The sequence below is a fragment of the Spinacia oleracea genome, chromosome 4, assembly GCF_020520425.1.
Source record: "Spinacia oleracea cultivar Varoflay chromosome 4, BTI_SOV_V1, whole genome shotgun sequence".
NCBI classification, from domain to species: Eukaryota; Viridiplantae; Streptophyta; class Magnoliopsida; order Caryophyllales; family Amaranthaceae; genus Spinacia; species Spinacia oleracea.
In genome coordinates, this window is record NC_079490.1 from 93,519,306 (window position 1) to 93,591,394 (window position 72,089).

Genomic DNA, 72,089 nt, shown 5'->3' on the forward strand with positions numbered 1-72,089 from the left:
ATCAAGCCATAATCTCATGCATATTTAAGACATAATTAAAAGCAATAAATAACTTAAAGCATGCATAAGATATAAATGTGATCTAGTATGGCCCGACTTCATCTTGAAGCTTCAACTTCAAACTCCGTTTTGAAAATGGATTGGAAACTCCGTCTTGAATTTCACCATGGGAGGCGCCATTTTCTTCAAATAGGATAAGCTATAATTTAAACTAATTACAACTATTTGATGGTACGCATACCATATTTAAATTAAAAATTTTGGTGCATTAGACCAATTTTACATTCAAATTAATGGTATGTAGACCATATTTTCTATCCTATTTGGGCCATACTAGTCACTTTCCATGACCTGCAAAACAGTACATTTTACAATATACCATTCACCCATTCATTTATCAATGAATGGCCCACATAGCTGGTTAGTAGAACATGTTATGCATCACATAAATATTTGCAGCAATTAATCAAGGCTTCCAATAATCTACCAATTATTCAATCTTTATTAATTCTAATCAAGTTGTTTTAACCTTAAAGTAATGTATACCTAATCAAGAGTTATGACTAAAACGCTACCACTTAAACCAAGAAATTTACATGCTTTACTAATTTTAAACATAAAATTGTATTTCCTAGTCTAACCGGAAACATACAAGTTTAATTAAAATTTAAAGTTCATATAAATTATTATTTGAATCCTTTAATTTATTTTTAGTTTATTAAATTAATTAATTTAAATTTAATCAAGGTTTTAATTTTAGTAAAATAATTAGTATAAATTAAAATTTATAATAATTAAATTATTCAAAATTAAATTCCGAGAAAAAATTAAATTACGAATTTTAAAATTAATTAAAATCGTTTTTCCAACTGAAAATCAAAATTAAAAAGCAAAGCGCATCAATCGGGTCAAGACGAGGCCATGGGCTTGCGCCCATGCCCCGTCGAGTCCACGAGGCAGCATCGCCCCTCACGAGTGATCGCACAGCAAGGCACGAGCAGCAGCCACGCGCAAACGCAGCAAGCCAAGCAAGCCACGCTTGCGCGCAACAGCTTGCTCGCTGCATCGTAGCGCAACAGTTGTTTGGTGAGGCAGCGCTCGGTGTGGGCGAGCCATCCCTCGCTGAGCGCTGCTCGCTGCTGCGAGGCATCCCTCGCTGCACGCGCGCGCGCCCGCCTACTCGCTTGTGCCTTGCCTCTCGCCCCATCCGCCCATGCCTCATCGCAGCACTCGACGCAAGGCAGGGCTGCTGCCTTGTGCTCGCGTGCCACTCGCTTGCTCGCTGCATACGTACCGCATGGGCGACGAGCTCCCTTGCTCGTCGTCGCATGCCCGCACTATACAACACCCCTTAAGGGTTACACGTAGCGTCCAATGCTTTGTGCGTGCAAGATTCATGAGCGGATTACATAAAAAACAAAACTTTTTAATTTAAATTTATAGACGAATTTATAAATCATATTAATTTCATAAATTTAGGGCAAAAAATCGAAAGTTTATTATTCAAATTAATTTCCGATCAAGTTTATTTTCATGGATTCAAATCTAGGTCTTAAAATTTAAAAATTTACCAAATTTAACAAATTTTATGGTGGTTTTTAATCATGGATTCCTAATTATATTGCTAATTAATTATGAAAATCAAATCAAATTCTAAATTATTCGAATTTCAAGAAATTAATTAAAATTACAAATTAGGTTGTATAATTAACAAGCTTAGGAATTAAATTTTTTAAACATATACAGTAGGTCAATCATAGATTCAAGATTTACAAACAAGAATCGCAAATATTTAATTTAATATCTTAAAAATTACAAATTTTGCGTTCGAAAAACTAAAACCTCCGAAAAGTCATAGTTAAGCTTCAAATTTGGGAATTCTGGATTCGGCATCAAATCTTTGATTTTAGCCAAAATTTTAAAACACCGTTTACATGCGAAATTCACTATAAAATTATACGATTCCGACCATTATTGACTAAACTGCCGAATATTCTGCGAACATATAGTTAAATAATCGCACGAATTTGCAATTAATTACAAAAAATCGAAATTAATCACCCCTTTAATTCATTGCAAATTTATAAAATTTAACCATGTTAACTAATTTATTATGGAATTAATTAGAGGGCTCGTGATACCACTGTTAGGTTATGATACATATAAAACATATATATTTCATGCGGAAAAACCATAAAGCCAGGAATCCAAATTAATTGCTACATAACAATTAGCATAATTTAGGATGCATACATTTGTAGCGTGCCCTCCCTAGCTGCTCCCGAACCGAACAAGAACAAGTTTAGGACTCCAAGTGTAGTCCCTCCGTAGATAGTCCACAGCACGTTCGGATCCGCCTTAGCTTTAATTAACTAGAATTGCACCTAAGGTATTATGTTTTATTCGAATATTTGAGGCAATATTAACGTTAGTTTTAATCCTTAAAACTATGTGAATACTTGAAATTATGTGTTCATAAGTTGCGAGTGCCATCACATATTTATAGGGTAGGAATAATGGAATTAGAAGTCTACTAGGTTTCAAGTGATATAATTCTATTAGAATTAGACTTTAATTAAAACTAGTAACTCTAGGAAATTAATCTTTTAATCTAATCCTAATTGCTTAAGGATTTGATGCATGCACGAACTTCAACATACACACGCGCACGGCCCACAAGAGGCGCAGGCCATGCGCGCGGGCGGAGAAGCCCACACGCTGCTCGCAGCCCACACGCTGCTCGCAACCCATGGCATGCTCGCAGCCCATGGGCGCGCTGGGCCTTGCGTGCCTTTGGCTGCTGCTGCGTTTTGCCTTGCGCGCTGGGCTTGCTAGGCGTGGGCCTGGCTTCGTGCTGGGCCTTGGATCTAGCAAGCTCGTCCGATGTTTATTTCGTACGACGCGCTTCCGATTAATTTTCCGATTCCGAAATTCATTTCCGATTCGAACAATATTTAATATTTCCGATTCCGGAATTAATTTCCGTTTCGAACAAATATTTAATATTTCCGATTCCGGAATTATTTTCCGATGTCGATAATATTTCCGATTCCGACAATATTTTCGTTTTCGGCAATATTTTCATTTCCGATAATATTTCCCGATACGTACCATGTATTCGTTTCCGGCAACAGCTACGACTTGGATAATATTTATATTTCCGATACGATCCATATTTCCGTTTCCGGCAATATCATCGTTTCCGGAGTAGATAATTTGCCTTTGACGATTTCAGCTCCCACTGGAACCGAGATCCGTCGATTCCGAATATCCATAAATGGAGTATTTAGTTCCTTTAAATACTTGATCCGTTCACGTACTATTTGTGTGACCCTACGGGTTCAGTCAAGAGTAAGCTGTGGATTAATATTATTAATTCCACTTGAACTGAAGCGGCCTCTAGCTAGGCATACAGTTCACTTGATCTCACTGAATTATTTACTTGTATAATTAATACTGAACCACATTTATTAGACTTAGCATTAAATGCATACTTGGACCAAGGGCATTATTTCCTTCATCCTTTGCACCCTTTTGTAATGGATGTTTTGGAGGGTTATGACATTGGCCTAGCCCAGCTGACCCATAACTCTTGGGCGAACGTCTTTGGGTATATTACCAAGTGTGCATTGAGTGACGTCAGTCCTTCCTTTCCTGCTTTTGTTAGACTTGTAGATATTTCCCCTTCCTCTCGTTCTCCCCAAGGATGGTTCACCCTGTATAGCCGGCGGGGTTATAAGACGGTAGTGGGTAAGACCTCTAGCTGGGTGTGGTGGAGGAAAAAGTGGTCTATTATCCGAATGGAGGTCCTCCCTCTTTCAGAGCGTCTTTCACGCTGGAATTACCGGCACCGCTATTTGTCTAGAGATGACACATATCCTCGTCTTTTGTCAAGGGATTGGAGGCTCATAAAGCCTTTATTTCAGGCTGAAATGTATCGGCTGTCTGCGATGAGTCACGCATGGGTGCCCAATAATTGGCTTCCCCATGTGGGTCAGTTCACCAACATGGTCTTCCTCGCGGTCGTTGGTCTCTGCCCCTACTTGAACTGAGGTAGTTTTTGCATTGACTTTCCACTAAAGCCTTGTTTTATTATCTTTCACTAATCCTCTTGGTTTGTGTAGATTCTTCCATGAGTCGTTTGTCCCCTGAAGACAAGGTTTGGTGGACGTACCTACCTGGTTGTCCCAGGTGTATACGGATGATATCTTCAAGGCCGTGGAGGCTAAGAAGAAAGACTTCTCGAAGAAGTCCGATGAGGGTGCCTCTGGTGACGCTGCCAAGGTAAATTTTGTTCAGTTTTGATGTATTTATGTATTCCTTTATCTATCTATGCTTGGTTGTTCACACTTTTTCATTTTTTAGGAGCCTACTTCGTCGACCACGAAGAAGCGTCCTGCATCTTCAGCGGTGGCCCCTAAGCCCAAGCGTCAGCAGCGTCCCTTCTTCAAGAAGCTGGGCACTGCTGATACTGCAGCGAAGCCGTCGCTGGCGAGGCCGTCAGCCCCTCTGGCTGGGGGAGAACGAGCCCCTATTCCTCAGGCGTCCACCCTTCTACCCGAGCCAAAAGAGACGTCTCCCATGGTGACCGTCAAAAGAGATTCCGCGGCCAAAGCTGCCGTTGCCGGGGTGGTCACTGATCCGGTTGACGCCCCTGGCGCTGCTGCGAATGTTGGGGTAGCTATCACCTCCTCGTCGAGAGAGGGGAAGGGCAAAGAGTCCCAAGGTCCTCCTGTTGGGGATGTCTCTATGCCTCCGCCAGCTCCATCGGCTGGTTAGTTGTTTAATACTTAGGACGTCGTGATAACTTGGTAGTTTTGGTGTATTAATTGACGTATTGATAATGATTCAGGTGACATGTTCAAACGGATGCGGCGTGCTGAAGTGGCGAACATTCGCCCATCAGGCGGGTTTAGTTCAGAGGAAAAGGATAAGATCCTTTCTGCCGTCTACGATGCAATTCCTGAGGTGTATGTAAGCTCGCTTCCTGGAATTGATCTGGGGTACTTTGGGGCCATGCAGTCCCTCAAACTTGATGTAAGTTTTTTTTTTCTTCCAAAAATTAAGTCTATTTTTGGTCACGGCAGCTCTTCATCCGTTGTGCCGAGGGTAGGCATTACCGCTTCAATATGCATAAGGAGATGCTAAAGCATAAGGGCCAAATTGAGAATCATGAGAAGTATGCTGAGAAGAAGGCTAGGCAGATCAATGAGGATGCGGATATCAAGATCAAGTCAGAGACGGACGCTCTAAGGAAGGCTGAGGAGGACGCCCAGGACTACGAGAATAAGCTGCTGGAGCATGAGGAGAGGTTGGCCGCGCTAAGAAAGGGGTATTCCGCCGTCTCAGAGCGGGTCACCAATTTCTCTTCCAAGGTGGACGCCTTGGAGAAGAAACTCAAGGATACCCAGGACGAGATTGAAGTCGTGCGGGGGGAAGCCGCTAGCTCTTTCAAGCTTGGGGAGGAGTCCATTTTGGAGAATGCTCGGCGGGCCTGGGATCAGTCAATGTACGGGAAGGACTTCTCCTGGTTTAAACGTCGGATCTCATACCAGATGGCCGTCTCGACGGCTAGACGCCTTGGTCTGGATCCTCCTGAGTTCTTTAGTGAGGGGGAGGATGAGGACGCAGAGGAAGAGGAGGTGAATTCCCCTGAAAACCAGGACGTCCAGGACGAAAGCTCCACGGCCCCTCATCCATAGTCGGTTTTTCTTGTTAGTTGGTTTTCGTGGCGTCGTGGACGCTTGTAATGACATTGGTGCCTTTTGGCATTATTTTATTTGGTTTTGTTGCGCCCTGTGCGCATGTATGAATATTTTGTGCCTCCTGTGCACTTTGTGTTTTATTCCATTTCAGTTTATTACTGATTTTTAGGAACATACTTTTTGGTCCATTTGTGGACGGTTACCCCAGTGTTTTAGGTGATCAGCCTAATTTGGGGCGTTAATCTAGGCCACTTCTCAGGCCGTCAACCGATTAGTCTTTTTGTGAAGCCTTCAAAGGAGAAGGCGTCCTTTTCAATGACTGCTCTGTTGAGTCTTGTTTTTCGTATTCACGTCTTTGTCAGTTCAGGCCACTTTTAGAGCCGTCGTTCAGTTTATCACTCGTGACGCCGCCTCTTAGGGATCGTTAGTGGAAAGCGGGGTATTCCACACTTTAGTTTTTTGCTATGTAATTTTGAGTGGCTTTATTGAGCCATGAGTTCATCAGATAAGGAAATATTATCATGAAGCTTATCATTTTACTAACGAAGCTAAATTGGCCGTTTTGTAGGCAAGCATTACAGGCCGTTTTGTGGGCTCTTGCACAATTGTTAGGCCGTTTAGTAGGCTCGTATTACATAAAGTATCCTGACTAATCTAATGACATTCTATTTTTTAGCCACTTTTTTCTATCTTGGCTGGGATACTCTCGTTGGCAGTAGGTAGCTCTTCCTCATGCGTTCTTTTGCCTCTTGGTTCGGTCAAATCTTTCTTCCATGCTGACGGATTGAGGGTCGTGAGGTAGCAGTCTCTTGCTTGATGTTGGTCTCCATGTATATTACCTATCGCCCCATCGTCTCATACGAACTTCAGGAGCATGAGATGGGTGACGACTACCGCTTTAATTTTGTTCAGGGTGGGACGTCCCAAAATGACATTGTATGCTGTCAAATCTTTGACGATTAGGAAATCCACTCCCATCTTTCGTCCATCTTTTCAATCTCCAATTCGAACCGGCAAGTTGATGACGCCTACGGGATGTATGATGCTTCCTCAAAAACCAATGATGGGATAGTGTATGCTCTCTATGGTTTTGGGATCGTGGGCTAGGCGGCTGAGGCACTCCATGCTCATTATGTCAGATGAACTTCCAGTGTCTATCAGGATACACTTCACTCTCATGTTGGAGATTTTGATCTCGACTACGAGGGGGTCATCATGTGGAGTGGCTACTCGTCCACCATCCGATTCACATATCTCTATCCGAGGAAATGGGTCCACAGGTGACTTCCCTGACAACATTACTTGACCTAGGCGGCGGGCATAGTCTTTTTGTCCCCTCATGGTGGGTCCTCCAGCGGCTGGCCCCCCGGATATGACGGCTACAAGTCCCCCTTCGATGTGATTTCGCTCTGTAGGTGAGACAGGTGACTTATTCTTTTTGTACTGGTTCTTCCCCGAGCCGTGAGCACTCCTTTGTAGGTAGTCTTTAGGTGTCCTTTGGAGGCCAGGCCGTATAGGGCTCTCTTCAAGCTTCTGCAGTTCTTGGTATCATGCCCTATATCTTCGTGGAACTGGAAATACAACTTAGGGTCTTGACTCTCAGCAGGAGACTTCATGGGGAAAGGTCGTTCAAGATCAAACCTAATCCCGACGTCCACCAGTATCGTGAGGAGGTCCGTGTTGTACTCGAAATATTCTCTTTCTTGTGGACGTTCTCTCTTGTGTCCAGGAGAGTTGGTATCCTGCTCTTTCGAAAGAGCCCAAGTACCATTTACTCTTGGGGCTTTTCGGTCTGTCTTGCCTTTCTTTCCTGAGGAATCTGTTGCCTCACCAGTCTTTCCATCTTTGGACGCGCTGCATATTTCTGTTGCGTGGATAAATGCTCCAGCCTCGTCCAATACTTCAGCCATAGTCCGAACGCTCTTCATAACCAAATCAAACTTTAATGATCCTTTCTTAAGTCTCCTAATAAAATTATCGAAGGAGACGTCGTCGGGAAGATATGGGATCTGTCCAGCCTCTAGATTGAAGCGCTTCACATAGATTCTTAGTGACTCATCTTTTCCTTGTTGAATGCGTCCCAAATGCATGCCTGTTTTCCTTTCTTCCTTGTGTGCCATGAACCTGGTGGAGAACAGGGTTTGTAATTCGTTGAAAGAGGCAATTGATCCCGGGGCAATCGTTCGAACCATTTGGACGCCACTCCTTTAAGGGTAGCAGGAAAGTATTTGTAACAGGTGGCTTCATTAGTTCCTTGAACATACATGTGGTGACGGTATGCAACTAGGTGCATATCTGGGTCGGTGGTACCGTCATAGTCTTTAATGGTAGGAGTTTTGACTTTAGGTTCTTTCGGGGGGTTCATTATGTCCTCAGAAAAGGGGGTGCTCATGTGCCTCAACGTCATGTTATTAAACCCTTGTTGGATGTGATAGGTTGGTTCACGACGGCTGGAGACCATACGGGGGCGCATGCTCACTCTGTTAGGCGTCATCTGGGTCTGCCCTCGAACAGGGGGGTAAAATGGAGGATCGATCTTCCATTACTGGGGTGGATCCGGTGTCTGATAGTTCAGATTCAGCTTCATAGTGTTCCTGACGTCTCGAGGAGGGCCGCAAGATGGCCGGTGGGTTTCCCTTGGAAGGTGGCCGCGTAGCCTGCTCTCGCCGCGACAGAAAGGCTTGATGGCCACGGTCAATCTCCGAGCGTTCTGCCACAGGACTGGCTCCACGGCTGGCTTGTGGACGGGAGCTTTCCCCTGCTCTCTATACGTTGGATCTAAGTGGCATTCTGTTTATCCGATTGACACCCAGACTGAGGGGCCTCTGCGGGGCCGTCCTCTTAGTGTTGTAGATTAACATGTTCCTTCGTATTTCATCCTGCAACGTGGTACTCATCTGCTGTTGAAAGGTTTGATTCATTTGATGTTGGAATCCTGCTAGGATCTCGCGCAGCAATCCCACCGAGATTGGCAAGTCCAAATTCTCATCCAGCACGGAGTCTCGAACACTGGGGCTTAGGTGGCCGCCCGGTGGAGGTGCTTCCAGGACTGGTTCTTTCTCTACCACCACTTCGGCCTCCTGCACTCGGCGTGGTGTGTTTCCGGCATTTGCGACTCTATTGGCTTCTTCTATATGGCGTTGACTCCTTTCGCGGGGCCGTCTCTCCTCTCCACCATTATACTCTCCTTCAGATTGCGGCTCGGCCATGATACTATACCTCCCCACAGACGGCGCCAAACGTTGTGGGATCTTTTACGGTGATGACGTGTCACGCGTTCCTCGTAGGTATCAAGTATGAGCTGGCACAATCCTCTGGCAACCTGCAAAACAAGAATATTCCCGTAGGAATATTCCCGCCGGTGCTTTAGTAAGTATAAGCTAGAGAGAGACGTAATTTGTAGAAAGAAGGCAGAGCAAAGATAGTTTCAGGTTGGTGGGAATGAATTCATTGCCCCCCTTGCCTTGGGATCTAAGCTATTTATAGGGCTAGGGGTTCTTGAGAATTGATCCACAACCCTAACCTGATGATTGAGTGTTTTCCTAGATTAGGACATGTGTCTAATTAGTAATAGATCTGATTAGACCTGCTTGGCTCTTTGCATGTTTGGGCTTCTCTGCAAGCTCTGGGCTTCTCTGCAAGCTCTGGGCTTTTGGACATGTTTGGACCAGGATTTCTCAATGGGGTTAGTATGTGTTGCAGAGATCCATGAAATGATCTTTGTCTTCTTATGTTGACCTTTGTAGCAATGCCAGGTGGCAGTCTACTATTTCTGGCCACATCACATTTAATAGCTTTTCGGGAATTAGTTCGGAAAAACATAATTATACGATTAAACTTTGAATCGTGAAATCGTATATCGTATATCGTATTGCGTATATTCGTAAGCTAGGCGAGACAAATAATCGTATCGTACGACATTGGATCGTCAAGTACGAAACGATAAATAAATTGTCGAAGGATAATTTAATCGTAATACGAAAGCAACCCACTAGCCGGAGCGCACAAGCGCAAGGCCCATGGGCGCAGCGTGCATGGCAATGCAGCGCTGGCCCATAAGCCTCGCTACTGTGTGGCGCGCGCGGACAAGGCACAAAGCAAGCAGCAGCTCGCGGCCCGCGTTGCTGTGCGCGCATAAAGCCCCTCGTGGGCTTGCTGGCCGGCCAATGGCCTTAGGCCTTGGTCGGTTGGCTTGCTTACTATCTAGGTTATTTTAATAACCTAAACTTATGTTTTTCTAGCACAGAATTCAGATTACACACAACCTTAGGAGGAAAGAGAAACCCTAATTCTCTCTTTGCCTCCATGAATGTGTTCTTCCCAAAAAGCAAAAACTCTTGAGTGATTGTCTAAGCTACGATTATCAAGACGGATCTGAACATGTCGGTGAACCAAGTAGAGGAACGACAAGTGGAGTTCTTTGTTCGTGTTCGTTGATACTATACTCGGGAAAACACGCTTTAAATGTAAGTATGCTTAAACTGTGCTTTATACATGTTTCCTGACTTTGGGGATGTTCCGCACATGTTATGTATGTTTAACTGTATTCCCATAAAGTGGTATCAGAGCCTTGTGTATTCAAAGAATTTTTAGCATGATTGTATTGTTTTTGCTGTTGTCGAAAATTTTGGAATTTTGTTGATTTTTTCGGAATTATTATGAATTATTGGATTAATTGCGTAATAGGTTCTGAAATAAAAAATATTCGTATTTTCGACTTTTCTGACCCTAATCTGATCGAAAACGATTTTCTAAGATCAACTCATGAGAACGGAATTGCAAAAACAGGCCTCGAAGTTGTGTTTTTTTGGCGTTTTTGTTAATTTTCAAGTTACAATTAATAAATTCGGAAAGTTTCTCAATTAATTGGTCAACCTAAACTACTCGGAATCGATTGAATTTTTGACACAATGTTGCTGGGTATATTATTGAATGATGGTAAAAATGTCAGCTATTTTCGATAAGTATAAACCCTAATTCTGCTTTCCCCAAATTCGTACATTTTAGATCGCTAATTGATTTTGGATCTAGTAATTTAGTTAATTGGGAAAGGGAATATAATTTCATGGACAATGGCGAATTTTAAAAATTATTGGATTAAAATTTTGAATAGTTTCGTTAATTTTAATCGACACTTAAACCAAATGGATTAAAAATCTGAAATTTAAATGTTTAAAGCGATTTAAAGTTTTAGATTTGATTATTTAAAAGTTCAAATTTTCAGTTGAAATTATTCGTTCTTAAAATTTGAATAATGTTAGCCTTGATTTAAAAATTTAACGAAATTGGATTGTTGTTAAATTAACTAAATCGTAAAAATCGTTATTTTTCAAAAATAAAAATCGTAACTTTTTGTGAAAAATAACTTAAATGCAAACGTCCGTGATTTTTTTTTTTTAATTAAGTTGGTCCGTAGTACAAACCAAAGGCACGAACACAAGGGTGGGGTGGACGTGTGGCTCGTCGAGCCACGCGGGCAGCCACATCTGTGCCGAGCCGCAGCGACGCGGGTAACAGCAAGCGTGTTGGGTGCCGCTCGCGCTGGGCGAGGAAAGGGCGAGCAAGACAGGCGCCTTTGCGAGAGCTGCGAGCAAGCAAGGCACCTTGCCTTGCCCAGCGTCGAGCATACAGCACACAGGGGCAGCGCATGGCTGCAGGTAGCCAGGTACGTGGGGCGCTGGCTGCGGGTAGGAATGGCAATAGATCGGACTCGGGTCGAATGTAGTAAACTCCATATCCGATCCATTTAAAATTCAGACTCCAAAATTACATCCATATCCAAATCCATTTACAATTCGGACTCTAAAATTTCATCCATATCCATATCCATATCCATTTAAAATTCGGACTCCAAAATTGCATCCATATCCAAATCCAAATCTATATCCATATCTAAATCTGAATCATGCGTTAACTTTACTTACATAGAACTTGTATTTTTCTAATTTTAAACTAATTTTAGAAATCCTATTTCTCATTTACCAAAATGTACTGAGTTTCTAATAAATTAATAAATTACAAATGTATGCGCTTTAATCAAATATATTGCATTAAATTGGGAACTTCCTTTAAAAAAAGTTATGTACGAAAAATAATATATTTTGAAATAATTTCAGGTCGTATTTGCACTCGGATTCGGATTCGGGTCGGAGTCTCTGCAGACTCCATATCCGATCCATATCCATTCAGATTCGATGTTTTTAATCGGATTCGGATTCAGACTTTTTTTCTCGGATTCGGATCGGAGTTTTTTATTCGGATCGGGTCGGACTCGGTTCGGATTCGGATGTAATTGCCATCCCTAGCTGCGGGGGCATGGGCTTTGCTCGTGTGTCTCGTAGGCCATAGCGTGCATTATTGGGCTGGGCACAAGCTTAGCCCGCACTTGCACTCGAACAAAATTTTTTTTGTTTCGTTGGGCTTGACTTTTATGTTTGCATTAAAATGGGCTAACGGGATAATTAAAAATTATTTTATTTAACTTGGACCGGGCCGCGAGTTTAATTTAATATTTAAATAATTAATTATCCGGAATAATTATTGGTTTGAGTGGGAGCCACTAAATGAAATTAAAATGAAATAATTATTTTAATTATTTTTCGTAGGTCGCATTATTTTAATTAAATTCAATTTTAATTAGAATAAAGTCTAAGGATTAATAATTTGGAAATTGATTAATCTTTTAGGACGCGTTTATGTGAACGTGAATTTTAATTAATTCACGTAAATACTTGCATAATTATATGGGCCATTCGTTTTAGCATACGAATGGGTGAATGCATAGAATGTATATTTTATGTAATGCAGGTACTCCAAGTGACTAGTATGGCCATTCTAGGATAGTTAATTAGGGTCTGCGAACCGTTTTATCTTTGAATGTAAAGTTCTAAATATGGTCTGCGAACCATGGAAATTTTGATGTAATTTTATTATTTCAAGTATTTCTAGTTTAGAACTTTAAGTTAGCATTGAATGAAGATTCAAGACGATGCCAAGCTAACAAGATGGTGAAGAAGATTGGATGCTTCAAGACAAGAGTTTTGGGCCATACTAGTTCACCAATTTTATTTAATTTTTTATATATTGAATGAATGAATATTATGCATGAATGCGTTGTTTGTATGACTCGATTAGATTTAGTTCACTAAATAATCGAACCAACATAGAACAACTAGGTCCAAAGTAATATTGAGTTCAAAAGTTGCCTTCCAAATCAAGCACTTACAAAAATCTAAGGATCTAACGTAGTAGGTTTACGCCAAAGCGAGGTGCTATATTAGTTGACTTAGATGGTAAGGCGTCCCAAAGGAGCACGTTGATTTTGGTTTCAACTCAAACAACAATGGCATTATGTTGTGGCAATGGGATAAATTATGGTATTAATTTATTAACCAAGAGTAATTTGGAGATTACTAGCAATAGGTTTTGCTTACCTAGAATCTTAAAATACTTAAGACCTGCCAAAGCTGCTTAAGGATTTAGGACTTTTAGGGTCTTGCAATCGTTTCATTCATTTTGGACCATGTTTTATTTTTGCATGAATGAAATATTTAATAGCTTTGATGATTGCATGAATGCTTTTATTTCAAGTTATTAAAGTATGATAAATGTTTTCTTTGCTAGTTAATTTTGTAGAATCGTAAATCTTCAACTTTATTGCGTTCGGACAATAGAACTGCGATATTTCCTCAATCGATTGGTAACTAATTTTGAGAGCAATTCTCAAAGAAAAGGAGAATGAGAGCGTATCTTGAATGTTATTTTCTTATAATGATCTTCATGGTTGCTTTCAAACTGAAATTTGAATGGTAGACCAATTGGACCTCATATATTCAGAATACTGGGTAGTTTTGGAATAATGAAGTATTGAGTTAAAGACTCATGTATAACCAATGGTTAACAACCAATTTTCTTTTGATTCGATAAATGAAATAGACTCATTGGATGTTGTCATTCAAAGTGAATAAAAGAAAGGGACTTTGTAAGCATAGCAAAGTAAGAAGATCAAGCAAAGAGTAAAATCTTTTGGACTATAAGAAAACGTGCTAGAAAGGATAGGAAAGGGGAACAAAAGAAATGAATTTAGATATTCTATTTCTACCTTGAGGTTTATGTTAAAGAGAAACGACTTAGCAAATAAACTCCCATGGTATTATATTACCGCTTGAGGTTCTAACGCTTGTTAAGAACTCAAATTCCGGGAGCTAAGTCTGGTTATTGACCTACAAGTGGGAAATGAAGCAAAGTTGTGCTACATTAATTGTAGGGTCATCATGTTTGTTTTAAAGCCCTTGTAAAGGCTGGAACTTAATGGTATTATGTTCCATTAATCATCATAATCAATTTCTGTTTGGACAACAGAAGGACTCACATTCAAAGTAAACAAAAAAACATTCGTTGAATGTTTATTTGAATGAAATGGTCATTTAAGGGTTGAGTCATATGATTGATTAATAATCAAACGAATCTCTTCACACTCAAACTTCAGAAGGTTCAAATAAAATACTTTGATTTGTGTTCCACATATCTTTGGAAATGTCATACGACCATATCAACAAGACAACATTCCAAGATTCCATGGCATGGATTTCTGAAAGTTGGTTAATTTAAGACACGTGGGTCTTGCTTGTTGAACATGACATATAAATGGACTATTGTTAGAAGTTTCTAGACAATAAAGTTCATGGGCCAAAGATGGATTTTATGACTTACCTATTTCACAAGAATTTGAGAAAATAGGGCTATAGTTACTCAACGTGAAATATGTGAAATGCTTCAATGCGATTCACAAAAGGGTATAAAATCAACTTGGCAAGAATTTTGGAACATCTAGGCTGGGTCAAAGTGATGTTTGCATGAGCCAAGAAAGATTATCTAGATTGTTTATATGGAATTATGACAATCGAAGCTCCATAAGAATATGGTATGTCCAAATGGAGAAATCGGAATCTATTCGATTAACGATAATCACGACTATTTTCCTATACAGTTTCTAAATGATACTCTCAAGTGATTATCACACTAAACAAAGTTGTGAAAGCTAAGGACAAGATGTCATAAGGATTGAACTTCGGTTCAGTACATCTTTTCAGTACATATATATATCTAGGGTTGTCAAACCCAGTGGGAGTTAGTGTTTACATCAAACAAACTCAAGAATAGATATATGTTTCTTTATGAGCGACTCATAGAAATAAAAGGTATTGATTCTACCACAAATCTGAGAACATATGGTTGTTGCTCTAGGTAATGTCTTTTAGGAAACCATCATATTCCAAAAAGGCAAGTGGGAGAAAATGACCTCGAAGTGACCTCAAAAGGACTTCGAGTCAAGCAACAAACAAATGTAGGATACTTAGGAGTCTTTGGAAAAGCTCCGTACTTAGAAGCGTTTGGAAGAGCTTCAGGAAGACTTTAGAAGTGCTTCAAGAGAATCCTAATACTCAAAGGACTTGAGTAATGTCTTTATAGACACTAAAGTTTGAGGTTCAATACCTAGGTAAATCGTATAAGGAATAGAATTCAACCAAGATAGATACATAGATATCTCGAGGAATGAAAACTATGAAGACTTTGGAAGTGCTTCAAAACATACGACTTACAGGTTAGCTACGACGAATTAAAATTCCCAAGTATGGTTTGAGGCCATCAGAAACATTATTATGGTTCGAGGCCATATAAAATTGTTTGAGGCCATTTTATCCAAAGTACATTCATCTTAAAGAATCAAATCTATGATTTGGTTAATTTGCATAAAGGGTTTACTCCCATTAGTTGCAAACATGTTTTCTAATGATAGAACGTTGATTTGCATAAAGGGTTCACTCCCATTAGTTGCAAACATGTTTTCTAAGCATACAACGTTGATTTTCATAAAGGGTTCACTCCCATTGGTTTCAAACATGTTTTCAAAACATACAAAGATGATATTGTATACACATACAAAAGAAAAGCTAGATTGGTGGTTAAAGATTATAAACAACTTCACGGTGTTGATAATGTTGAAATCTTTTTCACCAAGTCGGAATGCTTGAACTATTTTGGATAAATCTAGCAATCATTGCATATGGAAATATGGCAATTGGAAAACGAAACACCTTCCTCTATTGGACTTGTGGAAAGGAATTATGTACATCACACAATGTAAAAGTTTTGGATGCTAGATAAAATAGCAAGCTTAAGAAATCTATTCGTAGATTAAAGCATGCAAGTGGGAATTGGACCATATTTTTCAACAAGGCTATTGAGCAATAATAGATTTATGAAAACATGGATCATCTTGTAGATGATGAGTTTAGTGGGAGCTAAGTCAAGTTTATTGGTTCTACATATGAGATACATATCTCTCTATTGAAAATGACATTCAAATTCTAATTGGTTAGATTTGAAAGTATTTGTCAATATTAGAACCATGGCGAAACTTAGAACATATTGGGTTAAAGATCTATTGGATAGGATCTAAAGCGTTGTTTGGTTTCTGTAAAACCAATTACTAAATCAAACACAATTTAGAGACTCAAAAGAGACTCTCAACCCATATGAGTAAGTGTAAGTAATGAATGCTTTAACTAAGTATAAATCTAGGCTATTATCACTAAAGTTAAACATGAAGGACCTTGAAGAGGTGCCTTCACCTTATATCACATGGCAATGCCAAGATTTTAGCAAGATTCAGTATCTCTTGAAACAGAATAAAGCTAAAAGTTACATGGATAGATTTTAAAATGCGAATGGTTTTTGCATTACAATCAATCATGTATGATGTGATATATAGATCGCCAAGATAACTCGTGAACATTGGATCGTGACGAGTTTATACCAATCTCTATTGATCTAGATCAAAGATCATTAGAACCATATCAAGGACATCTAATACATTTGGATATGTACGATGAGCACTTGATAAGAGGAAGTAAAGATGAACTAAAGTTTTGATGCTACATGCATTTGCCTAAGAAAAAGTTGAATCTTGTTGTTAGACAAACAACAAACATACACGGTCAATTAGGCGTCGTGATTAAAAGGTGGTAACATAGGTTCTAAACCATATGTGATGCATGGGAAACTGAATCAATGATTAGTTTCCAAGTTCTCAGTTGAAAGATGTATCTCCCACATCTCTGTGAACTGGTTGGAGTATTCCAAAAGGATGAAATCATTTGCAATTCTACATAATTGAAATGAATTCATCATTGCCTAAGAAGCAATGAAAGGGAATTGTTTCTAGTGGGACTTCTTCAATGAACTCAGGTTGATCACAAGTCTGCTATCTGAATAATTTTCTATTTTGAATATGAGAATCATTCTAACAGCAATGAAAGACTAGATCATTCTATAAACATAATTAAAGATCTTTTCATCTTACATCGAAAGGCTTTCGATAGAAAGGATTCTAAGAATATCAAAGTATGATAAACTAAACCACTACATTGAATGAGACACAACATTCATATGCAGAAATGGAATCAAGTTTGAGTTCCACGAATGTTTTAAGTATTGGGTGAAAGGCCTATATCTGTAAAACATTAAATGCTTGATTTTGGGTTAGAGGCCCACAAATTGGTAAGGATTTGGTTTAAACATTTATCATTTATGAAATTACATTTCATAGATCATTTAATCTTGGTTTAGTATTAAATGATGAAGCCCAAGTGATTCAAAACATTCAAATGGGATGTCAAGATGGATTCTTCGACAAAGAAACACCCATAAGTGAACTTGAATATTGAAATCACAAAAGGATCCCTAATCCAGGTCATTGAAATGTTGGACAACCAATGACTAATGAAGATTAGATTGCAAGTTGATTTATAGTTTTGTTTCTTGAACTAGATGGACTGGATGGTACTTATTGGATCTTGTATCGGATTGACCATGAGGACACTTTAAGAGATTAAATTCATGTCATAAGTAGTTCTCATTAATGGTGATTAGAACCATTCCTCAGAACATGAGTGATTATGTCTGCTCGTTTGAGAATTAGTTTGCTTTGATACTAGCTAAACATCGCACCGTAAAAGGAGGCTATAAAAGCAGTTATTGGGCGTACTATGAATCAAAGTGAATGTTCATAGATTGCAAGAATGGATTGTCCTCCTATCTTTGATAGGATATGGTGTTGTTGTGTAACAAGGCCTCTCGGAGAGTTAGATACTTTGAAAATGCATGGTCGTGCTGAGAATGGTTAAGGCTTAACCTTTTGTACGTAAAAGTTTAACAGTTGAGCTCTGTAATCCGAGAAACACTTCTGGACCTAATAAGGATGGCTTGGATCTTATCTTATGTTCAGCAAGTAAAAATAAGAGACAAAGGAATGTGAATGCACACTTGTCTGAATGACAAGTGGGAGACTGAAGGAAATATGTCCTTCACCCAAGGTGCATTAGTCTAATACCAAGGTTCAGATTAATTACGAATAATTAATTCAGTAAGATCAAGTGATCGGAACAGCTAGCTGGAGCAATGCTTTTGATCAGTGGGTTCTAATCTATATTAGGCTCACAGATTACTCTTGAATGAACCTATAAGGTCACACCAATGGCATGTAACAGATCACCGGATTAAATGAATCAGAAATTCATTTAATAGATTTTTGGGAAATTAGTTCGGAAAAACATAATTATACGATTAAACATTGAATCGTAAAATCGTAAATCGTATTGCGTATATTCGTAAGCTAGGCGAGACGAATAATTGTATCGTACGACATTGGATCGTCAAGTACGAAACGATAAATAAATTGTCGAAGGATAATTTAATCATAATACGAAAGCAACCCACGAGCCGGAGCGCACAAGCGCAAGGCCCATGGGCGCAACGTGCATGGCAATGCAGCGCTGACCCATAAGCCTCGCTGCTGTGTGGCGTGCGCGGACAAGGCACAAAGCAAGCAGCAGCTTGCGGCCCGCGTTGCTGTGCGCGCATAAATCCCCTCGTGGGCTTGCTAGCCGATCAATGGCCTGAGGCCTTGGTCAGTTGGCTTGCTTACTATCTAGGTTATTTTAATAACCTGAACTTATGTTTTTCTAGCACACAATTCAGATTACACACAACCTTAGGAGAAAAGAGAAACCCTAATTCCCTCTTTGCCTCCATGAATGTGTTCTTCCCAAAAAGCAAAAACTCTTGAGTGATTGTCTAAGCTACGATTATCAAGACGGATCTGAACATGTCGGTGAACCAAGTAGAGGAGCGACAAGTGGAGTTCTTTGTTTGTGTTCGTTGATACTATACTCGGGAAAACACGCTTCAAATGTAAGTATGCTTAAATTGTGCTTTATACATGTTTCCTGGCTTTGGGGATGTTTCGCACATGTTATGTATGTTTAACTGTATTCCCCTACAATAACAAATACAGAAAAGCATCACAATAGAAAATAAAGGGTGCAAGAATGTAAAGATTATACATCACAACCTAGAATGGACTAGGTGTAAACCAAATTGAATGAATTGTAAAGGTGCAAAATTGAAAGGTGCAATACTTAAAGCAAGAAATATTAGCAATGTAAGCATAAAGAATAGAAATTGCAATAATATAACTTGTATGAATGATGTAGGAAATCCAAACGAGAAACACCTGTTCAAGTATGACTTGGCTCCTCATGGATTCAACTTTTGAAATAATCAAACCTTAAAATGAGGTTGTTCATTAAAAAGTATCATCAATTTCGTATTTGAACATTGAAATAGAAATTGATTATTGAATATGGAACTTGAATATTGAACTTGAATATTGAAATTAGGAGGCTTGGTTCTAAAGATTAGACCTTTTCATGCTACAAGACTCCATCTTTAATATGCTCCATTACTTGAAATTGGTTCTAGTTTAAAGAGAAATTGTTCCCATTCAAACGTCATTGAACTTTGGATATTGAAATTGCATTTTGAACATGAAACTTAATGGTTCATGGGTTCTAGTTTGAAGAAGGGTTTGCACTTCTTCAAACATCATTGAACTTGTATAAAGTTAAGGTCTTTTAAAGATTTGCATAATGATAGTTGTAAGGAACACTTTCAAGAATGAAATACTCAACTTACTAATCATGTTTTATTGGAAACAGCTTAAAAATTGTAAATTTATACTTAAAAATGGAGTATGGAAGATCATTTAAGGGGGATTCAAGCATGAAACCCCTTAATGGTTACTCCTTTTATACAAATCCTAGTTTACATGACTTATCCACCCACTAAACATTATTAGATTAATAGAAAAGCTTGAAGATTAAAGCATAACAATTAGAAATATTGAGATTTAGGGACTCAGATTACCTAGTTTGGCTAGGGTGGTGCTTCCAAGATGTTTTCTTAATTGCTTAAATGCTTAAAATTTGTAGAGTTTAGGAAGATTGAATTCTTGGAGAGAATTGTATTGCGGGGAGTGATTTTTACATTACGACGTTATTGTTGCTGTTTGATTTCCCCACCCCCCCTCATTTATGTAAAAATGGGGGTTTTATAGGAACACAACTGGAAAAAGCCAAACTGGCCTGCCCCTGGCGCGACGCTAGATGCCAAAGGAAGGACCATGACACCGTCCTTTCGGGCGCGTTGGTAGTTGTACCATTATACTTTTGGACTTTAGCGAAAAGGTGGTTTGCTTGGAGAATAAATTTTGAATTTTTACGACTTGAATGCGTCGTTTTCGAGATTTTTGTACATTCAGAACTCGGTTTTACGGGTCGGGGCCCGAGATGCTCGGTTTTGTGGGTCGGCGCCCGAATTTGGACACCTTTTGGCATTCTGATTGGAAATAGGCTTCGGAGACCAATGGTGGTACCCGTTTTGAGATTTTATGTTTGGATTTCAGAATTGTATCTTTGGAATTGAATTTGTGCCTAGTTCCGGGATGGGAACGAACTTGGGAATTGAATTTTGGATGATTAGACTTGGAATAAATTCATTGTATTTTAGCAATAGGGACTTCCACTCGGAGTTGCATCAACCTTTGAAACTAGGATAATGGTTTCGTGATCGTCCCTAAGGGGAGACACAAATTATGTGTCTACATGATCCCCCACTTTGACAGAGCATTCGGTAAGGAAAGCGCAAGTCAAAAATTTCAAAATGGGATGGAGAACGATCAAGATGTTCTGCAATCAAGACCATTCTTTGTACGTCGGTACCTGCATAAAATAAGTGTTAGAAGAAAGACAGTACAGTCTGCCTCTGGACTGGCTTGATGACTCGGATCTTGTACGACTTGAACTTTTCCGAACATTGCTTGACATCGAAAATTTTGAATTTTTAATTTTGAATACCCTGGGTTGAGTCTGTTGGGTGCTTGAACTTTCTTGAAGTGCCACTTGAGGCTTACTTGAGTTAATCCATTTCTTTGGCTTGGGCATCTTCAAACGTCTTGCAAGGATATTTGATGAGGTCTCTCCACAGATCGTTCTCCCCATACAACCCTTGTCTGAACGCCTCGATCGCAGTTGGGACGTCACATTCTGGAACTGTCACCTTCTCTCTGATGAAGAGCTATGTAATCCTTCAAGGGTTCGTCAGGCCGTTGGACCACACGGTATGGATCGCTTGTTTGCTTCTCTAACCCTCTGCTGCTGGAAAATTTCTAGTTGAACATGTTGTCGAGATGGGCAAAGGAAGCGATGCATCCGTTTGGAAAGCTGGTTAACCACTTCAGGGAGGGTCCGATTAACGTCGAACTGAAGCCTTTGCACAAACTGGATTCCCTCATGTGCTTGGGGACTGGGATCGTTATCATGCGCTGCTTGTAGATTAATATATGTTCTCTGGGGTCGGTGGTTCCATCATACATGGGCATATTGGGTAGGCTGAACCGCTTCGGGATGTGGATGGCATCGATGGGGTCAGCATATGGTGAGTTAGCATGACTATCCAGGCTGGCTTCTTTGATTGGCGTGGGTACTCCGGGAATTTTGTTTATTATGGTCATGATTTGTTGGAGCTGATGGTTGGTGTTTTCGCAGATGCTGTTGAGCACCGGAACGAGGGGGCTGAACATTTCGGGAAGGCTAGCTTGAATATGTTGATAGTAGGTATTTTGTGGATACATGTTATGAGGTTGATGGGGGTGAACTGCGGCACGACTTGTTGCATGATGGGAGATGTCCCCAGGGTAACATTGGTACCTGCCACATAAGGAAAAGGAGTTACGAAACCGTGACTAACTGGAACAACTGACCTGATAGGGGTATTATAAATGGAATAGTTTCGAAAGGAATCTGGGCGCAGCGGAGTGTGCGGGAAAGCCGCTTGTGGTGCTTGGCTGGCTAAGGGAACCACCATTATCTGAGGAGGTTCTCCTGGTGCCGAAGTGACTAGATTGACAACAGGCTGAACAACTTGCTGAGAGAAGAGTTGATCCCACGGCGCTTGGGTCGTTGGTGTTGTAGTCGGCCTCTGTGGTGGCGCCGAGACAGGGAATGGCATCGACACAGTTACGTTGGGGGAGGTAACGGACAAGACACCAAATTGGAGACGGGTGCCGACACATAGACGGGTACCGCCATCTGGGACATGCCGATTTAAGATGAGACGGCTTGGGCGGCCGTCGAGGCAGCGACGGTCGTCGATGCATCTGTAGAAATGCTTGAGTTGGAGGGGGAGGCAGCCAACCCAGATTTGGGCGGGGTGGGCTTGGTAGCGGCTCGAACTCATGGATCTGTTCGAGGACTGGGCCGTCGGGCTCGCCAAATGGTACATGGAGGGGATGGTCAGGAGCGACATCAAGATCTAGGCGGCGGCTTAGCCCAGAAGTATCTCGACGGTATTGGAACCTCGACCTGGTGGCGATGGAGGTGGAAGATCTGACTTGAGATTGCAAAGCTTCGTTCTCCCTTTGGAGGAGGCTGATGCGCTGCTCCATGGCCTCAACGCTGCGAGTGATATCGTTGGATGAACTAGCATTTCCGGAAATGATGCTTAGGTTGGGATTATCGAGCTGCTTTTGATTGTTAGCCCCACGGTGGGGGCCAAATTGTTTTCGACAAATTCTGCTTAGAGCCGAACTTGTCTTGACGATGGTGCTAACAATCGATTGAGCTAGATAATGCAACGTGACAAGAGTAATTCGTAAGAGCATAAGGGAGTATATTATTAGCAAGTAAAACTTATATGTACAAAATAGTCGTCTAAGCCATTTTATAGGATTTACACAAGGAATGTAACGTTTATAATTTAATACACATAATTAGGCTTAATGAAGGTAGTTAATGCTGCGCTCCACACTCAATCATGTAAATGTAACCACTGCCGTCTCACTCAACCGTTGGGATCAAGTTGTTCAACCTAATCGTTTGTACAAAAAGTGGGATAACAATCAAATATATGGATGTTGTACTGTATTCAGTTTTTGCATATATGCCATATAAAAGCGGTAAAACTTGAAAAATTAATGGATTTAGGTTCCAAAATTCACTGAAATTTACAAGTTTTTTGCTACTCGTGCCTTTATTCCCCATTGTTGTTTTCCCACTTGAGAGTTCAGAGTTGGGATTGATGTGAGCTGAGGTTGTGAGCGGCAACATGAAAATGTTACTGAGTAATAATCTGACACAAATGATTGTTTTTGTATTTAGTGCTGACAATATATATCTTAAGTATGACATATAAATATACTCCTGAAAATGGGAAGGATTCTTTAGATTTGTTTTACAATGAGTCAATGACTATAATGAAGTCTATCTGCATATTTCATTCCACAGCAAGAAACAAATATGTAATTGTCCGAACACAATTGTGACATTGTAATATAAACTGAGTGACGTGACAAGTAAATCAAGACATAGGTAGTAGTATTCGATAGACTAATTTAAACTGCAAAGGCCTGTTATACAAGTTGGTTGTCTGGTGTTTGAGTAAATTTCTTCCAGCTTTGATCCATCTCCATAGTCAGTTGTGTAGACAATTATGGCATCATTTGGGAATTGAAGATTTTCTTGTGTCCCACAGCTTGGCCACATAGAAGTGCATTGCTTGGAATTGGATATTCATCTCTCCAAGAATTAGCTGGTGAATATACCCGAAGATACAACTGCTGACCCAAATACTGGCGTGCCCAGTTTTCTGATCTTATATTCCACATTCCGACGTTGTCTAGTGGCATATAAACTGCAGTCCATGAATTCGGGTAAACCTGTTAACATGCACCAAGCCCATCAAATAACTAACATCAAACTTATACAATATAAGATGCCTAAAAATAGGATCATGTATTGGCTAAAACTAACCTGCACACTGCATCTTGAAATTGCATCTCTTAGATTGTAACTCGATCTGCTATCAGTCGACCATTGTCCTCCATCCATTCTTTTCAAATTCACATACAATAGAAATCAAACTCTATAGGTCCATATAGATTTCTACAAATAATGAAATGAAATTCAAGTAATATCAAGTTAGTACCCAACAACAAAGAAGACGTGGCCATCAATATGCCAAGACTGGACGGTGTCTTCAGAGTTCTCAAAGACAACTTCAACAAATGCTCTGAAATCAGCAGCCATGACACAAGTCTGCAGATAAGCACCATTAGAACTAGGACTGTCTGAGATGCTTCCAAGGCTGAAAACACCTGATATCTTCAAGTAGTCAGCAAGTTTCAATGGTGTATCTGCTGGGATGAAAGATACACCATTTACTGCGTATCTCTGTTTTCCGTTGATCATTGGAGCAGAATTTGCTAGCCTGATGGTACGCGTGGTATTGATCATCCCATAATGATAAGAACCTTGAGGGTTAGGCCTTGGACCACTGGCTGTCAAATTTTGCCTGACAGAAAACAACAACAAGAACAAAATACAAGTGTGAATTACATAAGAAAACATCACACCTTAAGTAATTGTCAGAAATAATTACCTGATGGATCTAGCCTGATTAAGAGACCAATCAATTTCAGTTGTGGGCCCACCAGGAGGAAGGCCGGTAACAGCAGCTCCTGAGTTTCTATAGTGGAGAGTGGAGGTGGTAGTATGTACTTGAGAGGTGAAACGGGTTGAGACAACGACATAGTAATCCTGTGGAGTTTGATCCATTGTAACAAGTAGTGAGTATGATTGTCCCAAATGAACATCAAGAGATGAATAGGTATTTTGAAGAGTATGATCTCCCTCTGTCTCCACTAGAATCAGTTGGTGTCCCTGGATTCTAAAATTTATTGATGTTGCTATCCCAACATTTGATATCCTGAATCTGTATGTTTTGCCTGTACCAAAAACAAATCACCTCACCAATTATAAGCTTAGAAATTCAACAAGACTAGTCTCCTTCCAAATTAATAAAATACCTTGATCAACAGTAAAAGTATTTCCATTTGATCCGCGGCCATTGATGACAAGTCCATCAGGGAAAGGCAAATCATGGCCATTGTCCAATATTGCTCTTAAATCCTGGACATTGGAACAAGTGGAGGATGATTAAGTAAATGAAAAATTCCAAGTAAATTCATGTTAAAGTATCCAACTTACTTACTGTGTGATTCATTTTATACCAGTCTCCAGCAAGAACAGTGAAGTCTCCAGCAGGAGGAGGGAAGGGGACAGGTATCAAGGGTCGGCTATCAATTCTGATGCCACCATAACCTCCAGCAGCTTTGTGGAATGCAAGAGATGGGAAATAGTAGTAACTACCAATTTGATCCTTAACTTGAAGTACATACGTAAAGTTCTGCCCAGGAGGAATGGGACAGTTGGTTCCATATACACCATCCTGCCATGAGTTTCTTCTCTGCTGTATGCCATTCCTACTCATCCAAAAAACAAAAATGCAATTGCCAAAAGTGTTAACCCACATAAAAGACACACATAATCTCCTACCAACAAAATAAGATAAGTGGTAAGAAGAAAACACAAACTTGTAAAAATCAACAAAACCTAAACTGTGTATAAATGAATACATAAAACCAAAATAACAGTGTACCAGGAAAGTAGGAATGGTTCATCTAAACTGTTGAAGACACTAATAATCAAATTGTCATTTGTGACTGCCTCTATTGGCGGTCCTGGAAATTGTCCATTTATTAAAATCCCCTGTTTCAACACATTTAAACAAACACATTTACAGATTATCCATAATATTACTAATAATAACATCATTACATGGATAATTTAAATCCTGTTTTTCCAAATACCTCAGAACTATATTAAGGATATTACATCAATTTACAATTTACAATTTACAATTTACAATTTACAAACACGGCGTTTATGCTAGTTGGATCAATCATCATTCATCTCTCTCCATTCAGTTAATACAAGTAATAATTTAAAATGCATTAAACTATTCATATGTTGAATCTCAATTCCAGACCAATACAGTACATGTATATAATTTCTAATTTTAATCTTGGAGAATATAAAAACCAAGTCTCAACTTTTAAGCATTCACAACCCCAATCCCCAAAACACCCTCATAATAATTTCCCAAAACACCACCTATGCACCTATCTACCACTAAAATACCAAAAACTCCCGGGGCCCGTGATGAACGTGAACATGAACATGAACATGAACACGAACCCATACACAAACAGAACACAGAGTTACTTGGTAATTAGGAAACAAGATATTTCTAGGTTAGGTAGCTAGCTAGCATTTAGACTAAATGAAAAAGAAGATAATAAAAAGTAGTCGATACCTGTTGCTTGACACCAAGAGGATAAATATCAGAATAAGTAACATTCCATGTCAAAAATCTGTACGGACTCTCTGCTACTACTTTCACACTGCTTCCTGTTATAATTGTCAACAACACAACCAAATATACCAACATATTCCTATGCTTTAGATCCCTCATTTTCACTCCCGTCGACTATGGCAATTCACAGAGAACGTGTAACTTAAGTTATAGTGTGGAAGTGGAAGTGGAAGTGGAAGTGTAGATCTAAAATTATATGTATAGGTCTTTCATGTGGAAAGAAGGGGGTGATTCTCACACTGGAATTTATGCTCTCTTTTTTCTTTTTCTTTTTCTTTTTTTTTTTTTAATTTTACCCGCAACTTTAAAGTTTAAAGCAACAGGCGCGGCTTTGGAAATTATCAAATTATTAAAACAGCATAATAATAATAAAAATAATAATGTCGGTGTGTTGAAAGAAAATGAAGTTATAATTAAAACAACAGAATTTATTAACTCAATAAATAGGATTAACTACTCTACTCAACTGTGGCCTGTGCCGCTGTGCGTAAGAAAAGAAAAGATTGGGGTTTCTGGGACAGAGAGGTCATCAAATCCATCACATGAGCTGTACTCGGTCTCATCCGATGGCTACTTTAATACTTCCGCGTTAAACAGTTACGTCAAATTCTCATGTAGGCTTTCCGGGAATATAAACACGAGGGAGGCTACATTGCTGGTAACCAGCGATGTAATTGCCCCATATCCACCAAAAAAAAAGTGAAAAGAAAATAAATTGCAATGATGGCCCACCCCTTAAATAAATGGTAAAAATGTTGCGAACTTGCTATATACTGTCAAAGGTTGGATAAATACTGTCATTATTGTGTATATACTGTCATTGTTGTATTAAAATTTGTCATAATCATCCAAAAAGAAGAAAACGAAATGAAACAAAAATAGTAAAGGGACCACTTAAATGACTAGATAAACGTGTTACATATACTCTCTGTCATAATCATCCAAAAAGAAGAAAACGAAATGAAACAAAAATAGTAAAGAGACCACTTAAATGACTAGATAAACGTGTTACATATACTCTCTGTCATAATCATCCAAAAAGAAGAAAACGAAATGAAACAAAAATAGTAAAGAGACCACTTAAATGACTGGATAAACGTGTTACATATACTATGTCATTGTTTGTATAAATATTGTAATTGTTGTATTGAATACTGTCATTGTTATATTGAATATTGTCATTTATTTCCGATAATTAGTACTTTGTTTGACTTTTCAACTAATTAAGTGAAAAGACGATTTTGCCCCTGGGTATGGGCAAAAAAGCCGCTGGTAACCAGCGATGTAGCCTCCCTCATATAAACACTACTCGGTATTATAAATCTGGTTCACGCTTGACAACGGAATAATTTGGCTGGACAACATGTGTAACTGTCACGTGATAGTCATTTCGCGATTTTAAAAATTAATAATTTGTGGATTACAATAACTATGTGATGTTAAAAGTGAATAGGTGATTTATAGAGTTTATATGCGATTTGTGTCTTTCCCACTCTTTATTTTCATATCTACATTCTCTTCATTTCCTTCTCTTTATTTTCTCTTTATGCTTTTCATATTTTTACTCAACTATCTAGGGTTTATTCTTATTTTCTTTGTAATTATCTTATAGTTCTCATAATTGGATATACTAGAGGAGGAAAGATGGATGAAGTAGTACATCAAGAAGGAGGTTCGCCATTACCGAAACCGAATTGATGAATTTGCGGTCGTCTACAAATCATCGCAAGAATTTTGAGAAATCACAGCTCGGTTTGTTGTTTTTAAAGTATTTAAAGTCGATTTTTATTTAAAATTGAAAATGGTTGTTGTTTTGGAGAAATGAACGTTTCTGTTTTGCCGAAATATCGTTTTCAATTCGCGAATTTGATCAGTGACTTCGCGATTTTAAATAGTAACTATATGATTTCTAAAGTAACTTTATGATTTAAAGAGGTACTATGTAATTTTTAGTGTTTCTATGTAATTTTAACTATAACTATATGATATATACTAACTATTACTATAACGTTTGCTTATTGAATTGTATGTTAATTATAATGATTTATCTACTATATTGGACTAAAAATTTCATGATTATGTGACTATAAATCAAAAAGGTTTGCGCTCTACTACAAATCGACGCAAGAATTTGGAAAAATTATGTCTCAGATCGTTATTTTTAAAGTATTTTAAGTTTACTTTTATTTGAAGAGTTACTACGTGTATTATTATGTTCTTTATATGTTCTTTTTTTTACTCTATATTACTAGTAATAAGAGTTACTATATTATGATGACAATAACTATATGACTATAAAAATAACTATGTCTGCCACTCTACAACTGTATGACCATCATTAATAGTGTTGTGGGAACTTTGTTGGTGCTGACGTGTCACCCTTTCTTCGGAGGTATCAAATATGCGCTGGCACGATTTCCTGCAACCTGCAAAACAAGAATATTCCCGTAGGAATATTCCCTCCGATGCCTAAGTAAGTATAGGCTAGAGAGAGAAGTAATTGGTAGAGAGAAGGCAGAGCTGAATAGTTTAAGGTAGGTGGGAATGAATTGAATTCCCCTTTACCTTGGGATCTGAACTATTTATAGGCCTACGGTTTTTGGGAATTGGTCACAAACCCTAGCTGTATGATTGGCTGACCTCAGAGATAAGGACACGTGTCCTTATCTGGTATGCTTTTGGGATAAAGGGCTTAGTGTGCCTTTGCTTTGTGGGCCTGCCATCAATAGTCTTAAGGCCCTCATTGCTACTTTTAAGGAAAGGTTTATTTCGTGAGTATGGTCTTGCCTTTAGCGTGTAAAGGCCATGTGTCGTTCCTTGGTAGGTTCAGGGTGGAATTTCCCAATTAGGCCACATCATTTGCCCCTCAAGGAGGGTGCTCTATATTTTTAGGGCATTCTTCTTGGTGTCGTTGTGCGCCACGTGTCGTCATCTTCAGAGCTCCAGACTTCCTTTAAAACGAGATAGATATTTGCAAAGTTCGAGCGCCTGAAAGAAGTAGCGCTCAATTTGTAAGCGCGGGAAATTTCCAGTGCTCAAAACTGTAGCGCTAGAATAATATAGAGCTTCATATGATAGGATTTGAGTTTGAGTTTTTGTCAGGATCAATTTACAGCGCTGGAAAAAAGCAGCGCTTGAATTGTGAGCGCTGGAATTTTCCAGCGCACGAAATGCCAGCGCTAGAAAATTTCAGCGCAGGCAGATATGCGGATTTGCAGAAAACTCAATTTTTAACAACTCATAACTTCTTCATACAAACTCGGATTCTTGCAAAACATATCTTGTTGGAAAGCTACCGAATCCTTCTTTCCAATGCCGCTAGTATGGCATCAATGGGCTTCGTAAATCTGAAGTTATGGCCCAAAGAGTGGAGGTCGGTCCGTTTCAGCAAAACCCGAGTAAAAGCCTTATAACTTATTCGTTTTAAATCGGATTTGAGCTTATGATAAGTCTGTGGAAAGCTTATTCCAAGGAATATACAATAATGTGGTGTGCATCATTGAAATCATTTTATAAGACATACTTTAACTTCGTAAGGACGTATCATTTGCTAAACGGGCTAACGAGCGTATTCTAGGCACTCATGAGCATTTTAAGTAACTTGGGTTAACATTTACATGTATTGTGCCCAATAAGTATGAGTGTGAGAAGCGTTATTGTTCGAGATATGTTATTCTAGAGCCTGAAGGCAAGCACTAGAACATTGTGGCACGTACGGGTGCGCTGTAACGCGGACAATCATATTCTATCTTTCTATCGATGCAACCACATATTAAGCCGTATCAGAATGCGAATGCGACTAAACATGTGTCCAGTCTATTTCAGGAAGCTTTCTATTTATGAAAGTTTACTATATTTAACAGGTTCTGCTCTAGGTGGTTTCTTCAGTCAGTCGAGGGTTGTTCTTTAGCTAATCAGAGTGCATTGTTGGCGAGCGGGTTATAGTTTCATCATCAAACACACCGTGTCGGGCCTAGGGACAAATGTAGGCGTCTACATCCACTTGTATGAATTATCCTTTATTTCTATATAGCAAGACTTGTGGTAATCCATTTGTATCACATAAACACATTATATTCCAAAAATACTTAAATGCTTCATTATATAATAAATACTCGATCACAAATCACAAATGTGGTAGTTTTTTTACAAGTTCATACAGACATTTAAGTTATGCATAGGAAAATGTACAAATTACTATCTAGGTCTGTAGCGACTTTGCAAATTACTACATACCTTGTTAAAAGTTGTCAATTACTACTTATGTGTTTAGTTATTGTTGTTAATTACTATCTTAGCTCATATTTCGGCTAAATAGTCACTAATCATATTCATAATTAAGCATTAATGATACTTTAATTATTTTAACTAACTAATAAAAAGAATTTGAAAAAAAACATTACTTATAACTTTCATTAAGTAATTTTTTTCATAATCAACCGTTAATCATAATATAAATTTTAAAATTAATAATTAATCGTTAATCATAATATAAATTTTAAAATTAATAAATGAAATTTACAAGATTTATTTAAAATTTGTTAGTTAATTAATATAATTAAAGTTAACAATTATTTATGATATATAGGATTAGTGACTAACTGAACGAAATATGAGCAAAGGTAGTAATTGACAACAATAACTAAACATCTAGGTAGTAATTGACAACTTTTAATAAGGTAGGTAGTAATTTGCAAAGTCACTAAACACCTAGGTAATAATTTGCAAACACTACAAGAAATTGAATCATTAACGACGGGAAATCCCGTCGCAGAAGGCCAATAATCGTTGATTAACGACGGGGCTTCCTGTCGCGAACCCGTCATAAAAGGGGGTCGTTGTTAATCCGTCATAAAAGACATTTGCGACGGTTGTTCCCGTCTTTGATTGGTTGTTAGACCCGTCGCAAAAGACTTTTACGACGGGATTTTTGACCCGTCGTAATTAGATTGTCGTTAAAGATACAAATTCTTGTAGTGAAATTTTCCTTATACATAAGTACATAACTTTAACTATAACTACATTAAAATCATTGAAAATGATTTGTTTCCATATCATTCATCCTCCACGTCTTTTGGAAGAGTTTTATTCGGATAACCTTCATAAAACATTTGTAAATGATAATATGTTATGGTGAGAAATGTTAAAAAAATAAACTCAATATTTGCATAAAAAGGGATGCGTATCACACATAGTATAGTAGCAAAGGCTTTTTGAAAATTCAATACAAAGACGAAGGGGAAGCACTTAATTTTCCCACACCGATCATTCCCTTAAAAAGATACAGAGTACTTGATTGACCACAACCCTCTTACACAACTTCACTTATTATTAAACACATATACTTCGTATACAATATATCCAGAATCATGAAAGTGGAAAATATTTCATACCATATATGTAGCTACCTTCCTCACAAAATCAATCACATATTCAAACCAAAGGATACTTATTTACTATATATAAGCTACCAAAATCATTCTTCGATGAGCTTTTTCCCACGAGTTAGTTTGTTCAAAGTAGTATATTAAGGTTTCATATACAAAAAATTCCAAGCTCTCAAAACTGCCTTTTTTCATCCGTCGTGTTAATGTAGACATTATACTTAATCTGGTTAGTTAACAAATTGAAACATGGTATGGCATTGCTTCGCATCTTAATTATAAAAGGTTAATATAGACGACCAAGTCTTTGATTACTAAATGGAGTACTAATTAGTCTTTAAATATCATCATTTGATGTAACTATATAAGGGGATCGAGTTTTTTGTATGTCAAATATCAAACTAGCTTCTTAATAGAACATTACAGAGTTTGGCTTACAGACTCACATCTAAAGAGAATAACCACAATCAAGCTCCATCTCCTTCAGTCTCTTATTCGTCTCATCATGCTCCTAAAACACACACCACCATGTACCATATATTTTAATCGAACTCCATGGTTCAAATCAAATTCAATAACCAAACAAAATTATTTCAGAGATTAATTTGGGGAATAAAAAAACTCTATTAGGAGGTACTATGATAAGTAACTTCTAGGTACTCTGTAGACAGGATTATATTTTTTATGGGGTTCTCAGTTAATTTGTTACATCAATTCAGGTTAAACACGAAGAAGAAAAATTAATGAAAATCTTACAAGCAGAGCATCATAATCACTAGACTGCATCAAAACAAAAAACTAATAACAATTGTTCCGAGTATGGAACTGGGGGAGCCCTGCCTGGTGATATTGCCCTGTTAGACAGAACGAACGTAAGCTAACCTCGGGGGTTTAACCGAGGAAACCCCCTCCGATGCCTAAGTCAGCAAATGAGATAATGCTCTAGAGAGATAAAGTAGAGAGAGTTAAGAATTGTACTTATATTGAACGTGTCCGCAAATGAATGGGGACGGCAGTATTTATAGGCGTACTATTCAGTACTTTGGCCTATTCAGATGTTGCCGCGTGTACGCTAGTGATGTACTTGTTGTTTGTCCTTTTGCTTAACGATGTATCTATGTTGTCGTCTAGCAGGTCGTTTCCCCGCAGACCTGAGGGTCTGCGCGGTTATTGAGGACTTGTGGTACTTTCAATAGGTACTTCCTGCGGTTGATTTGCTTGATCTGTCTTATCAGATGTCCGATGGTCTGCTGTGACATGGATGACCTGCTAGGTTACTTCTACTCCGTACAACTAGTCCCCAAGAGTAGGGCTGACTACTTGGAGTTAGACCTGCTCTTTCTGTGTTTCTTGGCTGCATCCTGTACAACTAGTCCCCAAGAGTAGGGCTGACTACTTGGAGTTAGACCTGCTCTTTCTGGTCATAACCTGCGCGATTGGATGTATGTTTTTTTTTTTTTTTTAAATCGTCGTGGTTTTACTGTAGTTAGCATTTGAAAGGAAAATAAACCGTCACGGTTTATTGCGCCCCACGTGTCCTTCATCCAGGTAGGTGACTCGAAGGGTCTTCCAATCTTGGCCGTTTGCTTCTTCTTTTAAATACGGGTTTCAGTCACTTTCTTCTTCTCTCTCCTCTTTCTTACCTTCTTCATTTTCTTACTCTCCTCTAACTCCACTTCGCTTCGAACTCAATTTCACCATTTTCCGAGCGCTCTAACTCCAAGTTCTTTGCTTTCTTGTGTTTTCGTGTTGTTCCGGCGATTGCGCATTCGTTGGTGGTGGCGTTTTCTTCTGAAATTGTCGACGTTTTTTGGGTTCGCGTTTTTCTTCGAGGGTTTCTAGTCCGCCATTGTTGAACTTCTCTCTTCGCCCTTCTCTTTTCCAGGTAATTCTTTTGCTTTTTCCTTGTTGTTTTCTTTGGTTTTGCATGTACATTCAACTGTTTTTAGTAGTTTCTGCGATTTTTTTGTGGTATGTGTTCTTTGAGTGAGATGTGGGAGTGTTTGTGTTTTTGGCTTCGCCATTTCTGCGCTTTTCGGAGCTTTTCTCCTTCTTCTTCCTTCTCTCTCTTTTTTTTTTATTTTAAAATTCTTATATTACCTGTATATTTTTGTGTCGTTTTGCTCTTTTTTCTCTGTCGTTTTGTATTCTATAACGCTTTTGTCTTGACTTTTCTCCTTCTACCCTTTGTTTATTCTTCTTTCTTTCTTCTTTTTTCTTTCAGTCAACATGTCTGATACCTCTGATAGTGCCAATACTAGTAGCCCTGGGTATATGAGTGATTCCTCCGAGCCATACTCTCCTTCTTCCCCTTCCTCTGTCTCTTTACCCACTGATGAAGAGGCTAGGACAATAGCAGAGAATAGGACTAAGTCTATGCATGATGTCATTTCTCGTTCTGAGCCTGCGGTGATATCTATCTCCAGTGGTTCTTCCTCTGGGGGTGGGTCCCCCGTTGTTGGCAGGGCTACGCCTGTTGTGTCAGGGCCTACTCCTGCCTTTCGTCAGCGTCTTAGAGAACTGCGCCATGAGCATTTGGCCAGTGCGGTTCGATTGAACCCTCCCCCTAATGCCCCTATTGGGCTAGACATCCAACCCCTGGCAGAAGTAGCTTGGTTGGACAGTTTTGATCAACTAGACGAGCCTTTTACTGGGAGTATTGATGGGTCGTTGCATGTTTACCGCAGACGTTCTTCGATGGCAACTGGTTCCGGCAGTGCTTCTGGTGACGCAGAGCGTTATGTAGAAAATCCCATCCTCGAGGAGGTGGAGAATCTGCGTCCCTTTCCTCTGTATGTTGAGGAGGATGTGCCCGTTGGTCCGACCGATGAGTATCTGAGCCCTGAGGTTTCTTTTGGCCCTTTAAACGCTGCGCCAGATACGGACTGGCTTAAGGCAGCTCGCCAGCATGACTATCCCGGCGTTGGAAGGGAGCTTTATGCCTTTCCTCCTGGGTATGAGTTGGTCGTTCCCGCAGACGATGCTCGTATTACTGCTCCTCCTCCTGGTCATATTGGGCTGTACTCATACCATTTGGATTTTGGTCTGCGCTTTCCCCTTGATCCAACCTTAACCAAGTTTCTTAAGGCATTCAACGTCTGCTTGGTGCAGCTGCATCCTTTCGCTGTGAGGACTCTAATTTGCTACCTCTGGGTGGTGCGCTTCAAGGGTTTTCCCGAGACCCTTTCTTTGTGTAAACGGCTGCATTGTGTTCGAAGCAGCGATAACAAGGAGGGAAGCATTGGTTGGTTTACCACCTACACTGCTCGGGGCAAAATGACCTGCTTGGGCAATCCCACTGGGCAGAGGGATTGGAAGGGTCGATTCTTCTGGCTTCGAGTTCCCGCTGACTTTCCTCTGCCTCGCACCTTTGTCTCTCCAAATGGCAAGATGGAGGGTGTGGAGGTTCTGGTTGGTCATAACTTGGAGGACGCTGCTTATGAGTGGTTTGACTCAGTAATTAAGCGCGACGCGAACGGGAAGGACATCGGCCGCGCCCCCAAGAACTGGCTGCCTCAGTCGATGTATATTCTGCGGAATGATGTTCTTTCCGCTATGCACTTGTGCAACACTCATCCTCACGGTACATTTTTCTTTCCTTTTTGCTCTTTTTTGTTTTGTACTTAGCTTTTTTTTTTAAGTTTTTTTTTTTAGTAACGTTTTCTTGTGTTTCTTTGTCCTGCTAGGTCGCCAACACCTTGATATGAGCTCCCTGGGTTTAACTGCTGATGGAACCCCCCAGACTAACACTACTACAAAAATGTTCAAAGAGACCTCTAACAACAGACCCTTTAGATTAATAACGGATCTCTTTACTTTAAAAGACCTCGTATTGTAGATAGCAGGTCTCTTTTATTCACCTAGGCCCACTTCCTAGACAACAAAAAGAAAAAAAAGACCCATCAGCATAGATAAGAGGTCTCTTAAGTGTCCGGGGTCCACTAAGTGAGAATGAAGAGAGCTGTTAACTCTCATAACGGGTCTGTTTCCTAATTAATCAATTAATACGGAATACTCGTTTTTGTACAACGCGAAATCAAAACCCAATATTCTTCCCCCCTTTCTTCTACCAGCCCAAAACAACCCCTATTCAGTGTTCACCATTTTGGATCTAATCGAATTCGCAGAGAATTCAGTCATCCCAAACATCAATTCTTTCTCCTTAATTTGTTCTCAATCAAAACCCCCAATTTATCTTCCTCGATCATTCCCCAATGTCACCAAATCCCGCAGCTTACCGGAATCTAATAAGAAACCCTAATTTTCGAAATCTGAATTTCATTTTGGAGCTTCAATTGATTCGATATATAATGCAACTTTCGTTATTAAAATCCAAATCATCCGCGGAGGATTTTGCATGGACAATCCAGTAGCAGAGCTCAAACATCAGATCTAGTAGACAAAGGATGAATCGAAGCTAAAGTGAAGTTGAAGAAATTATCGGTAACGAATCTGTAAAGCTCGTTTTCTCTCTCCATTTTCAGGTTTTATTTTTTGATTTGGTGTTCTACTTTTAATTGAATGTTTGAGCATCTCAAAGTTTTTGTTCTGTGAAAAACGACGCTGCCAAGCTTTTTCCTTTGGACAGATTCCTTTAACAGTTTTATGTTTTGCTCCATCTTTTTAGTGCTTTAAAAAAGATTGAATGTTGGATAATTCTTTTAATTGAAAATTTTCGACTAATTTGTGCATTCAATCTTTTAGTTTTCATTTTCTCTCTGTAGGAATAGTCTTGTTTTTGCTGCCAATATATTCTGATTTTAATTGTTTTGAGCAATGTCATTTTCTTAGTTGTTTATGGTGATATCGTATATCGGGTTGATTAGTTTATTCAGTTGTTTGGGATAATTAGTTATACTTGTGAATGTTTCTTTGGAGATTGATTTGTATGTTTATGAAACAAGGAACTACTATGTTTATTGTGTCGAGTGGGAAAATTTCTTGATTACATTTGAATGAGATAAAATGTGACATTTTCCCTCCAGGATAATGTAGAAGAATTTTGTTTCACATGGAAATTTGAAGTTTTCTCATTTCTTGTTGTACGCACTAGAGCTAATACTTTATTCACTCCTGGGTGAAACTTGTCTATTTTAGTTCTTTTAGAATATAATGAAATCTTAGCTCTTTTTATGTTCAAAAGGTTTGAGTGTAACTGCTTTCATGTGAAGGAGATGATACACTGTATATTACCAAATAAGTACAAGTAATTTCCAAATTATGTGATATCTTTGATTCAGGATCGAAATTGTTTCTCATAAATACACAAGAAATATGTTCATCCCTAGAAATGGGATGCTTGTAGAATTTGATGGAAGCACTGTCAACATTAACATATGGAGCATTTTGATAACTGATTTACATTGTTTTCTGAACTAACAACAACGTATGTAGATTTGAAAGTTTATGTACTTGTAATGGCATAAAACTTGGTCAAGTAACATATGAAGCAATTTTGATGGCTTTGAAACCACCAGAGTCATTTCGTCGTTGTTGTTGAACACTAGGTGTGGTTCGATTTTATATTTTTCATATCCTGGTACATAGTCCTTCAAAAATCGTCAAGTAGGAGGGGGTTCAAGGTTTATCATGATTCTCGAAAAATAAATCTTACCCTTGATTTATTTCGTGAAATGATATTGTAGATGTTATGTAGAAGGTGATTTGATTATCTGAATTGGTATTTTTGTGTTTCACTGTTTGTAGACTCTTGACGTATCAAGTTTCCAAGAAGCGTAGCGAGACTGGTTGTCTGCAAAAATTAACTCCTAGCTTATGGTTCTCCTGCAAGATATTTTTACTCTTTGTTTCAAGAAATATTTATGTCATTTTCCCTGTTCCTTTTTTTGTCTTATATTTTCAGGTCATTCCGGCACCTCTCTCACTTCTCTCTGGATGGAAGTCTCGTACTTGTACAGGTTTGTGGATTAATGTTTTCATTTCGCCGTTAAGTTTAGGTGACTAGCTAGTTTAGGTGTTTGTACATTTTTAAGGCCTAAAAGCGGCTATGTATTACAATGTTCTATGAGTAAGGCAAATGCTTAGTTCAATCTTGCACTCTACATACAGTTTCGAAATTGTTGGGTTAATTTGTAAACCGATGATTCTTGTAAAGTAGGAATACTAAGATGTTTGTTAACTTCCTTAGTCTATTAGGTATGTTTAAGCATTAGAGATGAGCATATCTTGTGTTTTGTTTTTCTTTAATTTACTAATTCCCTTGCTTTTGTCTAACTTACAGTTACAGATTCATGCGCAATGGTTGTTGACATGGTTATCAGTCTTGGAATCAAAGAGATGAAGATGCAAGGTTTTAATGAGGCTATATTGAGTTAGATATTTCTTGTACTTGTACAGTTTTCAGGATATATATGTAAAATTTTGGATTTATTTTCATGATTGATCAAGAACGACATTGCTGAAGGTTTTGGAAGAATATTAATCCATATTAATGGTTGCTTTATTTGTTGGTTCATTATTTAAGTTTAATCAATAATTGTGGTGCTTACCGAATAAATTTAATTTTTTATAAGAAAATATGGAAAAGAGACCTAAATTTAACGTGCTAATATTTTTTTTATTTTATTTTTTATATAAAAACGTGACAAAGAGACCCCATATCTAAATTGAGAGGTCTTTTGTATTACATGTATAAAAATATTTAAAAACTCAAAGAGACCCCATATCTTCAATAAGGGGGTCTGAATTTAGTTAACAAAAGACCCCATATCTTCAATAAGGGGTCTCTTCCCCTTCTAAATAATATTTTGTACAGATTATGTAAGAGACCCTGTTTTTACATAAAGGGTCTCTTGTTTTTAGCAAACAGACCCTCTCTAAATGAGGGGGTCTCTTTATCAAAGAGACCTTCGAGATAGAGACCCCCTCTAAGAGGGTCTCTCAGGCCATTTTGGATGGGTCTCTTTGCCTATTTTTGTAGTAGTGTAATGAGCCAGCTGAAGATCCCGCCAATGCTTATCGTACTATAGCTGATGTTGTTGGCGGACGCAGAGCAAGCTCTCGACGGACTGTTCGAGGGGGAGTTCTGCTGCTAGCCGTACTGCTAGAGGTGGGGGTTCTGTGGCTAACCGCACTAGCAGAGGGGGAGGCTCTGCAGAATAATTGCTGGGGCGAGCACCTCGACGCCGCGCTCTGCCCTGTTTCTCGGGCTACGCCTTCTATATCTGCCTCTGCTCGGCGTGGTCAGACCACTCGTGGAGGGGGTAATATTGCGGGCCAACGTCGGCCTCGCCCTGAGACAGAAAGCGTTTCTGTTGACGCTACGCGAACTGCCGCAGATCAATTGCGGTCTGCTCAACCTGACCAAGTCGTGAATTCCTCTATCTCCGAGCAGGTGGAGACCGTGACCGAAGAGCGGGACGTCCCTTTTGTGCAGCGCCCAGGTAAGCGTATTTGCACTGGGGAGGGTTCTCGCTCGCAGGAGCAGGCCCAAGCTTCTGCCCCTGCTAATCAAAGCACCGCTTCTCTCCCTACTTCATCTGCTGCTCTTGCTGCTTACTTGGAGGAGCAGCTGAGGTTGCCTGAGTCTTCTGTTCCTTCTTTTGTGAACATTAGGAACAGAGAATTTCTGGAGAAGGAGACCATTGATGTTCGCCCTGCGGTGAACCCTGAGTTGGCTGCCTGCTTCTCCCCTGCGCCGATTAGCGATGACATCTTTGTTCCTCACTGGGATGTTAGAGCTAACGAGTCTTTGTATGCCAGCTTCCCAGAGAAAGGCGGAACGTTGGCATACCGGATGTTGAAGGGATTAACACTGCCAGCTGACCGCCCTCTTGAGCGTGTTTATACCCCTGGGGCTAACGCCTGCCAGAAGGTGCTAGAGGTAAGAAGCTTATGAATCTATGCTGTTTTTATACTTAGCCATTTTTTGTGTGTTTTTATTATAACGTATCCTTATTTTTTGCGTTGCTTTCCATTTGCAGGCTGGGGTTGCTGTGAAGGAGCTCTGCGACTTCTTTTTCTTCTATCAGAGGAAGCATGATGAACATCTTGCTCTTCTTGAAGAAAGGGACAGGCAGATCCGAGACCTGACCCTGGAAAACGAAAGAGCATCTTCTTCCCTTACTATTGCCAATGACAATGTTCAAGCGATATCTGTCGAGAGAGACAACTTGGCTAGTGAGGTTATAGCTTTGCGCCTGGCTGGGGAGAATTTAGCTAAGGCTCAGGCGGAGGTAGAGGCGGAGAGGAAGCGTACTGAGGATTTGGCGGAGCAGCTAAGCTTTGTTGAGCAGAGGCATGCTGATGAGCTGGCAGACCTTCGCCTTTCTGTGCAGAAGGAGGTGGCTGCTGCTGTGCGGGAATTTTGTCGCTCTGACGCTCAATCCCTTTTGACGCAGAGGTATGATGGTGGGTGGAAAGCGGCCTCTCTTATAATCAAGCGCAAATATCCGCAGTTCGATTGGAGCTTGATCGAAGAGGATTGGCTCGCTGGCCTGCACCTTACCATTCTTAAGGAACTGCGAGAGGCTGAAGCCGCTGAGGGTCATGCCACAGAGCCTAGTGATGTGCCCGACTTTTGCGTCGAGAACATTCACCCAGGAGATTTGCCTTTCTCAGATGAAGATGATGTTGCAGGCAATGACGAATAATGGGTGTGGCGGCTATCCCCCTGTTCTTCTTGTGTGACTGGGCCTGTTATGTAATAGTTTAGTTTTTGAACAATATTATTTAGAGTTTACCCTGTTGGGTGGTGGCGTTTGTGCCACTCTGTTTTTGGAACAATTTACAGTTAGTTTATTTTTGCTTTTCTTCTTAGATATTTTCGAGTTGGGCTTGTGTGTTTACTGCCCAGAGCCATTTTGTAGGGCTGTGCTTTTATCTCCTCTTTTTTCTTGGTTTTAATGAAGGTATAGCCGCCGGCATTGATATGCATATTTTGTTAAGTACTTAGCCAGTTTCTGATATTTTGTTTGCCTTTTGGAAAGTTCTGGTTTCGATCAGAGCCAAGCTTTATAGCATGTCTTATGACTGCCTCCCCTTTTGGACTGTCTTGGCTTCTGCCAAGGCAAAACTCAGGGACCCCTCTGTGGTGTTCTGGCTAGCCTTCTGAGCTGCCTCCAACTTTGGATTGTTTTGGCTTTGGCCAAGGCAAAACTCGGAAATTGCTCCGCGATATTCTAGCTGACCTTTTGGGCTGCTTTCAATTTTGAACTGTTTTGGCTTTGGCCAAGGCAAAACTCGAAAATTACTCTGCGATATTTTAGCTAACCTTTTGGGCTGCTTTCAATTTTGAATTGCCTTGGCTTTGGCCAAGGCAAAACTCGAAAATTACTCTGCGATATTCTAGCTTAGAAATTCATGATGGCACTGTTCTCCAGTTAACTTGAGTGATCAAGTCAAGTTACCTGTTAAATGTGTGTATCATGGTGTATTTCTAAGTTACACTGTCTTTTGCTTATCATCATATCTTATTCTGGAACCGCCAAGCTCATTTCATTATATGCATTCTGTAAAAAGGAGTACAAAAGGGGATAATTTTAGCTTATCTTGCCTTATCATTGTATAGATCACTTATACTAAACATAGTATTTTTTGAGCATGTTGGCGTTCCAGCTGTTCTTTAACTCTTTTCCATCCATTGTCATGAGATGATATGAGCCAGGGGCTATTTTCCTTATGATCTGGTATGGCCCTTCCCAATTTGCAGTGAATTTCCCTTCTGCCTTGCCCTTTCCTGTGGCCGCTGTTCGTCGGAGCACCAGGTCTCCCACATGCATAGGTCTGTGTTTGACTCTTTTATTGTAAGCTCTGCTCATTCTCTCTTTGTTTGCTGTGAGTCTCAGCTCTGCTAGCAACCTTACCTCTGGCAGAAGGTCTAATGATTCCCTCATGAGTTGTTCATTGGTGCTTTCATCATAATACTGCACTCTGAAACTGGGCAGGCCAACCTCTACCGGTAATACCGCTTCTGCTCCAAAGGCTAACTTGTAGGGACTTTCCCCTGTCGCCTCTTTCTCAGTTGTTCTATTGGACCACAAAATTTCTGGTATGAGGTCAGCCCATGCACCCTTAAAATCCTCGATTTTCTTTCGCAGAGCTCCAAGGATCTGTTTGTTCGCTGCCTCGGCCTGTCCATTGCTCTGCGGGTGGCATACTGATGCGTAGGCAAACTTGATTCTTAGCTCTGCGCAATAGTCCTTTACCGGTGTGCAATCGAATTGTGTCCCGTGATCAAAGACCAAACTTTCTGGGATGCCAAATCTTGTGATGATGTTTCTCCAGATGAAGTCTTTCATTCGTTTTGCTGTTATGCTCTTTGTGGGCTATGCTTCTATCCACTTGGTGAAATAATCCACTGCCACGATCAAGTATCTTCTTCCTCCACTCGCGGCTGTAAACGGACCCAGGATGTCCATTCCCCACTGAGCGAATGGTATGGGATTGATGATTGGTTGCAGATCATTTGAGGGCTGATTGATTACTGGAGCGAACTTTTGGCATTTGTCGCATTTCTTCACGTATGACTGCGAGTCACTCACCATGGTTGGCCAATAGTACCCTGCTCTGAGAGCTTTTAAGGCTAGTGTTCTACCCCCAATATGATTACCACATATTCCCTCATGAATTTCTTCAATGATTCTCTGTGATTCCTCTGTTGAGACGCATCTCAGCAGGGGTAGGGAGAAGGATTTTTTGTACAATCTGCCCTGGTAGATCACAAACCAGTGTTCGTTTCGCTTTATCTTCTTCTGTTCTGGCTCTGCTGTAGGGAGACCCCTACCAAGCTTGTATGATACTATACTGTCGTACCACTGAGGCTCTGTGTTGATGGCATTTACCATAGGTCTTTTATCGATACTCTTTTCTTCCTGTACTTCCACCATCACTGTTCTTTCAAGGTCTTGCAGCGAAGAGATTGCTAATTTTGAGAGAGCATCTGCTTGGCTATTCTCTGCTCTGGGGATCAACTGAATCTCGAAGCTTTCCAACTGGGCTACGGCTTCTTTCATCAGTGCCAGATACCTCTGCATGGACGGTTCTCGAGTTTCATACTCGCCTCTATACTGACTGGCCACTAACTGGGAATCTGTTTTCAACACGATTTTTTTGGCATCCGCTGCCTTGCACATTTGAATGCCTGCGATCGCTGCTTCATACTCTGCTTCATTATTTGAGGCTTTGAACTTGAACTTTATGGCATATTCAAAGACATTACCTTCTGGTGAAGTCATTATAATGCCTGCTCCTGACCCTGTAACTGCGGCTGAGCCATCTACATATATCTGCCAGGTCCCCAGAGGCTCCTCTTCCTCCTCGTAAGATGCCTCAGCTATGAAGTCTGCTAATGCCTGTGCCTTTATGGCCGTTCTTGGCCTGTATTCAATATCGTACTCAGAGAGTTCTACCGCCCATTTCAGCAGTCTGCCTGAGGTATCCAGCCTTCGCAATGATTTCTCTAAAGGCTGATTTGTTAATACTTGTACCTTGTGAGCGTCGAAGTATGGTTTCAGCTTCCTGGCAGCTATCATAATTGCGAAGGCCATTTTTTCGATCAGGGGGTACCTTTGCTCTGCGGGGTTGAGAATGTGACTGACGAAATATACTGGTTGTTGGGCCTTGTCCTTTTCCACTATTAAGGCTGCTGCTACAGTTTTTTTGGAGGCAGAGATGTACAACTGCAAAACATCTCCTACTTCTGGTCTGGCTATTGTTGGGAGGCTCTTCAGATGATTCTTTACCTCTGCGAATGCCTTTTCTTGCTCTGCTTCCCACTTGAATGTTTTGTTGCCTTTCAGTACCTGGAAAAATGGGAGGGATCTATCTGCAGATTTACTGATAAAACGAGTGAGTGCTGCCATCTTTCCAGTTAATCTCTGTATATCTCGTATGTTTTTTGGCTCTGGCAAGTTGAGAATGGCCTCCACTTTTTCTGGGTTGGCATCTATTCCCCTTTCACTGACCAGAAACCCCAAGAATTTTCCTGACTTAACACCGAACATGCATTTCTTTGGGTTTAGTTTCATACCGTACTGTCTCAACGTAGCAAATGTTTCTCGCAAGTCTGCGATGTGATCAACCTCTTTTTTGCTCTTGACTATGGAATCATCCACATATACTTCCACATTCCGGCCCTTTTGCTGTGCGAATATCTTATCTACAAGCTTCTGGTAAGTTGCACCCGCATTTTTTAGGCCGAATGGCATAGCTTTGTAGTTATAAACTCCAGCGTCTGTGATGAAAGCAGCTTTCTTACGATCTGATTCGAGTAAACTGATCTGATGGTAGCCGGAAAATGCATCCATGAAACTCAAGAGAGCGTGTCCACTGGTGGAATCAACCAGCTGATCTATTCTGGGCAATGGGTAACAATCCTTCGGACAGGCCTTGTTTAGGTCTGTGAAGTCTACACACATCCTACATTGACCATTTGCTTTCTTTACCATCACAACATTAGCCAGCCATTCTGGGTAATCGCACTCTTCTATGAACTTGGCTGCTAGCAATTTGTTGATTTCTTCTTGGATGGCTACATTCTTCTCTGCCGAGAAATTTCTCTTCTTCTGTTTCACTGGCCTGACTTCTCTGCTGACATTCAGTCTATGGACCATAACACTGGGGTCAATCCCTGGCCTTTCGTCCGCTGAGAAAGCAAATATGTCTGCGTGCTCTCTCAACAGACCAATGAGGTTCACTCTGAGGGATAGATCTACGTCTGTGCCAATTCGAACCGTCCTGTCTGTCAACCCTTCCTCTAATTCTATCTCCTCAGTTTCGTCAGTTGACGTGGGTTCCAACAGACCTTCCTCCCGATGCTCGAAGTTTTCCATGCTTAGCAACTTGTCTTTTTTGCGCTCTGCTCTCTTTCTTTTTCGAGATTGGGGAAGTTCTTCTTTTGCCAGTGGTGGGGGTCTGGGTGGTTGTTTTAGCGCTGTGTGGTAGCACTTCTTAGCCTGCTCCTGACTGCCTTTGACCTTGGTTGAGCGGCCATCATTTGTCGTATACATCATGGTGAGGTGATAAGTGGAGACTACAGCCCCTGCGTCATGAATGAATGGTCTGCCAAGAATGACGTTGTAGGCTGCGGGGACTTTCACAATCATGAAGTCTACCATGATGTCCTTGATATCCTTCCCTTGGCCAATCTGCACTGGCAAACTGACTATCCCTTCTGGTATCACTGTGGCTCCTGTGAATCCGATTACTGGGTAATTGACTGGCTTTACGTATTTCTCATCAATTTGCAACTCTTGGAAAGCAGGCCAGAACAAGATGTTTGCAGAGTTACCTCCGTCTATCAGAATACGGTGGATTTTCCTGTTTGCTACGTTCAGGGCTAGTACCATATGGTCGTCATGGGGGTATATTATGCCTTTACAGTCCTCCTCTGTGAAAGTGCACTGCGGGATTTTTGGAGGGGCAGGCCACCTGCCAGAATTATGGTAATTAACCTGGTGTTTGAATTCGCTCACACTGGCCTTGGCCCCGCTAACAGTGGTTCCTGCGTAAACTGGCGCTCCTGTTATGACCAAAATGTCGCCCATTCTCTTTTGGTCTGCTGGATAGCTTTGCTTGGGTTCCACCTTCTTATTGTCGGACCTATTATCATTATCTCTGTTCTCGTAGGTCCTGCTATACGAGCTTTTTCCTTTGAATTGAGTCAAGTATCCCCTCCGGATCAGATCTTCGATATTGTCCTTCAAATGAGTGCATTCTTCTGTGAGGTGGCCATGATCTCTGTGAAAGTCACAGTACTTTTTTGGGTCCTGTACTTGTTGTACATTTTGGGAGGTCTCTGCCACTTCTCGTCTTCTTTGCTGATGGCAAAAATTTGAGTTCTGGATGCCACTAAGGGGGTATATTCATTGAACTTCCTCCTTTTTTCAGTTTTGAATTCATTACCTCTGCCTCTGCCTGGTCCCTGCCAGTCTCTTCTGGGCTGTGGGTTTTCTCTTCTGTCTGGGTATTCTTTTTTGTATGGCTCTTTCTTGCTCTGACTACCGTAATTGTTCTCGTTTGCCACATATCGACGTGAGGTTGCTCTGCCAATTTCTTCACTCTTTATAAATTCATTTGCCTTTCCTAGTACCTCTGCCAGGGTTGTGAATGATTTTCTGCCCAGATAACTCTTGAACTCTCCATCCCGCAGACCAGTCATCATGGCCAGGACTGCTACCTCTTGCTGCAACTTGGGTATATTCGACGCCTCCATATTGAATCTGGATATGTATTCCCTCAGAGATTCCTGAGGCCCTTGGATGACTGACATCAGCTCCCCTGTCATCCTTTCTCTGGCAATGTTTGCCACGTATTGGGTGCGAAACAAGATAGCTAGCTGCCGAAAAGAGGTTATGGTGCCTTTGGGTATTTTACCAAACCAGCTCTGTGCCATCCCCTCTAGAGTGGAAGGAAAGACCTTACACCACATAGAGTCTGTGTTGGTATATAGCATCATGTGTCCCCCAAAGGCAGAGAGGTGATTCGTTGGGTCTGTCTTTCCGGAGTATTTGCAGGTGGGCATTTTTATCTTTTCCATTCTTTCAGAGAGTATTTCATCGCAGAAGGGAGAGTTATCAGGCTTAACTACTGCTCGGATGGGATTGGGCGTACCTGACACGGAGTGGTGTCTATGACTGGGTGCTTGTTCAGTCCTTGCTCGGGGTTGAGCTCTGCTCGGTGTGATACTCTCTGCTTCATACTCTTGATTGTCAACCCCTTCCATGTCTTGCTGCAGGTTCCTCCTCCAAACATTCGGACTATGTTGGGGTCTGGGACGTTTTCTCCTCTGCTCAACCTCAACCTCTGGGGCTGTTCTCACGACCTGGGCTTGTGGGGTTGTTTGAGTAAGGAATGTCAGGACTTCTATTGCTGTGCGCATCTGGTCAGGTGAGAACTGTGCCCCCAGCCGCGCTAGCGAGGCACTGGTCGGAATTGGGATACCTTGGGCCTGGCTGGGGGTTGTCATAGCTCTGGGTTGTGGTGTTTCTCTTGGCGGACCAAGACTTTGAGGCATGCCAAACAAGAGTATGTTTGTGGTTTTCTGGTTGTTTTTTGAGGTGGGTGGTTCTATCTGTTGGATTACCAGTTCGTTTGACTCGGTCATTATGTGGGAGGGTAGGTTTTTAAAGAGCGAGGTTTGGGAGGTCCCCCTCCTTCTAGCGCCACTTGTTCCGAGTATGGAACTGGGGGAGCCCTGCCTGGTGATATTGCCCTGTTAGACAGAACGAACGTAAGCTAACCTCGGGGGTTTAACCGAGGAAACCCCCTCCGATGCCTAAGTCAGCAAATGAGATAATGCTCTAGAGAGAGAAAGTAGAGAGAGTTAAGAATTGTACTTATATTGAACGTGTCCGCAAATGAATGGGGACGGCAGTATTTATAGGCGTACTATTCAGTACTTTGGCCTATTCAGATGTTGCCGCGTGTACGCTAGTGATGTACTTGTTGTTTGTCCTTTTGCTTAACGATGTATCTATGTTGTCGTCTAGCAGGTCGTTTCCCCGCAGACCTGAGGGTCTGCGCGGTTATTGAGGACTTGTGGTACTTTCAATAGGTACTTCCTGCGGTTGATTTGCTTGATCTGTCTTATCAGATGTCCGATGGTCTGCTGTGACATGGATGACCTACTAGGTTACTTCTACTCCGTACAACAGTTAAGAGAATATTTTATAAAATTAGAAAACTAAAACAAATTTTTTTTTATTAAAATTGCAAGAATTAAAACAACTTACCCATTTGTCCAATAAACTAGAGTAAGAAAAGTCCACTGTTTGTTGTTCATCTTTCTATCACCTATGGGTAAGAGATGGTATTAATAATAACACAAGCTATTTAGGCGCAGACAAAGTGAAAAGTGATTTGGGAAGAAGAAAAAATTTCAATGATTTAATTTTCATTACTTCGTATAAAGTTGTCAATTGCAATTGAATTTATAAAAATAAACATTAAATCAAACAAGTTATACAAAACAAAAAAAAGAAAATTGGAGGAACAATACTTATATCAGGGAAATACAATTCCCAACCAATAGATGAACAAAGAGAAATATAAGAGAAATAACAGGAGGCGGTGGTACCGGAGTTAGGTTTTGGATCCCTTCCTACTCATGGAATGTAGATTTGCAATGGTGCGTATGGAGGCAGTGGCGTATTTGTACTTCGTCGGTGATAAAGCTCTAGAAAAGAGAAGATTGGGTAGCGGTAACACATAAGTTGTTCTTCTTCTTGCTACTTCTGTTGCTAAAGATGCGTTGGAATTGAGTTATCTTAGTGGTTTGTGAAAATCGGTTGAGGAGATCGATAATTACTACAAAAGGGGATGAAGAACTAGAGTTGGAGATGAAGGAAGAGAGAGAAAGAAAGTTAAAGCGGTGAACTTCTTTGGGGGAAATTATAAAGTATCCGCATTTTTTTATACTTGGTAAATACATCCGGAGGGAAATTCCCACCTAAACTATCATTTGTAAAAGTGCGAAAATTTAGCTTATATACTCCTTACTAGAACTCTCTTCGTTCTATAGTGATGTTTTAATAATATTCTTCATCCATTCCTTAAATATCGCACCATGGTTGACTTTACACTTTTCAACACACACTTTGACTCTTAATATCTCTAATTATTTTTAAGTAAAAATTATAAATGTTGATATTTAGATAATATATGTCATTACGAATCTACAATATCCCATATGACTAAAAAGGTTATTGGGTATGGATCACAAAAGATGACCAAAAGTCTAGTGTGAAGAGTATAAAAAACAAGATAGTATGATATTTATGTAACGGATGAAGTATTTTATTATAAGAGATGGAAAGACGGGTAATATTAAATGGGTAATTATGTAATTAGTCATGTGAGTCGTTGGTGTTTAAACTTATTAAAACGACTGATCTAATAGATAATAACAATTTGAATGGTCGATTAATCTGTGTTATTTTGTTTGAACTAAATTGATTTTATATTATAAAAAAACATCTAAATTGATTTCATTCACTCACTATCCATTGAACTTGAGTTATTGTATTAACTTTTTGGATCTATCACTTATAGAGTTGTAAGAATTAGTTTTATTAGTCATTTTCTTTTAGACTATAGCTAGTATAGGACTATGTTTTCCTCGACTTATTTAGACAATATAAGTTCACTGAACTTCAGATAAGATCGATAAGTTCAGAAATTTCTTTCAGACGTTTTCACACACATATAAGTGTAGGAGCCTAAGTCTATGAGGAATTAAACATATAAATCATAAAGTTATTACATATTACAGTTATAAGTTTATCAATAAATGCATTATTCTCTTTCATTATTAATAGACTTATCTTTATCGCTTATGTAACTATATAATAATAAAATTACGTGCTATAAACTTTTTTTTTTGACGGGGACGTGTTATAAACATATACGTGTTATATTCGTGTATTCTTTACTAATCTGACTGATGTCCATTATCCAAAATAAGTAATACGACTAAGTTAGTTATCTCTCTTATCGGTTAATTGATCAAGTCATAGATATTACCGTAAAATTTTGATAATGCACGACATGTAAAATATAAGGCTCAAGAAGGAGTTGATAACTTTCTGTCTTTTCAAACCCTCTAGGCAACAAAGCCGTGAATAGGGATGTCAATGGGGCGGGGCGGATGCGGATGTATGTCCCTCCATCCCCATCCCCACCTAAAATTTTCATCCCCATCCCCGCCCCATCACCCATGGCGGGTACAAAATTCATCCCCCTCCCCGCCCCAACGGGTATAAACTAAAATCCATCCCCGCCCCACCACCCAACTGGGTATCCATCCCCGTCTTATCCCCGCCCCATACCCACGACAATATCCGCCTAATTTTTCTTATTAAGCAAACATTTTCCATATGTACGAAGTAATGAAAGTTAACTTTAGAAAAAAAAACCTTACGACTAAAGTGACACATATAATCGAAAAAATACCCGTCATAACAAAAAAAATCTAAACAAAAAACTTAAAATTCTCACCTAAATTCATATTATCACCTAAACATGCACATAAATACAAACTCACCCCATCGCCCATGGCGGGTATGAAGCGGGGCGAGTGGGGATGGGACGGGGCGGGCGGGGATGGGACGGGTTCAACACAAAATCCACACCCGCCCCATCACCCATGGCGGGTACAATTTCTATACCCATCCCCGCCCCATCACCCGCCAAACCTACCTCCATCCCCGCCTACTTGGGGCGGATGCGGGGCGGGTCTCCCACGAAACCCGCCCCACTGACATCCCTAGCCGTGAAATTGTCGCCCAAAACTATGTTTATGTGCCACAAGTACCAAAATCGTGGCCTATATCAACGTTTTGTGCGACGAAAAAAATACTTTGTCGCCCAAGAATGGTTTGGGTGCCACAAATTTTTTTTGACGCATTTGCTGGAATATGTGCCACGGATAAAAATTTTGCCGCCCTACAAATTTAATTTCGACACCCATTATGCTTTTTCATGTAGTGCTCGTACGGTTGGGCCTGAATGCAGCAGTAGGGTATGCAGAGAAAATATATATGGAAAAGTAATTCTCGCCCGGTGGCATCAGGCAAGATCATCGATTGAGCCCAAAGGAAAAGATGCAAAGCTGCCAATCTGCAAAACATAGTAACTTCTTCATTTCTCGTCAAAGTTCGGCAACTGACCACTCTTTAGAAATATCTTGAAGTCCAAAATCCAACCCAATATAAGTTATTGCATTTTGTATCGTGGAAGTTGATTTATGATCAACATAGTAGACGATAGTAATTTTTCTACTCCCTTCAATTCACTATTTGCTTGGCTTAAAAAATCTTCCAACTCAATGTGAATTCTCTTAAAAGTACAACACCTCTTATAATGGAGAAAATGAGTAAGAAATGCACCCAAATAGGTTAATTACTAGAATAATAAACCTGAAACTACATACACACTACAAGAAGCATATTAGTACTAAAAATGCTACGAAGAGCACTAAGACATATAATCAATGACGGATGGGGGTAAAATCTCTATATAAAATAGAACTATTACGGAGGGACAACATTTGGAGTCCTATACTCGTTCTTGTTCGGTATTGGGGCTATTAAGGGAAGGCATGCATCATAGATTGTATGTTCCCTTAATTATATATGCTAATTGACTACGTGATTTACATGTTTTGAGGCATCCCGGGTTTATTCTGTATGAATATTAGATTGTCCATAACCTAACAGGAGCAAAATGCCTCCACTTTTAGGAGACGTATTTTCGCGAACGCCTTCTATGACAAAATAGCATGATCAGCTTAGAAAATGCCAACTTTTGATAGACAAGGACAAAATCTAAAACTTTGGCCATGTTTTAAAAAGTTTTTGAAATGTGGTTTTTCATGGTTTTAAAAAATACTTTTGACAATATGCTAAAAACAAAAAATTCAACCAAGGCATTAAAAACCATGTGTGCACCAAAGGTACTTGATTGTTTACAATCCAATAGTGGAGGGGGAGCCAATTAGAGTTCATGATTAATTATGTCGGATTCTATACATTGAATACTTAGAAAAATTAAAAATCGTCAGGTTGGAACATTGTACATCGAAAGAGTGTCGCCAACCTATTTTAAGTCTGTTTAGAAAGTCTAAAATAAAACAAAAAGGGCATTGGAATGTAAACAACACAATATAAATCTAGATTCTAGAGCAAAACACTTATTCAGATTAACTAAGGTGCATTTAAATTTACTACAAGAGTCGTTTTCGTGCAACAATCCTAGCATGATTCTAATTAGCTGAGCCATCATGATTAATTTGAAATACGAATGGTTGGTCACTTATATTAAGTAAAATTAATGGAAACTTAGCCTAGTTGTCCGAAAATTATCTTATTAGTCGTGATGGAACTTTGCAGGTCTTAAATTTTAGCATAAAAAAGGTGATGCACAAAAGCATAAGCATACATCACAATGGCATATACACACAGAAAATAAATTATACAACACCTAAAGGGACTAGGTGTTACCAAATGAGTTGAAAAGAAAATGATTGAAGGAAAACGATTAAATAACATATAAACATAAATAACCGAAATTGAAGGATTTTGAAAAAGTTTGTTTTGAACACTTGGATTTCAATCAAGAATATTAAAGTATGGCATCTTGTTCTTGAAAGCTTTGAAAACTTGGATTATTCTAACTTTAATTGAAGTTTCTCAAGTTAGAGTATTATCGATTTTGTAAGAGTTTTAGAATTGATTTTTAAAATTGAACTTTGAACTTGAAAAACTAGGAGAGTTAGCATTAAGAGATAGGAAATTTCAAGATTGAAAACCCTTACTATTGTATGCTCCTTACATTGAAATTTTCTAGTTTTGAAAAGATGTTTCTGTCTTTTAAACATCGTTGAATATTGAATTTTAAAATTAAACATGAAATTTTAGAGTTCATGAGTTGTAGTTTGAAAATAGTTTTTCACATCTTCAAACATCCTTGAAGTTTTTGGAAATTTTGATTTTTAAAGTCGAAGTTTGATGATGATTTGTATAAAAGATAGTTTTTAAGAGAGAAATCTCTTAAACAAATTGTGAGTTTTGAAAATGGTTTTTGAAAATCAAGACAATGAAGTTGTAAAAAGAGTGTGAAAGATCATTTGGAGGAAACATTCAAGTGTCATGCATGTTCCTCCAAATATTACTCTAAACATTTCTTAATTTGTCACTAATTCGGTATAACTTCATTATCACTTATTAGTTTTTGAAAAATAAACATTTAAATGGGGAAATACAGGTTTATATAGAGGTTGAAAGGCGATGCCCCTGACCAGAATCTACACATAGCGCATGGGATGCGCAATTCCCGACCAAAAAGGCATGACTTTGCGTTGGGCGGATAAATGGTTGCCAAATACGCATTAACATTGGTTTATTGTACTTATGGATTTTCTTGGTTAGCAAGCTTAGAAAAAGTATTTACTTGAAAGTGACAATTGGAAAATCGTTTTCGGGTTTGCTTTTACGGAAATGGCTGATCGAGATTGCCTTTTTGCTCGATTTTTTGGGTTCCTCGATTCTATGGGTCGACACTCGATTTATTTATTTGATATTTAATCATTTGAGTGGAAATCTTGCTATAGGTTGGATTTTGGCATCAAATTTTGGAGATTGTGTTTGAATTTTAAAACTGTGTTCAAAATTTAAAAACATGAACCGATTTCCAGGATTGGAAAACGGATTCAGCGATTGGATTGTTTGAATATTAAATTGAAGTTGGAATTTGAAGTTTGGACTTGGAAATTGGGTTCTTGAAGTTCTGAATTAAGATTTGTAATTTAATTTAGAGATAGAACTTCGTCTTTAGCAAATTGGTGCTTTCGCTCGGAGTTTCCGAACTGAAGAGAGACTATTTGTATCATTATCGAGCTCGTAGGGGAGACACGAATTTGGTGCCTATATTGGAATTTTGGTGTATGATGATGATTTCGAGATCTCCGTAAACTAGTACAAAGTTTTTTTTGGAAAGGAAGAAAATGTGGAAGATTCAAGAATAATGATGATTTTAGCTTTCTTTTAAGAGTCACGTGCCCGATATACACCAGATCACACCGAAAAGTTGAGTAAAATCAAAGGTTAAAAAATTGTGTAAAGGTCCCATTTCTCATCCAAGAAATCGTTTGGTCCTTTTTACCACATATTTTTGTCTTTTGTGATCATTTATAATGGCATGTTTCTGACATGCGGCAAGTCAACGACGAAAAATTGAATAGAACTCTAAAGTCCTCTCTCGCAACCAAAAAGAAAATTTTGTTCCTTTTTTGCAACCTTTTTTTAAAAGCGCTTTTGCTACAAAAAGAGTATTAATAAAAGGTCCTCATGTGAAACTCTTTCCTAATATCTAAGATAAATGACAAAGATTTATAACTCTTATGGGTTTTGAAATAGAGTAATTGAATATTAATATTGTATTTTAATATTAATATATTAATTTTGTTTAAAAATATTTGGGAATATATTAATTTTGTTTAAAAGTCTAAGTATACACAAGAACTGTGTTTGATTCAAATTTCTATGTCATATAAATTAGATGTGTGCTTGTCAATACAACTCATAGAATCGTAACATTAACCACATAGTACGGGAGCAAAAGAATTGATCTTTCCTAAAATAACCATCATTATCTATTATCTCTCTTTCATAATGACGTTAACCGCGTTCTTTTTACAGTTATTTTCTCTCCTCCCTTCAATTATAACTATGGGAAACAATAATATATTTTTCAGCATTTTTTATTTAAAAAAAATAATTAAAAAAAATTGTATAAACTATAGTGCGAAATAAGGAAGAAGAAAGTAAAAGGTTTAGTTTTGTAACGTCTTCTCTCCTCTCTCAAGAATGAGAGGAGAGGATTTGGTTCTTCACATGTAAATTTTGACAAATAAATTATGAATTAGATGTAGGCTAACCAAAAAGTATGAGAACAAATAGAAAAAGGTGAAAAAAGAAGAATAAACCCAAATATAATAAAGAAGAGATATTTGGAGTTGTATATCCTTAAATTGATAGAGGTCATATGCCTAGGATGATAACACAGAATGATGGATTTTCGAATCATCATCAACATACATTTTCATCATCCAGGAAAAAGGGTATCATTAGAAGTTGTCGGAAATGTGGCAATGGAGATGGACATGAAAATATTAGTGGCTATAGAGGAGGAATTAACAATGAGCGCATATTTAAAAGAGGGCCATGGACTGCTGAGGAGGATGCTTTATTAATTGAGTATGTTAAAAAACATGGAGAAAGACATTGGAATTGTGTGCAAAACACCGGTTTAATAAGATGTGGAAAAAGTTGTCGACTTCGGTGGACAAATCATTTACGCCCTGATCTTAAAAAGGGTGCGTTCTCTCCCGAAGAAGAGAGAATTGTTCTCGAACTACATTCTAAGCTTGGCAACAAATGGTCAAAAATCGCAGCTGAGGTTAGATGTTTGAAAATTGAAATGTTGTTTATTTAGCTTCTATAAAAGTTTTGGATATAATATTTTATATTTTATATTTTATTTATTTGGGATGATATTTCTTTTTATAATATGTATAGTTGCCAGGAAGAACAGACAACGAGGTGAAGAATTTTTGGAACACAAAAATTAAAAGGAGAATGAAAATTGAAGCATCAATATTAAATTCAGACGGAGACGGAAACAACCAAAAACTAATTGGAAATTTTGATTATCATTTCCAACACCGAAAGAATAAACTAGCTCATCTAGATCTTCATCCAGATTTATCAATTTCAATTCCTAATAATTCGTATACTTCACAGTATTCTCTTTCACCCTTCTCAACACCAATATCATTTCCATTTCCATTTCCATTTCCCAACTCTCATTCAAATCTGAATAGTTTATCTAATCCGAATTTCAATATTATAAACACAACCAGCATTGGCGATCCAATTTTATCGTTCCTCAATAATCCAACTTATAAATTTAAACTTATACTTGAAGATGAAGCAAAGCGTAATGATGCGGATAATTTTAATATAACTTTTCCCTTGATTCCTAAGACACCCATGACACCGAATCCCAACGATACAGTTATCGCCAACCACACTCATCTAAACAATTCATTAAATGCACCAAATAACATGTTCTTTGAGAACCGTGATCATGATATTATGTTCACAACTAATAGTTTACAACATCCTCTACAACAAATGACTCACAATGAACACTCTCTTGCAACACCCCCTTCAAGTGTTATTACTTGTACAAGCAATAGATTAAACAACATTTACACTTCATGGTCGGTTGGTAACAACTCGGAAGAAGAGAATTCATCAATTATCGATCAAGGTAAGTCAAGCACTGATATGGATCGGAATGGAATGGATAAAGAGATAGAGATCACCATGCTGTCATTAGATAATGACATGCTTAATTCGGATGAACAAAGCCCTAAACTGTTCTCTATAGGTACGCTCTCTTCTAGTCTCATTATTCTTATATTATAAACTTGATTCTATTTCTTTTTCATCTTAAATAAATGAAGTTCAAATAAACTAAGACTTACGTTATCTCCAAGTCTTAACTCTTAAGACTTACGTTTTGTTGATATGTCATAAGCCCCACCTAATCTTAAGTTAGGAAAAACAATTTACAACATTCAACAAGGTGACTTTGACAATGTCTTAAATTCAGACTTGAAAAACCAAGAGTCCACCTAAGAATCAATGTGCCACCTAAAAAAATTAATAAAATAATATGGTTTATAACTTTAGAGGTCTTAAACGACTATGTGGGATTAAGAGTTCCATTTAATTGAATCTTATGGACTCTTAAAAAAATTTAGTTATTAAATATTAATGGATTGTTCACATGGCATATGAAAATAAAATCTGAAGACAACACCATATTCACTACAAAATTAGGCATTATTAGAGACAAATTTTGAGATGAATTTTATAAGCATCTCAAACTTGAGACAGATATTAAAATGTGACTCTAAATCAAAATTGATTTTGAATTGTATATGGACTTCCAGAAAAAACCATCTCAAACTTGTAATGTATTTGCCAATATTCTGTATCAAATAATTTGAGACACCCTTTATAGTGACGCCCTATTTTGTCTCAAACCCGTCTCCGATCATCATTTTGAGACGGAATTGGACTTATTAGAGACGAAATTCGCCATCTCTATAAAGTGATTATTTTATAGTGATTGATCTTGTTCTATAAGAAAAGTAGAGTTCTAAATTAAATATACGAAGTATAAGACAAATAATTATGACATGGTGAAAGATGATTGTGAACTAGTTAAAAGGTTTTCATGATTCTGATCCCATTTTAGACCGTGAGGGGCATATGATCAAATCGGAAGAATCGAATCGTAAAATCGCAAGATTCAAAAAACTTTCAAAAGGGGGTAATATAAGTGTTTCTACATGAATAAATATACATCTGTCAAATAATATGGGTGCTAAAAGCATGGATATTCTCTTATAATTTTAATATTTCAAAGTCAATATGGCTTCCTAAGAGTCATATTGATTATAGAAGATAAAAGTTTGCATTTAAGACCAAGTTAGTTGTTTAAGGATTATTTTAATGAGTAAAGTAGTATGGTCTAATATTGCACAATCCTGAACGATATGTTCCAATCCTTCATTGTTCAGCAACGATGTATGTGAAGAGTAGGATCGTCTGATCCTGTACGGTCCTACAAATCGTATTGTGATCCTAACAGATCCAGCTACGATCCCACCAGCCCTACGATTCTACTAGCAATCTGGACCGTTTTTCTAAAACTTGATCGTATGATTCCATGTTCCGGATAATGATTCTAACGGCAATAACTGGTTATTGATCAACGTATTATTGTATTAAGTTTTAAATGATTATCAAATATAGATGCCACTTATATCTATACTAATATATTAAAAGGCGTTGCGAAAAATGTTTATGTGCCACGTAGAACTCTCCTGTTTACGCCACGTCATTCACTTACCAAGGTTATGGGATGTTGTTGACAATTAAAAATAAATACAATAAGGTTCGAACACAAGACCTCAAGTTTGGAGAATAACTCTCATTACCATCTTAACCAACCTCTAATTGTTGTTTATCAATGCACGTTAATTTATAAATACATGTTAACATGAAGTCTAAAACAACTAAATTTCTATGTTACCTCTTATTTCTTATGGACTATATTGGAATAAAAATAATAATTAAAATATTAGAAAAACCATGAATTAAACGATTAAAACATTAAGAAAATTACTTGGCATTATAAAGGTAATGTACATGTGTAATTGATGAACTTAATGAATCTTTTCACTTTTATGGTCTACATGTATTTTAGTCAAATATTGAGTTGAAAAAGAATTTCGAATTTTAATTATTCAAAGTAGCGACCGGGGCATCGCCCGGGCTACACACTAGTTTTTTCTATTAAATATAGACAACTATATATACAAGTAGATGTTTGAATTATTAAGAATTAACTATGTTTATAAGATAATAAATTTATTTATATTTATTTTGTACAGGAGTGAAGAAAACGGAAAAAGAACCATGCGAGGAAACTATGTCCATGGATGATGATCTTTCAAGTCTTCTATATGATTTTTCTATTCCCAACTCACCTATCCTCTAATATGATATTATGATAAGTTTATGTCTTCCACTACTACAACAACACTTTCTTCTATTGTTGGAGTAGTGTATCATGTATATTATATTGTAAAACTTTCACCCTATTAACTTACTAACACATATTCATATCACTAAATTTTGAACTTTTTAATTAATTTTATTTGTTTCAAGGGGCCACGAGAGGGGCATATTGAAGTACATAGTATAAGAATTTTTTTACATCGAATTTTTTTACATCAAGTGATGGTTTGAACAGATTATGTAATATGTTATACAATTAACTCCAAAAGAACTCAATATGTCTTATTGTAGAACCAGAATCTACAAGATTAGATACATGATGATCGCAATGATCTTCCTACAAAATTTCTAAGATATTATGCTCGACGTCTACCACCATTGAAATTCATTCGGCCGAGTAAAAGATAATATATATATACGAATTATTGCTTCTCACGTTTCTCACCTTAGGAGTACTTCTCACATTTTGTGTTTTGAAGGGTTTGAACTTTGAATATTTTGCTATGTGCTTTTGTTTTTGTTTGCAAGGTTTGCATTTAACTGGTATGTGTTGTGTGTGATTTTGGAATTTGTGGCAAAATGTATGCATGAAAATAATAAAAAAAATTGCCCATTTATTCGGGGTGTACGTACCCACTATAAGCCTCCACTTTGACTGAAGTTTTTTGGTATAGAAAAGAAAGTCAAAGAATATTCAACTTTTGCTAATGAGAATGCTGACTCAAATTCTAGAAAAAAATTTCCCATTTTTTGGGGTGTACATACGCACTATAAGCCCCCACTTTGACTGGGTATTTTTGGTATAGAAAAAGCGCAAGTCAAAGTACATTCAACTTTTGCTAATGCGGATGCTGACTCGACTTAGGACGCCGGTCTAGGGCTAGAATCTTGACTTATCCATGATTTTGAAAGTATAAACCATGAAATTGACCAGGGTGCTTAAATTGGACTATTTTCGGAATTGCCGGTGCGAGACTTGTAGTTTTCGGAGATTTCGTCCTGATTTTGACGAGCAATTTGCTGAAATGTGTTGTACTTGGAATTGAATAAGAGCCCTTGTATGACATAAAGCCAAAGATTGCAAATCGTCCTACAGCAGGCCCAGTGCCTGGCGCAGGTGATGTTGCTTTGTATAACTTCGTATATGCTCTTTTTTGTATAAATTTGGGGCTTAGTGAAGGTATTATTTGCACTTATAATCCAGTTTCACAGTGCTGTTCGAAAATGCCTCAAACATTTGAAAATTCCATGAACGAATGGCTTAGCTCTTTAAATAAGCTAGAAAAGAGAGAGTTGGATGCATGAACTGTTAGGGGGAAATACCCTCCTAGTGACGTGGATTAAGTGTGCCATCCTGGGATCCATGTGGCAGCCAGTAAGGCTTAAGTGTCGCCTCACTCACTCGCCTACACAACGGCTACATGAGAGCCGACGGTTACAACAACATTAAGTTGGAGGCTTGAGTTAAGGAGTCGGGTCATCAATTGCCTAATTATTGATGTTGTAGGTTATTTTCCTTGATGTAACAATATAAAGCGATTCATTTTCATTTGTATAAACACGGAATTATCTGATAATAACATACTACTTTACTCTCTAAGTATTATCTCTCTCTGTTGTCCATTATTATCTTGCTCAAATCGATGTTAGCACCTCACTAAGGCAAGTTCGACTCTAAGTTGAATTTGTCCAAAACACAAACCTAGGGGTATTAGCCTCTTCTGTTTGTCAAGCTATATTAGAGCTTCCTTCATGCTTCCATATGCTTATGGGATCCTCAAAACCATGTTTTTCGGTTCAAAACGATGAAATATGTCCATTGCCTGAAAAATTTGGGGCTATCATTGGATGACTGACCTCGACTGAGTCTTGAATGCCAAGCACAGAGGAGCGTTTCTTCACCTTCTATTGGAGGTTCTTGGGCTTGGAGCCCCCAACCTTGAGTACTATTGTATATGGGAGAGGGGTTGATCTCGCACTCCTTGTGGGTCATTTTAGAAAAGGAGATGCTCATAAGGTATGTTGTATTAGAGCTTTTAACTTTTGTTTGTCTGCATGTTTCCTCTTTTCGAATTTTGGATGCGGAGTTGGCCAAGATGCCCTTGTAGAGGCGGTGGAACAATCCTCCTTTGGGAAGGATCCGATGTTGCTTGTGATCGGGGAGACTTTGATGGGCCTCGATGTTGCTAAGGCTAACCCTTCTTATATGCTTTTAGGAAGTTTGGTGCTCCTTCAAGTAAGCATCTGAAATTTTCTCTTGATTTTGGATTTATACTTTGCATCTTGAATTGGTTTATTAAACATTGCATTTTGTATTCTTCCTGAAAAAAATGTGTCCTTCACCCAAGGTGCATTGGTCCAAACCCAAGGTTCAGATTAATTACGAATCAACATGAAGCGATCGGAACGGCTAGCTGGAGCAAAGTTCCCGATCAGTGAGTTCTAATCCTTATTCGACTCACAACTTACTCTTGACTAAACCTACAAGGTCACACCAATGACATAAAACAGATCGCCGGAATAAATGAATCGGATATTCACTTAATGGATTTTTGGGAAATTAGTTTGGAAAAAATAATTATACGATAAAACATTGGATCGAAATCGTAAAACGTATTGCGTACATTCGTAAGCTAAGAGAAACATAATCGTATCGTACGACGTTGGATCATATCGTAATATACGATAAGCATTGGCCGAAAGGCCATCGGATACATACGAAGGGAAGCCCACGAGCCGAGTGCGCGAAGCACTCAAGGCCCATGGGCGCGAGGCAAGCAGCAAGGGCAACGGCGCTGCATCACAGCACAAGCCCATGGGCGCGAGGCAAGCAGCAAGGGCAACGGCGCTGCATCACAGCACAAGCCCATGGTCGTCTGGTTGTGTGCGTGTGCGTGTGCGGGCAAAGCAGCAAGGCAACAACAACAACGCATCAGTATAGCGAGGCCCACAGCCCAGCTCCTGTCCACGCACGCGTGTTGGGATGCTCGTGCAAGTTAGCTGGCCAAGCCCATGGTCGGTTGGCTTGCACACTTGCCTAGGGTTATTAACTTAAACCTATTGTTTTCTAATCTCTAATTCAGTCATATTCTATCCCTATAGACTTTGAGAACCCTAATACTCATTGTGCCTCTATTAGAGTGTTCTTCCCAAAAAATCCCAATATCTTGAAGGAGATCTAAGATATTAATCTCAAGACGGATCTGAACGTGTTGTTGAACCAAGTAGAGGAACTATAATTGGAGTTCTTGTTCCTATTCGTAGACATAAGAGGAAAACACGCTACAAATGTATGTATTTCTTAATCTATACTTTTTACATGCTTCCTTAGTTTGGAGTTATTCCGCTATCACGTTATGTATTTAACTGTAAACCCCTAGAGTTGTATCATGAGCTTCATGTGAATTATGTACTATTAAGCATATTACATAGGTTTATGTCCTGTCGAAATTTTCTTAAATTATTATTATTTTTCGAATTTTTTCTTTATTTTTGGATGAATCGTTGAAAAAGATACAATATTCGTAAAGTATCGGAATTTCGACTTCTCTGACCCTAATCTGATTGAAAACGGCGTTTTAAAATCAACTCATGCGAAAATAATGTAAAAAACAGGCCACGAAATTAGATTTTTTGGGCATTTTTGTTGTTTAGTGAATTAAATCGTTAAATTTTACGCGTTTTTAAATTAATTATATGAGCAAATAGACTTATAATTAACTGCAATTTTGTCCTACTTCTGTTTATAATATTACGAAAATATGATAATTTTTTCGTTAGTTAATTTAAATTATAAACCCTAATCCCAATTTAACCTAGATTAATGAATTTTTGATCCAAAATTAATTTTATTAATTGGTTAGATCTGAAAATTTATTGAGGTGGGAAGGGGAATATGATTTCATGTTTAAATGGATAATTTAAAAATTCAAAGATTAAAATTTTGATTGGATTCGTTAATATCGTTCACCTAAACCAATTTGGATAAAAATCTGAAATTTAAATGTTTTGAACGATTTAAATGTTTGTATTGGTTTACCATAATTATTCAAATTTTTGTTGAAGTTTATCATTTGTTAAATTTGAATATACGGTAGCCTAGATTTATTAAATATCATTAATTTAATTATTTGAAATTATATAAATGGCCCACCTTATTTTTTTCGTATATTAAAATTGAAAATTTAAATTCGTAGGACGAGGGTGCGTATGGCACACACCAAGGCTACGAAACAAGAAGGGGTGTGCAGCATATGCGAGGCTTGTCATAGCCTTGCGCGCAGCAGCCCCAAGCCAAAGCACATCGACACGCGGCCCAACAAAGGAGATGACAAGCCAGCGTGCGCTGGCATGGCACGCGAAGCAACAACAACAGCAACAGCATCGAGCTGCGAGGGATGTGCGCGCTGCTGTGCCGGGATGGGGCGCTGCTCCTATCCTCGTGTTGCACGCGTTGGACAAGCGCAATATTGGGTTGGGCCCAAGCCTAGCCCATGTTGCAAAATTTTGTGGTTTTTTCTTCGATTTAAATTATGGCCTAATTTTGGGCTTTGGACTTATTTTTGCACGAAATGGATAACGGTGGACTTTTTCATTATTTTATTTGAATAAGGCCTTGCCGTGAGTTTAAATATTTAAAATTAAGAGGTCCAAATTAAATATTGGTTTAAGTGTGAGCCGTTTAAATGAAATTATTAAAATTTATTATTTTTAATTAATTTTATATATGACAATTTATTTTAATTAAATTATTTGTTTGATTAGAATAATTCTAAGGATTAATAATACGTGATTTTAATTCATGATGTAATTATGTGTAAAGCTTACTTGGGCCATTCGTTTTAGTTTACGAATAGGTGAATGCTGAAGGAAATAATGCCCTTGGTCCAAGTATGCATTTAATGGTAAGTCTAATAAATGAGGTTCAGTGTTAATTATACAAGTTAATAATTCAGTGAGATCAAGTGAACTGTATGTGTAGGGGTTTTTTTTTTTGCATTTGTTTCCTGTTCTACAAGAGGGGCGGTTTTTTTAGAAAACCATTGTATTTTTGTACCTCGAAGGAGTCGCCACCAAACATTGTTTAAAGTCTCGTTTGGAAAGACCGCAAGTGACTCTATTTTGGATAAGGCTTTGAATCCTCGAAACGGATGGGTGAGATCCGGGCACGGGAACGAAATGCTTATTCCGCGAGCTTTAGAAAATATTCAAGTACGTTGGCACAACATTTTCGAAAATATACCCTAGATTAGACTATGTGGGTTTAATTTAGAGCAAATAGAATCTCTACTTTGTATGGTGGTCACTTTGCTTTAAAGATTAATTTAAAGGAACCTAAGGCCGGTTTGTCCGAGAAATTATCTTCGTTAAGCGTGGTGTGACCTTGTATTTTGTTGTATTTAGCATGTGCGGTGATGAAAGAAATAAAGCAAATAAAGCAACATCACAATACTAAATAAAGTGCGGAATTAGTAAATACATGACCCCCTAGAGATGGACTAGGGAGTAGGTCCACATTGCCTAGAAATGGACTAGGCAAGTAAAGATGCGGAATAGAAAGTGAGGAATTGAAATTGCGGAATTGAAAGTGCGATATTGAAAGTGCGGTATTGAAATTGAGGTATTGAAATTGCGGAATTGAAAGGTGCGATATTGAAATTGCAATATTGAAAGGTGCATAATTGAAACTTGTACTTGGGCACATGAGATTCGAACACTAAGCGGCTCATTAAAAATAAGTGCGCCCGACACGAATTCAAAGCCAAAAATCTCAACTTGGGAGAGGTTGCTCAACCCAAATATCCTAGACTTTGCATATTGAACTTGAACTTGAAAGCTTGAATATTTAAATATTGAACTTGAAATACTTGAACTTGAACTTGAAATATTGAACTTGTACTTGAAATATTGAAACTTAAGAGACTTGAATCTCAAAGATCGGGCCTTTTAATGTTGAAAAGGTTAGATCTTTGATATGCTCTTGCTTGAAAGGATCCAAGTTTAGGGAAGTAGTCATGAGCAACCCTAAACATGGTGGGATCTTGCAATTTGAAAACTTGAACTTGTATATTGAAAAATGGAGTTTTGAATCTCAAAAGACTAAACCTTTAAAAGTTAAAAAAAGGTGTCATCTTTGATTACTCCATACTTGAAGGTGATTCTATTTCAAAGAGGTGATTGCAAGCAACTTTGAACATCCTTGAATCTTGAAAGTTTGCATTTTTGTATTTTGAAAAGTTTGGATTTTGAAAAGATGTATGATTGTTGCAAGTGACATTTTTAATAATAAAAATGCCAACTTGCTAATCATTTTGAAATCAAAGAAACATGATTGGATATGGTGGGATTCGGAATTACCTATTTAGGTTTAGGCAAGAATTCCTTTTACAGCTCCCAATTGCTTAGAATTAGAAATTTTGTATGTGTTTTTGAAGGGTTTTTGATTTGTATTTTGAGGCGTAATTTCGGTATTACGACGTTGTATTTGTAATGTCCCTCCTCTAATGCTCAAAATGAGGGGTATTTATAGGAGGAATGGGTGCAAGACGCTAGCACATGCCAGCGCAGCACGCCGAAGCAGCGCTGGGCGCTGGTGACGTGGCGTGAATGCCGCCAAAGCAAGGACGCGGGCTCCGTCCTTGTTTCGTCTTGTAGTGCTGTACCTTTGTACGAATAGTACTAGGCTTGGAGTTTTGTGTTTGCTTGGAGGTTAAGGCACTATTTTTCGTCTAAAATCAAGCCTTTCTCGGGTTTTGAATTCCGGTTTTACGGGACGGGGCCCGGCATGCTCGATTTTGTGGGTCGGCGCCCGAATTTGACTTGCCTTATATGATTTTGAGTGGAAAAGGCCTAGTAAAGCCAATGGAATGGTCTACTAGATGAGATTGTACTTGTATTTTAAAATTGGTTTTTTGAAAGTTGTATTTTGTACCGAGAACCGGAAGGGGAACGGCCTCGGGAATTGGATTTTGGATCTTGAATTTTGGAAATGTTCTTAGCAATTGGGATTTCCGCATGGAGTTATTCCAACCGCCTAGTAAGGATAATGGTATCGTCATCATCCCAGAGGGGAGACACAAATTAGGTGTCTACAGTATGCCTAGCTAGAGGCCGCTTCAGTTCAAGTGGATTAATGATATTAATCCACAGCTTACTCTTGACTGAACCCGTAGTGTCACACAAATAGTACGTAAACGGATAAAGTATTTAATGGCATTAAATACTCCATCTATGAATATTCGGAATCGACGGATCTTGGTTTCAGTGGTAGCTGAGATCGTCAAAGGCAAATAAATGAATACTCCGGAAACGATGATATTGCCGGAAACGGAAATATGGATCGTATCGGAAATATAAATATTATCCAAGTCGTAGCTGTTGCCGGAAACGGATACATGGTACGTATCGGGAAATATTATCGGAAATGGAAATATTGCCGGAATCTGAAATATTGCCGGAAACGGAAATATTGTCGGAATCGGAAATATTATCGACATCGGAAAATAATTCCGGAAACGGAAATATTAAATATTTGTTCGAAAACGGAAATTAATTCCAGAATCGGAAATGTTAAATATTGTTCGTATCGGAAATGAATTTCGGAATCGGGAAATTAATCGGAAGCGCGTCGTACGAATTAACATCGGACGAGCTTGCTAGACGAAGGCCCAACACAAAGCCAGGCCCGCGTCCAGTAAGCCCGCGCACCACACAAACAGCCAAGGGCACGCCAGGCCCAGCAGGCCGTGGCTGCGAGCATGACTACGAGCAGGCTGCGAGCAGTGGGCTGCGAAGCTCGCGTGGGCTGAGCGGCTGCTGTGTGGGCTTGCGCGGGCATGGCCTGCGCGCATGCGGGTTATGCTCGTGTGAGTGTTTGTGTTTTCCGCACGAAACCTAAATCATGTAGGATTCGTTTAATGATTAAATTCCTATTCCTAATGGATAAATTAATTAATAGAGTTTTAATTAGATTCTAGTTAATTAATTTGTTTCATAGTAGGATTCGATTACTTTTTCCATAGCCTATAAATATGAGGTTAATGCTCACAATTTATAACGAGTTTTAAGTATTCAAAAGAGAGAATTTTAAGAAAAATTCAGTCATCTATTTTCCCCATATTGCCGAAAATAATAGTACCATAAAGGCGATTCTAGTTAGTCAAACTTAAGGCGGATTCGGACGTGTTGTGGACTTTCTACGGAGGGACGACACTTGGAGTCCTAAAGAGTTGTTCTTGTTCGGTTCGGGCGCAGCAAGGGAGGGTACGCTACAAAGAGTATGCATCCTAATTATGTTAATTGTTATGTGGAAATTAATTTGGCATCCTGGCTTTTATGGGTTTTCTACATGATTTATATTCAGTTATATGTATTATAACCTAACAGTGGTATCACGAGCCTCTAATTAATTCCATAATAATTGCTTAACATGGTTAAATTTTATAAATTTGCAAGGAATTAAAGGGGTGATTAGTTTTCGTAATTGTAATTAATTGCAAATTTGCGTTTATTTAATTATATGTATGCAGTTTTTCGGCAGTTTCTTCGTTACTCAACGAAATCGAGTGATTTGTTTGTCAATTCCGCATGTAAAAGGCATTCTAAAATTTTGACAAAAACAATATTTTTCTGCCGAACCCAGAATTCCCAAATTCGAAGCCTAACTATGACTTTTCGGAGGTTTTAGTTTTTCGAATGCAAAGTTTGTAATTTTAAGATGTTAAATTTAAATATTGGCGATTCTTGTTGTTAAATCTTGAATTTTTGATTGACCTACTGTATATGTTTAACAAATTTGAATTCCTAAGCTTGTTAAATATACAACCTAATTTGTAATTGTAATTAATTTGTTGAAATTCGAATAATTTAGAATTGATTTGATTTTCATAATTAATTAACGAATTAATTAGGTATCCATGATTAAAAACCACCATAAAAATTGTTAATTTATGAGAAATTTTAAATTTTTATGACCTAGATTTGAATCCATGATAATCGGAAATTAATTGATTAATAAATTTTCGATTTTTCGCCCTAAAATTATGAAATTAATATGTTTTATTAATTTGTCATTAATTTTGAATTAAAAGTTTTAATTTTTATGAAATTCGCTCATAAAAGTTGCACGCACAAAGCAATGTACGCTACGTGTTACCCTTAAGGGGTGTTGTATAGTGCGGGCATGCGACGACGAGCAAGGGAGCTCGTCGCCCATGCGGTACGAATACAGCGAGCAACGAGTGTGGCATGCACAAGGCAATGGCTTCCTAGGGGCCGTGTGCTACGCGTGTGGGGCGATGGGCGATGGGCAAGCAAGAGAAGCGAGCAAGGTAAGCACGCATGGGCAGCGATGGATGCTGTGCCACAACGTGCGTTGCCTCGCCCAGCAAGCACGCCAAGGCAAGCACGCCAAGGCAGCGACAAGCGCAGCACAACGTGCACACGGGCAGCGTTGGCTGGCCTGTCCAGCAGCGTTGCCCAGCAGCGTGCCAGTGCGATGGGCCAGTGGGCTGCGCACAAGCGTGGCTCGCTGGGCCTGCTGCGTTGGTGCGTTTTTGCTTGGGCTTTGCGGTACGATCAATCGAGTGAAAAGGGGTTTGTTGCTTGTTGGACTTGACGAGGCATGGGCGCAAGCCCATGGCCTTGTCTTGACCCAATTGGTTCGTTTTAATTTTAATTTTGAATTTTCAGTTCGGAAACGATTTTAATTAATTTTAAAATTCATAATTTAAATTATTTTCTCGGAATTTAATTTTGAATAATCTAATTATTATAAATTCTAATTTATACTAATTCTTTTACCAAAATTAAAACCTTGAATTAATTTAAATTCATTCATAATTCAACTGAAAATAAATGAAAGGATTCAATTATAAATTTATATGAGCTTTAAATTTTAATTAAATTTGTATGTTTCCGGTTAGACTGGGAAATACATTTTTATGTTTAAAATTAGTAAAGCATGTAAATTTATTGGTTTAAGTGGAAGCGTTTTAGTCATAAACTCTTGATTAGGTCTACATTCCTTTAAGGTTAAAACAACTTGATTAGAATTAATAAGGATTGAATAATTGGTAGATTATTGGAAGCCTTGATTAATTGTTGCAAATATTTATGTGATGCATAATATGTTCTACTAACCAACTATGTGGGCCATTCATGATAATGAATGGGTGAATGGTATATATTGTATATGTACTGTTTTGCAGGTTATTGAAAGTGACTAGTATGGCCCAAATAGGATAGTAAATATGGTCTGCGTACCATTAATTTGAATGTAATATTGGTCTAATGCACCAAAGTTTTTTTTTCAAATTAAATATGGTCTGCGTACCATCAAATAGTTGTAATTAGTTTAGTTATAGCTTATCCTATTTGAAGAAAATGGCGCCTCCCATGGTGAAATTCAAGACGGAGTTTCCAATCCATTTTCAAGACGGACTTTGAAGTTGAAGCTTCAAGATGAAGTCGGGCCATACTAGATCACATTTATATCTTATGCATGTTTTAATTTATTTATTGCTTTAAATATGTCTTAATTATGCATGAGATTATGGCTTGATTATGTTGCATGATTAAGGATGTTAGTTCACTTAAAATCTAACCAACATAGTAAGAGCCTTAAGTTCCAAACTTTAAAATTGAGTTAAAAGGTGCCATGCTAAAATAACACTTACTTGGATAACCTTTACATCAATCTTAGTAATAGTTTTCCGCCATAGCGAGGTGTTACTTATTGATTCTAAAGGGGTAAGGTACACAAATAATTGTGAGTACATGTTAGTTTTGGTGAAACTCAACGATATAAGTAAGGAGTCCTTTTATGTCGTGGAAAATGCGATAGGTTTACCTAATAAGTTCTTAGACGTACCTATCAACCAAGAGCTAGTAGTTTCTAGACTATTAGCAAAGGCTTTGCTTACCTAAAATATTTTAGAATTGAGTCTAAATACATAATGTGCTTAATTCTTCAATGATTTAAGGATCTTGGAATCATTTTATTCACACCTGCCGGAACACATAACTTGAATAAAATGCTTAATAAATGATAAATTATGCAAGTAAGCTAGAATTTAAATTTATTAAGAGAAACTGTGAATGGTTATTTATTTGTTTATTCTTTTTCAATTATAGTTTTAACTATGGCAAACAACAATTCATTCAATGTCCGATCAATTCTCGAAAAGGAGAAGTTGAACGAGAAAAACTTCCTTAACTGGCAAAGGAACTTGAAAATAGTTCTTATGCAGGAAGAAAAGGAGTATGTCCTGGAAGAGGCGATGCCCGAAGCCGCAGGCGAAGGGGTCACTCATGCAGCCCTCAATCGTTGGATTGATGCCAACAAGGATGTGAAATGTCTAATGCTTGCAACCATGAGTGAAAATCTACAGAAAACGTTCATCAACTCAGATGCTTTCACAATCATCAGTGAGTTAAAGAACATGTTCCAAGATCTGGCTCGAGTCGAAAGATTCGAGACTCATAGGCAAATTCTTGAGACCAATCTTAAGAAAGGCGAGCCCGTAAGTCCACACTTCTCAAAATGATTGGACTCATTGAGAATATGAGTCGGCTGGATCAGCAATTCTCTCAGGAAATGGCTGTAGACACCATCCTCCATTCTCTTCATAGCGGGTATGATCAGTTCAAACTAAACTACAGTATGAATAGTCTGGACAAGACGCTCACTGAGCTTCACGGTATGCTGAAAACCGCTGAAAAGACGCTCAAAAGTGATAAGAAAGATGTTCTTATGGTGCGTGGGGGCAAGTTCAAGAAATCTTGCAAGAAGAGGAATGCTAAAAAAGGTGGCAAGAAGGCCAGCCCGACTAAGAAAACTGGCGGCACCAAGTCTGAAAAGAAGAAGGTGAGCCTACCTACTTCTGAATCTGAATGCTTCTACTGCAAGGAGAAGGGGCATTGGAAGAGAGATTGCTTGAAGCTTAAGGAAGACCAGAAGAACGGAACAGTCGTTCCATCTTCAGGTATTTTCGTTATAGATTGTATACTTGCTAATTCAACTTCTTGGGTATTAGATACAGGTTGTGGCTCACACTTATGTTCCAATTCACAGGGACTAAGAAGAAGTAGAAGGTTAAGCAAGGGTGAAGTCCACCTACGAGTGGGAAATGGAGCACGGATTGCTGCATTAGCTGTAGGAACTTATTATTTGTCGTTGCCCTCTGAGCTAGTTTTGGAACTGGAAGATTGTTTCCATGTTCCAAGTCTTACTAAAAACATCATTTATGTTTCTTGCTTAGATGCTAAGGGATTTTCCTTTTTAAGAAAAGACAATAGTTGTTCGTTTTATTTTAAAGAGATGTTTTATGGATCTGCTAGATTAGTCAACGGACTGTATTTATTAGATCACGACAAACAAGTTTATAACATAAATACCAAAAAGGCCAAAAAGAATGATTCAGATCTCACATATCTGTGGCATTGTCGATTAGGCCATATTAACTTTAAACGCATAGAAAGACTTCAAAAGGAAGGAATTCTATAACCATTTGACTTAGAGGATTATGGTAAGTGCGAATCATGTTTACTTGGCAAAATGACAAAGCAACCTTTCTCTAAAGTTGGAGAAAGAGCAACTGAACTATTGGGTTTAATCCATACAGATGTATGTGGACCAATGAGTACAAATGCTAGAGGTGGTTTCAGCTACTTTATCACTTTCACTGATGACTTCAGTAGATATGGTTATGTCTACCTAATGAAGCATAAGTCTGAATCCTTTGACAAATTCAAGGAATTTCAGAGTGAAGTAGAGAATAAATTAGGCAAGAAGATTAAGGCACTGCGGTCTGATAGAGGTGGTGAATATCTGAGCTATAAATTTGATGACCATCTGAAAGAATGTGGAATTCTATCAGAATTGACTCCTCCTGGAACACCACAATTGAACGGTGTGTCGGAACGGAGGAATAGAACCTTGCTAGACATGGTTAGATCAATGATGGGTCAGGCCGAACTTCCAATAGAATTTTGGGGACATGCACTAAATACAACTGCACTCACTATAAATAGAGCTTCGTCTAAAGCTGTTGAAAAGACTCCATATGATTTATGGTTTGGAAAGCCTCCAAAAGTGTATTTTCTTAAGATTTGGGGATGTGAAGTATACGTCAAACGATTAATTTCAGACAAACTTCATCCAAAATCTGACAAATGTATCCTTGTGGGCTATCCAAAGGAAATAAAGGCGTATTACTTCTACAATACATCTGAGAACAAGGTGTTTGTTGCTCGAGATGGTATCTTTTTAGAAAGAGATCACATTTCCAAAATGACAAGTGTAAAAAGTAGACCTCGAAGAAATTCGAGTCGAACAACAAACTCTAGAGAATGCTCAAGATGACAGTCAGGATGAAACTCAGAGATCTTTAGAAGTATCTGGTGAGAATCAAGGACCATTTAGAAATGTAACCCGCGTAGATCGCAAAGATATAGATCTCAACCGGAAAGGTACTTAGGTACTTTGATGAACGAGAGCTATGAAGTTCTCTTACTTAAAAGTGATGAACCTACGACTTACAAACAAGCTTTGACGAGCCATAGCTCCAAGCAATGGCAAGAAGCCATGCAATATGAATTAGACTCCATGTCTGAAAACCAAGTTTGGGATTTGGTCGATTTGCCAGATGGCTACCAAGCCATTGGAAGCAAATGGGTTTTCAAACTGAAAAAGGACAAGGATGGGAAACTTGAAGTTTTCAAAGCTAGATTGGTTGCAAAAGGTTACAGGCAAGTCCACGGTGTGGATTGCGATGAAACCTTTTCACCAGTTGCAATGCTAAAGTCTATTCGGATAATGTTAGCAATCGCTGCATATTACGGTTACGAAATATGGCTGATGGATGTCAAAACCGCTTTTTTAAACGGCGTTTTAACAGAAACTGTGTTTATCACACAGCCTGAGGGTTTTGAGGATCCAAAGAATGCTAAATAGGTATGCAAGCTTAAGAAATCAATCTACGGATTGAAGCAAGCATCAAGGAGCTGGAATATACGTTTTGATGAAGCAGTCAGTGACTTTGGTTTCATCAAGAACGCATACGAATCTCGTGTATACAAGAAGGTCAGTGGGAGCAAAATTGCTTTTCTAGTATTATATGTCGACGACATATTACTTATCGGAAATGACATTCCTATGTTGAACTCTGTCAAGATTTGGCTTGGGAAATGTTTTTCGATGAAGGATCTAGGAG

The 72,089-nt window shown here is 38.7% G+C and overlaps 4 protein-coding genes across 8 annotated transcripts; 1 reads left to right on the plus strand and 3 right to left on the minus strand.

The window, feature by feature from the left end:
* Positions 1–6,755: 6,755 nt before the first annotated feature.
* On the minus strand, positions 6,756–8,112 carry LOC110775966 (uncharacterized). The gene is made up of 3 exons (XM_056841984.1): positions 7,895–8,112; positions 7,287–7,829; positions 6,756–7,200 (listed from the first exon to the last, which is right to left on the minus strand). The coding sequence occupies exons 1-3, from the start codon at positions 8,110–8,112 to the stop codon at positions 6,756–6,758; spliced, it is 1,206 nt and encodes a 401-aa protein (XP_056697962.1).
* Positions 8,113–23,350: 15,238 nt separating this feature from the next.
* LOC110775965 (L-ascorbate oxidase homolog) lies at positions 23,351–27,268 on the minus strand. Of its 2 annotated transcripts, XM_021980554.2 has the most exons (8): positions 26,319–27,263; positions 25,602–25,711; positions 25,155–25,425; positions 24,970–25,072; positions 24,543–24,888; positions 24,090–24,455; positions 23,915–23,993; positions 23,351–23,820 (listed from the first exon to the last, which is right to left on the minus strand). In XM_021980554.2, exons 1-8 carry the CDS (start codon positions 26,475–26,477, stop codon positions 23,593–23,595), a joined length of 1,662 nt encoding a protein of 553 aa, XP_021836246.1. In that variant the 5' UTR covers positions 26,478–27,263; the 3' UTR covers positions 23,351–23,592. The 2 variants fall into 2 exon arrangements, with proteins under 2 accessions (XP_021836246.1, XP_056699495.1); XM_056843517.1 differs by lacking the exon at positions 25,602–25,711 and having other exon boundaries at positions 26,319–27,268.
* Positions 27,269–32,092: 4,824 nt separating this feature from the next.
* LOC110775962 (uncharacterized) lies at positions 32,093–48,187 on the minus strand. 4 transcript variants are annotated; one of them, XR_008932767.1, is made up of 4 exons: positions 47,799–48,184; positions 47,455–47,515; positions 46,334–47,330; positions 32,093–32,273 (listed from the first exon to the last, which is right to left on the minus strand). XR_008932767.1 is itself a non-coding variant. In XM_056843516.1 (3 exons), the coding sequence occupies exon 3, from the start codon at positions 45,265–45,267 to the stop codon at positions 42,049–42,051; it is 3,219 nt and encodes a 1,072-aa protein (XP_056699494.1). In that variant the 5' UTR covers positions 45,268–47,327; positions 47,455–47,515; positions 47,799–48,187. The 4 variants fall into 4 exon arrangements, 2 of the variants coding, with proteins under 2 accessions (XP_056699494.1, XP_056699493.1); XR_008932766.1 differs by lacking the exon at positions 46,334–47,330 and having other exon boundaries at positions 47,799–48,177; XM_056843516.1 differs by lacking the exon at positions 32,093–32,273 and having other exon boundaries at positions 42,049–47,327; positions 47,799–48,187.
* A 5,799-nt stretch (positions 48,188–53,986) lies between these two features.
* On the plus strand, positions 53,987–58,309 carry LOC110775964 (transcription factor MYB83). Its single transcript, XM_021980553.2, has 3 exons — positions 53,987–54,676; positions 54,796–55,672; positions 57,750–58,309. The coding sequence occupies exons 1-3, from the start codon at positions 54,263–54,265 to the stop codon at positions 57,854–57,856; spliced, it is 1,398 nt and encodes a 465-aa protein (XP_021836245.2). The 5' UTR covers positions 53,987–54,262; the 3' UTR covers positions 57,857–58,309.
* The last annotated feature ends 13,780 nt before the right edge of the window (positions 58,310–72,089 follow it).

Coding starts and splice junctions, on each gene's coding strand:
- LOC110775966 (XM_056841984.1), bottom strand. CDS start 8,112: ATGACGTTGAGGCACATGAGCACCCCCTTTTCTGAGGACATAATGAAC. Junction 7,830..7,894: donor AAAGGAGTGGCGTCCAAATG/GTTCGAACGATT, acceptor GTTCTCCACCAG/GTTCATGGCACACAAGGAAG. Junction 7,201..7,286: donor GAGAGTCAAGACCCTAAGTT/GTATTTCCAGTT, acceptor TGGCCTCCAAAG/GACACCTAAAGACTACCTAC.
- LOC110775965 (XM_021980554.2), bottom strand. CDS start 26,477: ATGAGGGATCTAAAGCATAGGAATATGTTGGTATATTTGGTTGTGTTG. Junction 25,426..25,601: donor GAACCATTCCTACTTTCCTG/GTACACTGTTAT, acceptor TTGGATGAGTAG/GAATGGCATACAGCAGAGAA. Junction 25,073..25,154: donor GGTATAAAATGAATCACACA/GTAAGTAAGTTG, acceptor TCCAATGTCCAG/GATTTAAGAGCAATATTGGA.
- LOC110775962 (XM_056843516.1), bottom strand. CDS start 45,267: ATGGGCGACATTTTGGTCATAACAGGAGCGCCAGTTTACGCAGGAACC.
- LOC110775964 (XM_021980553.2), top strand. CDS start 54,263: ATGCCTAGGATGATAACACAGAATGATGGATTTTCGAATCATCATCAA. Junction 54,677..54,795: donor GGTCAAAAATCGCAGCTGAG/GTTAGATGTTTG, acceptor TAATATGTATAG/TTGCCAGGAAGAACAGACAA. Junction 55,673..57,749: donor CCCTAAACTGTTCTCTATAG/GTACGCTCTCTT, acceptor TATTTTGTACAG/GAGTGAAGAAAACGGAAAAA.